Raw genomic sequence first — 72,089 nt, forward strand, 5'->3', positions numbered from 1 at the left:
GTTAAGATGAACATTAGATTTCTTTTGGATAGGTTGGCATGGTGTTAGTTAGCATGTGATTAGGTAAGGTATAAAAACGGCATTAGCATAAAAAACCTGAGTTTAGAATCTCTGATTGTATAGATAGTAAAATATTCTCCTATTACTAGGATTCTAGTCGATTTCAAAAGAGCTAGTGGCGACTCCTTAGTCAAAATTTGTATAGGCTTAAATCAATCAAAATCTTGAACGCTTGATGTCGCGTGAGGCACAAGCTTGGAAGAACCTAAGTTAACGAAAAGCCGTCGGTCTGGAGTTGAGAATACCCTTAAATCTAACTCTCTCCTCGAGGGGTTAAGTTGTGATAATAGTGGCATCTTAAGTTGAGATTTTGCAAGATTTGGTAAACAACTTTACTAAATGTGTTATCTTACTTTCACCAAAAAAAAAAAAAAAAAAACACATGAGCTGTAAAATGCTTTACCAAATCGAAAGGAAAATACCACACAAATAAACCCAAGTGATATTTTTCCAAGAACTTGATCACCTATTGTGGCATGTGAGATTTTGCAACATTTGCTAAACAACTTTATTTGAGTATCCCTACCATTCTACCGGCATTGCTAATAGTAGGGGCATGCAAAATATTCATGTAAATATGTCATAAAACATTTTCATTGAAATCATAATCACGAAATAAAAGATTTGCCTATTGAATCTTAGCACAAACCCCAAAAAAAAGAGCAAAAAAGAAATAATTTAGAGTTAGTTGGCAACACGAAAACTGCTATTGCAAATGCCCACAAACTTCTTTTTGACATGAGTCAAGTGGTCGGAATTATTGACCTGAAAGAGAAAATCAGGATAATCATTTTTGTGGATGTAGTTTGGTGGATTAGAATGGCTAGGATTGCCGTCGGTGCTTTCACCATCGACTTGTCCCTGCCATTGGTAGCCAAAGATGCCACCATAGTCTCTGTTTGTGTGTGACTAGAGTGAAGAATTAGTTTAGAGGGAAACAAGTGCTTTGTTTGTAGACTGTGAGAGTGGCTTAAAACCTCTAAATAGGCCTATGTACTATTTATCAATATATCGAATAATGCACAAATTCCTCATTTTCTCTCTTTTGCATTTTTACATTTAACTTGATACTAGAGCCTTCTAGCGTGGGGCAACCCTAGTTCACTAGGCGGACTTCACATCTAGACACCTAAAACAAATCCATCCTTATTGACAGTGTTTGGCCAAAGGCCTTATTAATGTTTGACCAAGTGCTACGGCCAAAGGTCTCATTCGCGTCTGACGAAGTGCTGTGGTCGTGTTATGACGTAAGTGATGCATTGCAAAATTGGGTTTTTCCTTTTCATGTAGGTAGCTTTTCCTTTTCATGTGGTGTAGAACTGTCATCTTGTTTGAGGATGTATCATTAATCATCAAGTTCTCTAGGAGTCAAGTTCTTATCAGAACAACTATGACTCGTGAAAAATGCTCATTAAGCATGCCGAATTAGACCTTCTTAATCAGAAAGGGTTTCTCACACACTCTTGATAATATAGCTGCTTGATCCTATCCATTCGCGTGGGAAGTAATTGATTGTTGAGGGTATTTCACATAACCCATGTCAAAGGCTTTTGGAAACATTCGCGATGAGCACAATTTGATCGATCAAAAATGGTCATTTGAAAGGATCACAATATAGGTTTGGTCATGGGCTTACATGAAGGGATTATTGTTTTGAGGCCAATTAATGAACATCTGTCACTATCTTCATTGGGTTTACAAGTTGAGAACTCGAAAGATAAGATAAGATAGAATTGCTTCCACTCCTTCAAGTAGTAGCTTCTTTGTGGTATTCTCATTTTCATTTGAACCATCCCAATTAGAAGAGACTTCGGAAGAGGGTTGTAATGTTGGTCTGGGAGAGGCTCAAAAGGCTTAAAATTTTCAAGAGGATTTTTAAGAGTTGATGATCATCATGGCATCATGACCAGGTCACTCAATCTTTCGACATCATTTGGCTTTTGGAGCTCTTATAACTTTCGAGATGCTTTTATAGAATCATATGATCATAGCAACATCGCCTATTTCAATTGATGTGTTGGTTTTACTATGGAGGTAGAATACCACTGCAGGAATTGTGTACATGGCCACTGCTAGGATGATGGTGAACCACGTCATTAGGATCACTAGTTTAGTTAATAACTACCCTTTTTATTTAAAGCCATTAATAAGAGTTAAGGTTACACTTACAGATGCCACAAAATTAATATTATTACACTAAAAAAAAAAATATTTGCGAATGGAAACTCAACCATTTCTTGAGGTCGATTCAACCCCATCTAGAATGCCATTGTCACGTGTACTATCGTGACAACCACCGTGATGGCCTTTTTGGCAAAGGTCTGGGTGAAGCAACCTCGCCCAAAAACCAAGCAAGGCCACCTTCACCCAAATCTTCTTCTTCCATTTTGGATTTTCCCAATGCTGTCGGATGTAGTTCATTGTTAGCTGTCTTTAAAACAATCCTTGTTGTCTCCACCCTTCCTCACCCCCTCTCTATGCTTCTACTCTAATAGAACAAAAGAACTACTCCTTTGATGAAATGTTGGGTGGCGGAGGGTAGCTAAAGTCATTTGTTACTATTAATATTAATGAGTGAACTCTTGCACTTATTGTCCAAATCTGAAGCAAAATCAAAAGGTGTGAGACTGTGTTGGTAAGTTTTAAAACTGGGCTAAAATTGCAATTTTGGGCAAATTATGGATTCTATGGTTTAAAACTGTGCTGAATTGGCAAAAGTACAATAGGTTTAAAACTTTTTAAACAATTTTCTCTTAAATAATTTAACCGTCAAATTGGCTTTGTACTCATCCACAAACCTTATGAGCACTTCTTCGTTTAGACTCTAGTAATGAAATAATGCTTTTATTAAAAGAAGAAGAAGAAGAAGAGTAAGACTAGATTTTCAATGAATTCACAACTAAAATTTGTTTATTTATTACTTTTTAATTATTGATAAACTTGCCAAATAAATCATATGTTTTTTTCACATATCTCAGGATTATCAATTTGGATTATATACAACAAGGGATTGACTTCTTGTTCCTTATTCTTAACATAATGTTGTTCATTGTACATCACTAGGAAAAGTAAATGATTAGACGACCACCTACAATTTTTATGCATGTGCAAAAAGTTAAAAATTGACCTATTAGGTGATAGACTATATATATATATAATATCATATTTGTCATTGAAAATCTAAACTCATATAAGTTAAATTGAAAACTCATTTACATCTTATCCACTCCACCAAAGACTGTTGGTCCTTAGGCTGATCAACATCCGATTTTCTTTCCATGAGTAGCTCCGCCAAGGTCACGTTGAATGAGTAGACATCGGCTTTTCCCATAAACTTGCTACTCGAGTAATACCAATGATCCATGTACCTGCATTTGACAAACCATCAATGGTAATAGACAAAAATCATTAGTGGTACGACAAATAAAAAATGAACTTACCATAAAGTCTTTATTATGCACGTGGATACATGCGTATCTATACCCAATGTGAACCTGGTGAGTCCAAAGTCTATGACCTAAAATCAAAATGTTAGCTTTCATAACAATAACTTGAATTCAATAAACAACCAATTGATATTATCATGTTATTGTACCTTAGCGTCAAAATCAGAGTCCAAAAGAATATTGGAGGACTTGATGTCGAGATGAATAACTCTAGGATTGTCCGAAAGGTCAGATCAACAAAAATGAAACCCAAAAATTATTATAGTAATGATAAGTTTTTTTTTTTAAAAAAAATACTCACACTCTTCATGTAAGTAAGCCAAGCCTCATGCGGAACCTAAAGCCACTTTCATCCTCTTAGGCCAAGGCATGATTGGGCAATTAGTACTTGTAATGACATCTGGGGCAATTATACATGATAGATTTGACCGTGCAAATAAGAGTCCAGTGTTGTTTGAGACGAACTCATATACTATAATTCTGAGAGTGTCAGAAATGTAGTATCCAACCAATGAGATGAGGTGACGATGGTGGAATACGGCTGATGATATTGACCTCCACTCAAAACTCCCTCTCCTTTTGCTGACTTTAAGCTTTTAGTTGCTTGATAGCAACTAATTCCCTGCTCGAGAGTACTCCATTATGAATGAGGCTGGAATCGCCTTCTCCGAGTAGATTAGAATTAGAGAATTTATCTGTTGCCATTTTCAGCTCTTTGTACGTAAAGGTCTTATGCGGAACACCAAATGCTATGCCAAGAGAAAGAAAAGGTCAGACATTGGGACCCAATTCTACTAGCTTAATAATAATGACAAATAGTTGGAAGAATTGATATTACAAATCTTGATATTATGAACATGTTACTATTGTAAATGTAGAGCAAATTCTGATTGAGGAATCAACATCGATTGTCCTCACGCTTGTCCTTTTCATTGTATGTGATTTTAATTTTTTAATCAGAATTTGCTCTACGGTTGGATCACAATAGTTACATGTTCATAATACCAAGATCTCTAACATCAATTCTTCTAACTATGCTTTTTTCATTATCATTAAGTTGGTAGAATCGGTTCCCAACGTTAGACCTCTTCCATCGCCTTAGGTTTTCTACATAAAACCTTTATGTATGAGGAGCTGAAAATGACAAGGGATGATTTTTCTAATTTTGGTCTACTCGATGAAGGCGATTTTGGGCTCATTCATAAGAGAGTACTCTCGAGCGAGGAATTAGTTGCCATCAAGCAACTAAAAGCTAGAAGTCGATAAGGGAAGAGGGTGTTTTGAGCAGAAGTCAATATCATCAACCATATCCACCACCCTTGCCTCATATGTTTGGTTGGATATTGCGATTCTAACACTCTCGGAATCATAGTTTATGAATTTGTCCCAAACAACACGCTAGACTCTCATTTGCATGGTCGGTATCTATCATGTATGCTTAGTTATTTCAAAGTGCAAAATCCGATTGATTATAACTACCCCAAATGTTATTGCAAGTATCGATCACCCTATCATGCCTTGGCCTAAGAGGACGAAGGTGGCATTAGGTTCTACACAAGGTTTGGCTTACTTACATGAAGAGTGTGAGTATTTTTTTCAACAAAAAAAAAAAAAACCTTATCATTACTATAATAATTTTTGGGTTTCATTTTCATTGATTTGACCTTTTAGGTAATCCCAAAGTTATTCATTGCGACACATCAAGTCCTCCAATATTCTTTTGGACTCCGATTTTGACGCTAAGGTGTGATGACATGATAATATCAATAAGTTGTTTATTGAATTCAAGTTATTGTTATGAAAGCTAAAATTTTAATTCTAGGTCGCAGACTTTGGACTTGCCAAGTTCACCTTTGGCACGGATACGCATGTATCCGTGTGCATAATGGGGAATTTCGGGTAAGTTTGTTTTTCATTTATTGTACCACTAATGGTTTTTATCTAATACCACTGATTGTTTGTCTAATATAGGTACATTGATCCTTAGTATTACTCGAGTGGCAAGCTAACGGAAAATGTCAATGTCTACTCATAGTATGCTGGTCGCATGAATTATTTACTAGTATGGATATTGTAGAGAAGATGGGGTTATATTTAGCCTATCATGGCCAAGTGGGAGATGATGAGTTTTGTTGTTATTGGATGCCCATGTTGGGCTAACTCAGCTCATGATTCAAAAGAGCCCATAGCCCACAATTTAAAGAAAATAACCGCACAAGCAGTTATTTTGAGGGTTACTTCTTAAAAAGAGAAAAGAACATGTTTTTTTTTTGAGTGCGTAGAAGTATAGGATTGTGTATCCTAAAAGAAATGAAGAAAAATGAAAAGGCTCTCTTCTTGTGAAGAAAATTATTTCCACTTGATCTCTCTCATGATGATGCAATAAGTGCATTTAATTCGTGAAAAATAATATACGTTCCGTTGCATGATGTACTTTTCAATCAGTGATACAAAGTACTTTTGGCCCTTTTGTGCATGCGGTTTGATGTTACTTGATAGTTCGAGTTTAGAATTTTGAAATTAGTTTCCTTAAAAAACAAACAACCCACCGTTCAACTTCTTGAAGAACAAGGTGTGGCTTTTAACTTGGCAGTAGTGCCACTCATCTCCTCATTTGAGGGTCTGAGATGAGGCTAGAATATGAGATCTCAAAATAAAACATGCAAAACAAGGAATAGAAAGTAAGGGAAAGACCTCGATAGCAATTTTACTTGTGGGGAGCTTTAGGCGAAAAAAGCCAACTTCTCCGAAAAATTAATGGCAATTATATCTGCCTATGTAGATACTAGGAACAAACTATTACGAAACTTTATATTGAAACATAGGATTCATACGAATCAATAGCTCCCTCAGAAGCTCGTTACTACTTTTTCGAACCAAAAGACCTTTTTCAACCAAAAAAGCAAAAGAACCAAACGAACATTTTTGAGCAAAAAAAAAAAAAGTTTGGAGCACCATTAAACAAACCACCTCATCCACTACCATTGCCACTAGATCGTTTTATCCCAGCCATTCCTACTTGACAGGGGACCAATATCCTAGCATTCCTACTCAATAGGGGACCAATACAGGGTAGCTGCCATTTGGGGTCCGATTAGGACTCACATTTCCCCGAATGAGGGATTGATGTGGGGATAGCGTTCATCGGCCTAGTTTTGCAGCCATCTCCATATATGCAATCTTCTACCGCTAAAAGACGAGAAGCCGAAGTTTTAGAGGTAACAAGGTGGAATTCCATGAGTGTTATGTTTAATCAGTAACTCATTTTAGTACTTATCTGGAATCTAAGTAATCACACTAAAAATTCTAAGTAACAAAAAAAATTGAGAGTCATACCAAAGACATTTTTATTCCGGGACTAAAAGTTTTATATAGTCAGCAAACGTTTTCCAGATACTTAAAAACTCGTTCAGGAAACATAACTACAAAAATCATTTTTAAATAGAAATTATTCCGAAGAATAGGTTCTTATCCCTACTAAATTAGACACCCGAAGTCGGAAAAACTAGAGAAACTAATGTCTCGTTTGATTCGTTAACCCAGCAATTCAGGTTTGCTCTTCAATGTTTCCGTTTGTGGAAGTCCATTGGCACATTAGACATATCGGTCACAACTCTGTATGAGCCAATTCATTAGCAAAGCATTTCCAGCTGAAACGTAGGGGCCAAATGCGGTCTACTTCTTGTTGTGTAATGGAGGCTTTTCTGCAATCCTCTTGTTGCATTCTTCAAAATCCTTAAATAGATGGATTATAAGAAGTTCTCGGTAGCTGGATTCTTAGTGCAGTTCACGCGTGTTGCCGTCATAAGTTTCATGTCATGTTAGAGAAAATTGACTTGGGATGCATTTGCAAAGAGTAGTGTAGACATCATTCATCCACCATTTCTATTGAAATAAGATGACATTACAAAGTTGGTCTTGAGCAGTGCTCATTAGCATAGAACACATGATATATACTAATGCCACTATCACAACATTATAATAGGATAGAGACGATCCGCAGAGGCGACAGCTAAGGGCCCTTGGTCCGATTGCCGTGGGTGGTCATATCGGTGTAGCACTTGCCGCACAAAACCTTCTCATTTTTAGTTAAATACACAAAACCTGCTCGACGAAATGTTTTTGAGTTGCAATCTTGAAATATTTCCTCTTATTGTTCTATCTGAAAACGTAACGGTGTGTTTGCGTGATGTTAACTAAGCTGTAAGGTAATTAAACATGATTTTTGGTATATTTCATAGCTATTACAAATGTGTTGTTGAAAATGTACTAGTGTGTTTGCATTATGTTAGCCGAGCCGTGAGTCATTAAACATGATTCTTAGGAATATTTCATATTTGTTGCTCATATAATTTTACTGTAAAAAATGAAACCGGAAAAAAAAAAGATTTTCAAGTAGATCTTGGAATTGGACCGGTAAAACATGGTAGGTTTTACATCTGGTTTTAGGGAAAACATGGTAGGTTTTAAATTCCTAAAAATGGGAGTCGGTTATAGAAGGTTAGGTTCTAAATTTCAGGTTTGGAACCTACCTATCTAGGAACCGATCACCCTTAATCACTATAACCCATTTTGAAAGGTACCTAGTCATGCAATTGAAAAGTAATTACTATGATTGTAACTAATAATAGTGGCCAAGGAAACTAATCTCGAGAAGCTTGATGCTTATCTTCTCTAAATATTAATTTCCTTTTACGTAATTGAAATGCACAGTAAAAACAACGCACTCTTGGACTTAAAAGCACAAGAAAGTTGTTTTTTGGATGATCTGAAACAAGCATGTGGGCTTACAAATGCGGACGAACTTCTCCTTCACATTGGTCAAATGTTGGGTGTTGGTGACGCGAAACAAGAAGTTAGGATAGTTGTCATGATTAGCACAGTTTGAAGGGTTGGTTGTGCCAATAGCCAGAATTGCTGCGGGAACTTTGCACTCACGGGACTCCTCCATCACTGAAATTCCAAGTAGAAAGATGCATGAGCACGAATAGGGATCACTGCTATAATATGGATGCATGAATAGAGGGTAGGTAACAATTAATCAAATTCCCATTTAGATTAGATGGGTCCTTAATTCCCACTAGGGTGGGGTTGCTAGGGCGGATATATATTCGTGGGGCCGATGCATTAAGAATGCATTTGGCGGCATGGCGTCGGAGCATTAAACTCGGTCCAATTCCATCGTTTGGTCCAATTTGATGGTTGAACCTTATGAATAAGGGATTGGGAAATTAAACGAGTTTCTATAATGATGTTATAAGAAAGAAATGCTCCTAAGAGAGGTTTCGGAGAGTATGGGCGGCTGTTGAAACAAGGATTGCGACGAAGCAATCTTTGTCCCTTTTCCAATCAATTTGGCTTAGGCTAAGGAGCGCGACAATTGCTAGTGGTTTATACGGTCACGTTCCACACATCAAGTAGGATATAGAAAGTCTAGAATTTTTTTATTAAGTTAGATTCGTAGGTAATTAGTCTAGACATTCCATGATCAAATGCAGCCAAAGTCATGTTCAGTGCTAGACTTGAGAGTGGTAGCGACAAACCATAGCCATCGTGATGAGATGCAATTGCTTGTCTCTTGAGGTTAGCGTTTGGAACAATGTGGCGAATGTTTAGCTTTATTCGTTTCACCAAAAATGAATTTGTGTGAAAAATATTTTCTCAAAAATTGATCGCTCGTTTTGCTTACATGAATGAATAAACAAAAATTACTTTTATCGTCCAAATATTTATAAATATAGATTGTAGTCAACAATAAAAATATTCTAAATTGCATAATTTTTGTAAGTGATATAAGGGATTGATTTGAGAAAAATGTTTTCAAAATTAATTATTTTACGTGAAACAAATGGAGAATTAGTTGCCATTTACATGGTAACAAGGGATGGATCTATGAGGTTAGTGGGCAAAAGAACGCTTCAAGTGCCATAACTTTGACCAAAGGGACACTTAAGTGCCATAACTTACGAAATGTACACTTAAGTGCCACATTCGAAGAAAAACGGATCACTTGAGTGCCACTCCGGCCAAAATCCGGCCAAAACGCCAACGTGGCGTTTTTCCGGCGAAGCGCGCCCAAAACGACGTTGTTTTGCACGCTAACGTGGCCAAAACGGCGTCGTTTTGGGCTGACGTGGTAAAAAAAAATAAAAAAATAATTAAATTAATTAAAAATAAAATTTAGTTAAAATATTTAAAAATAAAATTTAGTTGAAATATTAAAAAATTAATAATTAAAAAAAAAAAGTGGGGAGGCGGTTGAGGGATTAGCCCTTAGCCGCCGCCGGAAGGGCCGGCGACGGCGGGGGAGGGTCGGCCGGGGTCGCCGGGCCCTAGCCGAGGTCGGCGACCACGGCCGGCCGAGGGCGAGGGCTCGCGAGCCGTCACGGATCTATGGCGGGCTCGCGGCCCTCGCCCGGATCTGCGAGGGTCGGCGGCCCTCGCTCGGCCGGGCCAAGGGCCGCCGTCGGCTAGGGCGACCCCAGGCGGGCGCGGCGGCCCTTGGCCCGGCTAGGCTCGCCGATCTGGGCAGGGCTTGCGAGCCCTCGCCGCCGGTCGGCCGGGGTCGCCAGCCCCTGGCCAGGGCTCGGCGACCCCAGCCGACCCTCGCCCCGCCGTCGCCGGCCCTTCCCGGCGGCGGCGGCGGGGGGGTGGGCGGCGGAGGGATCGGCCGCCCTCGGCCTTCCCAACTTTTTTTTTTTAATTTTTAATTATTAATTTTTTAATATTTCAACTAAATTTAATTTCAAAATTATTAATTTAAAATATTTTAACTAAATTTAATTTTAAAATTATTAATTTTAAATATTTTAAATAAATTTAATTTAATTAATTATTTTTATTTTTTTTTTTTTTTGCGACGTCGGCGTGAAAAACGGTGTTATTTTGAGCTCCGTTCGCCGGAAAAGTGCCACGTCGACATTTTGGCTGGATTTTCGCCGGATTGGCACTCAAGTGATCCATTTTACTCCGATTTTGGCACTTAAGTGTACCTTTCGTAGTTATGGCACTTAAGTGTTCATTTGGCCAAAGTTAAGGCACTCCGTGGTCCGCGTCGAGGTTAGTGTAAGATTCTACGAGACTATTATCTGATCACTCAAAAAGTTTGAACTATTAAATCGTGAAATTGTTGGGGGTGTTTGCATAGACTTTTAATTTTGTTTTTCACTCAATGTAATTTTTTTTGACAAAAGCATATTAGATTTTTTTTTTTAATAAAAAGCACCTGAAACTTTCACAATAAGAAAATGTTGATACGTGAGTTGGACATTTTTATTTTAAAATTTGAGTACAATTTTTAATTTTGGAGGAAAAGCAAAAAAAAAAAAAAAAAAAAACTTTCACTTTCACTTTTGCTTCTACTTAATCCTAAACAAAGAAAATCTTAATTATTTGAGCACTCTCTCCCATGCATAGACTATAATTTGATCTAAGCCCAATGGTCCCTTGTAATTGACCAGGTGGAGATATGCTAATTCCACACACTGTACCAATATGCTATCCCTTTTGCCGGATTTTGCCATGAGCCCAGCCTAACTTCCTTTCTAAATCCATTGGCATCAACCACCGTTGTTGTCACACCTTTGACCACAGCGGCCGCTGGCACAACTAGTGTCGCAGCAACGATGAACACCATTGGCACCACCGAACCACCACGTCGATGTCCATTGTTCTCATGCATGACTCGAGAACTCCCTCTTTCTTGTCTGTCCATCTTCTCTATGGTTGTTCTATTAAACGGGGTTGGTGTCAGGTTCATTGCCAGTTGGAGAGACTATAAATGCCTGCCTTGAGCCCGCTAGGTTGCTGTTTACGAGCAATCACTCATCGACAACGATAAGCCTCTAAGATGTGGAGGCTTTCTTGACGTTGTTGACATTTAAATTTTGATGACCTATTTAGTCAATTATTGTATTAAAAATTACGAGTCGATCCCAAACCCTAAACAAAAATATCACTTGTATTATTCACATTTTGCGTTTTAAGTCATCAGATGAGTTCCCCATGATGCTATCATGGACTGATGCATGCAAAATCACTTTTTGTAGTGTAACGCCGCCATTGAAAAGCATACGGAGGATCGTCTCCCAAAGATAGCTAGCCATTCACATGAGGAAGTACTCGTGGGAAGAAATACAAAACAAGAAATAAAAAGAACCGGCTGAGATGTGGATTGATGGAGCATATTCTTGCTTCTTGCCTTTTAAAATCAAGGTTAACACCTATAAGTAGGGGTCTGTACAAACTCTCAATATACATTACACACAGAACACATTCAGAAGAGTTCTCTTTTGAAGTCGAGGACCATTAAGGTCCTCCCCCTCTACTTTTGTGTGATTGACTATTACCTAATTCAAAGGAGATCCCCCTCATTTTTGAGGTCTATTGTACAGGCGTACTCTACTTTGGACTCATCGCCTATTAGCTAACTTAAATAGGGAAAGGAGAAAGATAATTTAACAATCGAGTCAGAACTTTTGACATTGGTAGATGCAGTTTTAAATCCAACGCATGACTTAGAACTTGCGGCTATTATCTTTGCTCTGAAGATTTGGAGACACTATCTGTGCGGAGAAAGATTCTAGATCTTCACGGACCATCAAAGCCTCAAGTAGACGTTCTCTCAGGAGGAGTTGAACATGAGACAATGCCGATGGATAATATTGTTGAAGGACTACGACTGTGATATCCTATATCACCCGGGAAAGGCAAATAAGATCGCCGATGCTTTGAGTCAGAAGTCTTTAATTGCTTATATACTGGTTAAGGAGTGGAACCTAATCAAGAGGGCTCGAGATTTGGTATTCAAGTTTGAGGTAGGCCACCTTTCAAGTCTTATGGCCACCCTTAGAATTGAACCAGATGTCCAGATCAAAATCAAGTTACTTTAACCGACAAACCAAGATGTCTAGAAAATTTTGCAAGAAGACATAGATAAGAGAAAGCCTAACTTTCAAATTTTGTTGACGAAACACTGAGATTCCGAGGACGTTTGATTATACCTGACGATGTGGAGCTTAGAGATGATATTTTATATGAAGTGCATTATAGCAGTTACAACATTCATCCTGGTAGGAACAAGATGTATCAGAATCTGTGTCAACACTATTGATGGTCAAGTATGAAGGCGGACATCGCCAAGTGTCTGACGTATTAGTAGGTTAAAGCTTAGCATTGCAAACCGGGAGGACTCCTACAACCTCTCGAGATCCCAGAATGGAAATGGGAGCATATCATGATGGATTTCATGACCGGACTACCGAGTAGTCAGAGAGGAAATTATTCGATTTGGGTGGTAGTCGACAGATTGACAAAGTCGGCTCACTTCATTATAATTCGAAAGGACCTTAGTTTGGATAGACACGCAGATTTGTATGTGCGTCAAGTAGTTCATCTGCATGGACTGTCGGTAACGATAACTTTAGATAGAAACCCGAGATTTACAACCGCCTTTTGGAAGAGCTTACAAAGTGCATTAGGCACCAAGCTGCCGTACAATATGGCATATTATCCTCAGACCAATGGCCAGTTTGAGAGAACAATTCAGACCCTTGAGGACATGATGATTTTAAAGGAAGTTGAGAAAAACAGTTTCATATAGTGGAATTTGCCTACAACAATAGTTATCAGCACAATATTCAGATGGCTCATTTTGAAGCGTTGTATAGCAGAATGTGTAGGACACCGGTGTGTTAGGATGAAGTTGGGGAGAGAAAGATTATAGGCTTAGAGTTGGTCTAGCCGTCAGTGGATGTCGTTGCACTGATCAGAGGCAGATTAAAGACTGCCCATAACCGGTAGAAAAGTTACACAGATAAGTGCTGGAGATTATTGAAATTCTGGAATTCCAAGTTGGTGATCACGTTTTTATGAAAGTGTCACCAATGAGGGGAACTTCGCGATTTGGAAAGAAAGGCAAACTGAGTCCGAGGTACGTAGGTCCGTTTGAAATTCTAGAGAGAATCAGGACTCTAGTGTATCATCTTGTGTTGGCGCCGAGATTGGCGCAAGTGCACAACGTCTTTCATGTGTTAATGTTGAGCAAGTATGAGCCTGACCCGACTCACGTGCTTAATTTTGAAGAATTTGACGTGGATGACCGAGTGTAAGCCTAGTTCAGATAGTGGATAGGAAAGAGCAAGTTTTTGCGTACAAAGATCATTCTGTTGGTCTAAGTGGTCTGGCAACACCATGGTATTGAAGGAGCATGGGAGACCGAAGAGTCGATGAGGAACTGTACCCCCACCTTTTTGCTTAAGTATTGTAATGATTTAACTTTCGAGGACAGAATTTTTATAAGAAAGAAAGAGTTGTGACATCCTAAAATTTCATTTATGCTTTCAATTGAATTAATCGGGCATTTCATTAATGCCCTTATAGAGTTATTCTCAGAGTTAATCACTCTCGAGATAATTAGACTATCTGGGGAAGCTATTAAGGAATTTTAAGACAATAGACTTGAGAATTTGACCAAGAAACTACTATTCGACCATGTTAATCTTTACAGGCCATTACGGCACAATTAAAAATCAATTAGAGATTAGAGATAAGTTGGTTCGACTGAGATGTGTGGCTAAGTTGGTTCGACTGAGATGTGTGGCTAATCGTAGGTGACTCTACTAAATTGGAAAATTCTCGTCGGCCGGCACTAGACTGATTTTTCTATTATTTTGGTACCCTGTGTTCGTATTTGAATCATCGAGATTTTCATGACAACCGAGAGTCGCCAATGTGTCGAGTGAGTTCATTATGGCTCGAAGAATATCGACCATGGATCAATTGCATTAAATTTTTTTGAAAACTACCCGGTAGCCTAGGTCACACTAAAATCGCGCCAAATTGAAATTAACCGCGAATTTGAGTCCAATTTCAGAAATTGAAAGTTCTGTCATGTCACAAACATTTTAGGAACATCAACTCAGTCTCATAAGATTTTTCTGCAAACCGATACTTTTTGGGAAAAAGTTGAGGTAGGGCCATTTTTGTTTAGAAAACATCAAAGATTGTTTTTTTTATCATAAAATTAGGATGCATGTGAGATTAATTGATATGGAAAAATACCAATTGGATTAATGAGGTGTCGGTTGAATTTATGGAAGCCAAATTGAGTGATATCAAGAACCAATTGGTGTCAAATTTGAAAGAAAACACATGAAATTCGTATGCCCCCCTCCCCCACCAATTCAATTGAGCTTCTAGAAGGACTTTGATGGCTGATTTTCAACCAAGAGATGTAACTGGTGGAGGGGAATGGTCAAGGGGACCAATTTGCTAAGGTTGAAGGCTTGGTAGGCCCCTTGTTCCCTCATCTCTCCCTCTCTCCCTCATCTACCGTTGGTAGCCTCTTCCTCCCATTTCATTGTGCCATTTCGAACCCCTCATCTAGTAGAGAAGTCTCCGGAACAAGCCAACACGCTACTGGGACCCCACGCTGTCGCTATTTGCCGTTTTCGCCCCGCACGAGTGCCACGCGCGCCACCATGTCTTGTCGCTCGACCCCGATGTTCTAGCCGCCCGTTCCGCTGTCCAACCTTGCTATTCTGCTTGTCCCACAGCCCAGCAAGCCTCCTGCCACCGTCGTGAGTCGCTACCACTGCTCGCTCGAGCTGCTAAGGCTCCATCGATCTTATTTGCCTTAATCAGCCATTATCTCTCTTTTGTAGCCCAAAACAAAAGCAAAGTTAGTGGGTTTCCAGCCAAGGGTTTGGCTCGTTTTGGCCCATTTCCCAGCCCCGAAAGCTAGGCCCGCTTTGAAGAGAAGTGAGCCCCGTTGTGTCTCCATCGATTTGCACCGATCGGATCGCCGATCAAGTGAGTTTAACTCACTAATCCTCACTTAGTAGGGTAATGACGCTTAAATGTTGATTAGTTTATGTTGAACATGGTTTAGGTGGATAGTTAGATTAGATTAATGAATTTAATTATTTACTGATGTATGTTAGGTGGATAGTTAGTGCGATTATGGCCTAGACGAACTCTAGTCTAGAGTGACTTGGAAATTTTCCGGGTCCATTTCGACGTTCAATTAGGCATTACAGCCTAAGTTGGATTTATTGGAATTTATTTAATATTTTCCATAATTAATTAATTAATTAATTAATTTCCGAAAATTAGACTGGGATAATTGGTGACTGGAATTTTATGTTGATTATTGTGGTGCAATATGTTTATTTAATTGAGCTTCAATTTGTGTCGATTTTGCATGATTGTGATTTTAGGATTTTATTCCTAAATTAATTAATTTTGGTAATTAATTGGAGAATTATTGGGTGTTGGTCTACAGCACCAAAAATCTATTTTGGGATTGCTGAAAATAGTGAGAGGTTCAAAAGTGAAAACCTTGTATTTTGGCTAAGGCTGGCCGTGTACCTACACGTATATTTTTATTGGACATGATAAAAATGGTAAATTGATGGTATGATCGGAATAGTATACTACAACGGCTTGATGACTTTATATGTCATCTTGGAGAAAGAACAGTATATTATAACAGCTCGATGGCTTTATATGTCATATGGAGAAGGAACAATATACTATATTAACTCAATGACTAGTATGTCTTCTTAGATGATGTAATTGTTAGTAATTATGAATTATACAGACTTGCAGGAAGAGATTGAGGCGAAGGTAAGTCCTCTGACTCGTGTTGTGCTTAGGTAGCCCTTAGGGCACATTTACTTCCTAGTCGGGTCTTAAGGGGTGGAACTCACTGAGACGTCGCCTCACCCCATTATGGGATAACATTTCAGGTCCATAGATGGCAGCACCTCCAACTCCTCCCGAGCTTTTTGGTGAACCTAAGAAATTTACAGAGATAGGTATGGGCACCCTGAAGGGTTATAATATGTATTGATAGTCCACCGCTTGGGTTGATGTGGGTGAACCCAAAAAGGTGCCCCATGAATACCGGGCGTGGTATCGCCACTATAGTGATGGACGAAAGGTGGGCCCAGTGCCAAAATATGATGTACCTCTATATGCATTGGAGGTTGCGTTTGGGAATGGTACAACAGATCCTAAGGGTGGATCGGTGATAGATGCGAATTATTCCAAGTTCGAGGGTGATTTCGACTCTCTGGTGTATTCAGTCGTCGGCTCCAGCTGGAGCGAGGAAGAGGAGAGATCATCAAGGAGGAGGAGGACCTAGAGGAGGATCTAGAGGAGTAGATGAAAACCCCCACCCCTATTTGTTGAATTGGCTTTGAGTAGAACCAAATTTGTTAGTTTTGTTGTGTGTATATATATATATATATAACTCAATTGTTGTATATGTATATAAGTGTGATTGTTTTTCAGGTTCAAGGTTTTGGATTCTTACTTTTCTATCCCATTGTTTTATTGTTTGGGGATTATTTATATGTTTTCGGTTGCGTATTAAAATGAATGGGTTGGCGATGCGTCCTCGGACGTCGCTATTTAATTGACCAGTGAGGAATGGGCGCGCGCTTGAGGATCAGGGCGTGACACTCGTCGTGGATTTCGTCTTGGTCACCATTTCGGCTTAGATCTAAACTTGAAAATAGAACATTTCTTGAATTGAATTTCCCGATGCTAATGCTCAAGCAAAATTCCAACTAGTACGCATCACATAGAGAGAGATAGTGCCACCCCCCTTCCTCCTCATGCCAGCCGACGTCACCCTTCTCCCTTCCTTTGAACAAACGTCCTCCTTCCTCACCTCAACCTAAGGATCTTCTAGAAGTCCTCGAATCCGCTTTGCTTACGGACGTTCCACACGCTCCTTCACAGATGTAGGCGTCTCCTGCTTTTGTCCCTTCCCTAATTCCCAAACACCTGAGCATACAACAAGGGAGGACAGAGTGTGACATCGTCAGCGGGTAAGCAGTAGCATTCGACAGTGGTGGATCTCCAAAAACTTTTAGTCGAGAGAGCTTTTCTTCCCTTTCTTCTTCCTACTGAACTGATACTTCCTCTATGAAAGAGATTCTCGTTCAGAGGATTTTATACAACCGCTTCCAACGAGGCGCGTCATGTAGAAACCTCCTTGGGGGTTCACTTTGGTCACCCACCTATGAGACGAGGGACGGTGGCTCAGGAAGAGGCTTAGGTTTTTTTTTTTCTTTCTGTGTTTTGAATGGGCTCGGGCTGTAATTGATATTTCTTGAGGCCGTGGATTGAATGGAGTCTGGGCTGTCGTCAAATGAACTGGACCGGAGCGAAATGGGCTAGCCTGGGCCATATGGGTTGGACCAAAAATGGCTAACTGGCCCCTTTTCTCTATTTTCTTGTTTTCTTTTCCCATTTTTATCATAAAATATATGTAGTTGATGCATTTATTAAAATTTAGGTGTCAACATAAGGTGGTGATTCTTGGAGCTTTTATCATGGGTATGTGGGGATTTTGCTTGTATAGGTCAAGTTTGCACATGTAATATGTACCAATTGAGGCACCACATTATTTAATCATGTAAAGCAGCGGCACTCTATCCATATTTTTGTTGTGGAATCACTTCGTTCGTGCAAATGGGTATAATACTTTGAAAGGGCATGTATTTCAACGATATGTGGGGACCAATAAATCTTTGCACTAATGCTCGCTCGATCGGAATGAGATGTAACCTAAGCACTTTAAGAGAAATTATTCTACCGTATGGTTGTGTTATGGAGATAGTTACAGATGAGCAATAATGGTATCATTAGCACATTAGGAGTCGGTCTTCTCGACATGATAATCCCTAGTGATTTCGAGCGTGCAAATGGTTACGGACATTGGGAATCTACTGACAACTATTTCTTGGGGGGAACCAAGAAAAAACCTGCAATCTCTTCTTCAAATTTGTATTTTCTCGAATTGAATTTTAATTTTGTCGAGAGTCCTTACTGTAGATTGCCCTGAAGGAAGCTATCATACCTTCTTGGTCGTCGCTTCTCTCGCCATGCTTCATTGCAATGATGTTCTTCCCTTGAACCCCATAAAAATCCGAGAATGATTTGTTTCTAAGTCTTCCCTTGAACGATCATCTACACTTCTTTTTTACGATTCGAGGGAAACGGTCTTCATAAATTGAAAGAAAGAAAAAGAAACATAAAAAATTATAAATTCTTTGAAAAATCTTGTTTATGATTCACTTAAATTTATTAGGTAATCCATCCATGGCTCATTTAAAATCCTTTTTTTTTTGGGTCGATAAATCCATTAGTTGTTAGGTAATTCATTTATGACCCACTTGAGTTTATTTTAAAACTAAAGACAATCCATTTATGATTCACAATATTAAATGAGTTAAAATATCGGTTCTAGATTCATTTTGTCATCTCCAATTTCGATGAATGGCAAACAGGGAATAAGTCGAGAGAATCAGTTAGACAATCTCACATATTTTGGAGAAAAAATGAAATGCATATAGAAACCATCATCCTAAAATAGGTAGTTTAAAGAGTCTCACCATTTAGGAAACTGAGGTTATATGCAGTCTCTCAGTTTTGTACACCAAGCAATGAGGCCTCTCCGTTAATTTGGAGAAATTATCGAAAAAGTCCTAAATTTATTGCAATTTTTTTCAATTTGATCATGAACATTCTTCTTTATAATCAATTCACTCCTAAACAATTTATAATTATGTCAATTCAGTCCATTCGATCAAATTTGGCCGACCAGTACTGACATGGATGTCACCGACACCGGTAGATAATTTTTTTAATAATATTTTATCTTTTGAATTTTTTTATCAATATTTTATTTTATCTTTTATTTTCCTCTCTCTCTCTCTCCTTCTTCCTTTTGCTTTGACGACCGGCCAATGGCAAGCTCGCCTCGCCATTGCTAGGTGAGGGCAAGCGTCGCTAGGGGATTAGCAAGGCTCGTCTAGGGCCTTGCCAAATTCGGTAAAGGCTTGCCTTGCTAGTGGTCGGGCAAGCTTGCTCTCGCCTAATGACGACAAGGTCAAGCTCACCGATCCATTAGTGAGGGCTTGCCTTGCCGGATTTGGGCGAGCTCACCCTCTCCCAATGACGGCGAGGTCAAGCTCCCAGTCCATTAGCGAGGGCTTGCCTCGCGGACTGGGTGAGCCAGCCATTGGCCAATCGCCTTAGTCCGGTGACCGACCCTCCACTTTAGCTAGTTGGTAGAGAAGAAAAATAGGAGGGAGAAGGAGAAAAAAAGAGAAAAAAAAGAAAAATTAAAAAAAAAATTAAAAAAATAAGAAAATAAAATATTATTAAAAAATTGTTTGTTGTCACTGGCCAGCGTCCATGTTAGCATTGATTGGCTAAATTTGGCTAGATTGATTAAATTGACATAATTACAAACGTTTTAGAACTAAATTGACCAAAAAAAATGTTTATGATTGAATTTGAAAATTTACAATAGGTTTATAACTATTTTGGTAACTTTCCTTCCATTAGTTTGGATTATTCTATTCTTATTTTGCAAATACCGATAACCTCATGAGGCGGGTTGATATACACAAACTGTGCATGGTTATGAGCTATGCACCACAACCTTCTCATTTTTAGTCGAATACACAAAACCTGCTCCACGAAATGTTTCTGCATTGCAATCTTAAAAAATTTCCTCTGATTGTTCTATCTGAAAATGTAATGGCGTGTTTACGTGATGTTAACTAAGCTGTAAGTTAATCAAACATGATTTTTGGTATATTTCATAGCTACTAAAGATGTGTTGTTGAGAACGTACCAGTGTGTTTGCCAAGAAGGTAATAACCTCAGCCATCTGCGATCAACCAGTCCTTTCGAGTGAAATTACCATTAAGATAGCGCACCAAATGCCAACTGTCCAGCCAAAATAAGGCTGGCATTATCCTTACAGTGACTAAAATAACTGAAAGACTCCAGTAATAAGTAAATCTTCTCTGTCTTAATCAAATTCCATTGCTATTAAAGACAACTTAGAAACCTTATCCATATAAAAGCAAGTTGTTTCCACATTGTTTTGACTTATTGATGGTGCGTCAAGATCAGAACTGAATAGAAAAACCTCGGACTTAACAACCAATTGACCAAATTGAAATCACCATCATTTTGGAAACCATAACATTGTGAAGATCTGTTGATCAATGGCAAGGGAACTTCAAAATTTCCTTCTTATTCACTGACACCAGAATCTTTTGCTCATAAGAAACACGAACTCTGGAAAACAAGAACCAGAAGCATCAAGTCCAAAGATATGCAGCTGAAAGTCCACAGCAGGAGTCTTATTGCAGATGTCCTCCATCCTATTGTAAAAAGAAACGATCTCCAGAACAAAAAACATTGTAATCAGAGCACTGTAGATTTTGCATAGGAATAGATACTGGTGCACGATCTAGTACTAATGCCCATGATGAACAGCATGCTAAACCCCAAGACAACTGCAAGCAGAGAAGCCTCAACCCACTCCCCTCAACAGAGCAACCTACCCATTGCAGTCATTAGTGGGAAGCCCACGTTTTCAAAACACAGTAGAAGATCACCCCATTATGGTTTCAAACCCATCAAAGTCCCCAGTAAAAAGTTTTTTATCAGGATCAAGCATGTACCTAGTAAGCTCGTGCCACAGACAACCTTGAATATGGGAACAAGCAATATGGCTCTCTTCCATTTGTCTGCTGTATTAAAGCCTCAATAATGCATGACAAGGATACCAACCATAAACCAACCCAACCAAAGATAGATGTCAATAGATCATCGAACTTGGGAAAAGCTCAGTCATTCTAAGTAATAATTGACCAACCTCATCATATGTACTCATTCCTGAAACAACCTCCTCAATCAAAGAGATTGCTCTGTGAAAAAAGAAGCACAGCCAGTGCATTGGATTATAAATGCAGAAACAGCTCTAAAACAACAAAAGGATTGATCAATTGATGATCAAAGGAGTGTAAACACTGAGGATGTCCATGACCACTCCTCAACAACCACTTAAAGTATAGAAATCACCTGGTAAATGAAAAGTTCCAACAAAAATTCTGTATCGAAAGAAACATATAAATCGTATAGAATGAAACCCTAAGCTAAGTAAATTGTATGAAGCTAGCATTCGCATATAAATTACACTTGCAATATCTCCATGATTTACCACCAATCACTTTAGTTAATGCAGCATGCATTACAAGTATAGAAACAAGCCATAACTTTGAGGATCCCAAGCTTTCCAGATTCATAAACAATCCCTACAATGGAAGATAGTGAATGACTATTCATTTTCCAAAAACAACAAAAGGCAAGAGAAGCTCAAATAAATAAGAGCTTGTTAATTGAAATGTAAAAAGAACCATTACAGATTAAAGACAGCCCATACCTAAACAAAAGAGGCTTGCAATACAAGGAAAATGAGGAAGGCCTAATCATCTCACCATAAACGGAAAAAAGCAGAAGTGGAAAACAAACTTCATTCAAACCAATAACTGCCTAGAATCCACAAAGCAGCTGCTTGTCCAATTTCAAACAATCATCAACTCAGCCCTACAGAAGAACACAATAGATCACCACTTCTCAAACCCGGCAAAACTTAAGCCTCTAGAGAGAACTCAACAATTTCTATCTCACTGCTCCCTGAAGACAGTCAACTGAAGACAAACTTAAATCAAAACTACAAAATGCCTAGAGATCTTCAAAATTCCAGTCCAGCGCCTGTCCTGAATATGTGGTCAGAGACTATTTCAGAACTCGAGCAAACAAAAACTGCATAATAGATCACCACTTCTCCAAGACATACAAATCAAAAGTTTCCAATCCAATTCTGAAGAGAAAGTACACTCTAAAATAACAAAGAACAACTAGTATCAACTATCATCATCTGTTAAAAAATAGATTTAAAATAAGAAAGATCAAGAATAACAATCCAGATAGTTATTTGAAATACATCATCAAAAAATAAAATTCTACCAGTATGCCCTGAAGTAAAACCGATTCTGTCAGCAAACAGCCTTCACAGTCCCAATAACCAAATAAAACCTACAATTCTTTAGATATTTATATGGCCATTGACTGAATCCAACTTGAACAATCTCTTGCACAGAAAGAACACGAAATGACCTCTTGATCTGTACCAAAAGAAAAACACAGAAGTCGTGTACAAAGGAAGGCGAAGCAAAGTAGGTAATGCCAAGAGCGATTTCCACGATGGGGAAGAAGTGCATAACGCATACATCTTAATGATATCTTCATGAATAACCAGAGATCCAATTAGTGATTGTGGCACACAGATAAGAATGAAGAGAAACGAGCTACTACTTGTCTGGACCTTTCCAGACAAGAAAGAACTCTGACAGAAGAGCTTGTCCTATAAATTAATTCTTATGCAGCAAGAAAGAGCCATCACTGATCACAGACACTCCATCGTGAAATGGACGAGTTAAAGGATTGCCTCGACCAAACTATGACCTACAAAGGAAAGAAAACATCTTATCGTTCCACCTCAACTAGATGATAACCACCTTGACTCGAAGATCACAGAAGTGGAAGACAAATTAGAAATTGATGCTGCATTGTAGACACTCCATGTCGAACTTGGCCACATGAAATATTGCCTTGACCAAACTCTGATCTGCGAAGGGAAGAGAACTAGATCTGATCTCTCGGATTAACTAAGAAATGACAGAAGTAAAGGAAGAGTTTTATTGAAACCAATTAACTGCCCAAAATCCGAAAACAGAGCTCATCCAATTTCAAGCGATTATCAACTCAGCCCACAGAAAAAGCAACAGATCACCAGCTGTCAAATCCAGTAAAACTTTCAATCTGTAAAAGAAGCCTAGAAGGTTGTCAAAATTTCAGTCCACCGTTTTTCTTGAAGAAAAAAGGCTTCTAAAGATCATCAGCTCAACCAAAGAGTGCAAGATCATCAGTCCTCTAAAAAGCCCAAATGTCATATTCTAGGTAACCGACTGACCAGTTGCATTGTATTAATTGTCCTCAGACAACATCCTCAGAGAAAAAAAAAACGATCGCTCCAGGAAGAAAGAAGCCACTGCCAATTCACGGAATTAGTCTTTACCAGAATCAGCTCATAATACAATGGAAAGATCAATCAATGATGAATCTATCAACGACCAGAAGAGTGCAAACTCTAACAACGCCCACAACATGTGAAAGTCCCAGAGAGGCCAGGTGTAACCTTCGGAAAATAAGATAGCATAAACAGAATCAGACCAATTTAACAATCAATCCAAGAAACAAGAAGAAAAGCAGAGGATCAAGAGCGCATTTTGGGAACAATGTCTCATCTGAACTTCGCAGAGGCTGTCGACTGAGAGGGGAACACGATGCAAGATGAAACTGAAGGATGAGGACACACGAGAGGGACTATTTCTGGGAAGGAGACACTGGCCTTCGAACTTATAAGATGCGGATCTGGATTGGATACTGGATAGTGATCTGTTGTGGTGTGTAAAGACAGGTTTTATGAAGAATCTCCATGAGGTGAAAAACTTATATACGTTATAAGCGATCAAGGCGATACCAACTGAATAACAAAGAAAAGAGTTAGACCAAAAACTCATATCTGACTGAAGCAATTCCCCGAGAAGGCAAGAACCTCATCCATTTGTGACCAACCACTTGTTTCAAGTGAAATTACCAGCAAGGGAGTGCACCAAATGCTATCCAACCACAAGGCGAGTAATATACTTAGAATAACTATGAAATAATCGAAAGACTCCTGCAATTAGCACATCTTCTCCATCTAAATCAAATTCCATGGCTATTAAAAACCAAAAAGATACTATGTCCATATAAAAAGCAATTTGTCTCCACATTGACCAACTTACTGACAGTGGATTGTGATCAGAGTTGGATAAAATCTCAGTCTCAACAACCATCTTCACCAAATTGAATTCACCATCATCTTAAAGCTGGTGAAAGATAGCAGAGAGCTGTTGATCAATGGCAAGGGAACTTCAAAATTTCATTTTTATTCACCCACACTAAAATTTTTGTTAATAAGAGAAAATAACTCTGGAAAATGAGAGCCAGAAGTATCAAGTCATACGGTATGCAGCTGAAAGAGCAATCAGGAGTCCTACAGAAGAATGGGGAGAGAAATGAGCTAGAACATGTGCGGACCTTTCCAGACATGAAAGAACTCTGAAAGAAGAACTTGTCCCATGAATTAATGCTTATGCAACAAGAATGAACCATTACCAATCGCAGATACTCCATATCAAAATTGACGAGGTAAACTATTGGCTCGACCAAACTCTGACCTGCGAAAGAAAGAGAACATCTGATCGTTCCACCTTAACTAGAAGATAACAGAAGTGGAAGACAGATTAGGGGTTGATGTGTATGAGCAAGAAAGAACATCACTTATCCCAGACACTCCATATCAATCTTGGCCAGGTATAGTATTGCCTCGACCAAACTCTGATCTGTGGAGTCTGATCTTTCGGGTTAACTCGAAAATAACAGTAGTAAAGGACAAGTTCCATTCAAAACAACAACTGCTAAAAATCCAAGCAGCAACAACTCATTAAATTTCAAACAATTCTCATCTCAGCCCTCCAGAAAACGCAATAGATCACCAGCTGTCAAAATCCAGTAATACTTTGGAATGGTAAAAGAAGCCTAGAAGGTTGTCAAAATTTCAATTTCAATCATTTGTCGTACTTCTAGATCACCAGCTCAACCACAAACAGTGTAAGATCGATCATTAGTCCTCCAAAAGCCCAAATGTGGCATTCTATGTAACCAACTGACCAGTTGCATCGTATTCATTGTCCACTTGGACATCATCCTCAGAGAAAATGATCACTCCAAGAAGAAAGAAGAAACTGCCAATTCAGGGAATAGTGAATACCAGAATGAGCTCATAATGCAATTGAACTTGTGAAGATCAATCGATGATGAATCGATCAGCGATCAGAGGAGCACAGACCCTAACGATGCCCACAACATGCCAGTCCCAGAAAGCCAGGCGTAACCTTCGGAAAATAACAGTGTTAAAAAAATCAGACTGATTTCAAAATCAATCAAGAAATATAAAGAAAAAAAGAAAGGTCAGGAACGCGTTTTCAGGAACAATGTCTCCTCTGAAGAGTAGTTCAGAAAGGGTGTCGGCTCAGTGAGGAATGCATGCACAATCATAGATGCACGATGAGCCTGAAGGATGAGGACATGAGGGAGGGACAATTTCTAGGAAGGAGACACCAGCAAGCGGATCCAGATTGGATGATGATCTGTTGTGGCGCGTACACCTTGCAAAGAAAGAACCATCACAGATTATATGTTAACCAAATGCTGATCTCCGGAGGAACGAGAATTGGGTTTTGCATTAATTGGAAAATTAGGGGATTGGAGAACAAATTTCCATTCAAACCGATAACAGCCTCAAGAGACGATAGAGCTTATCCAATTTCAGACAATGATCAGCTCGCACCAGATCACCACTTGTCAAGTCTAGCAAAACTCCGACTTGTGAGAGGATCCGGGCTAGACGATAATCAACCCCCAAAGTTATAAAATAAAATAAAAAATTCCCAATACTGACCAGCAAATTTCGGCCTATCGCCTGAAAGACTACTGGTTCATCATCTCAACTGAAAAGAGGCAGCAAAAGGATCATCAGTCCTCCAAGAAGCCCAACATCTAGTTTTATGAAACAAACTGACCGGTGTCATGGTATTCATTCGTTCTTGCCATCGTCAGAAAAATAGTTCACTCCAAGGGGGAAACAAACCACTGCAAATTCACCTAATACCAGAATCTAGAAGCAGATCATAAAACAATTTTACAGAAAAGTGGGTTCTTTAAAGAATCAGAGGAGGAGCTAAACCAAACACTTCCCTTAACAATGTCTCCCGATGAGACTGAAGATGAGGACATGAGGGAGCGACAATTTCTAGGAAGGAGACACCGGCAAGCGGATCCGTATTGGATAATGATTTGTTGTGGTGCGTACACCTTGCAAAGAAAGAACCATCACAGATCATACATCAACCAAACACCGACCTCCGGAGGAACGAGAATCAGGTTTTGCATTAATTGGAAAATTAGGGATTGAAGAACAAATTTCCATTCAAACCGATAATTGCCTTGAGAGACGATAGAGCTTATCCAATTTCAGACAATGATCAGCTCGCACCAGATCACCACTTGTCAAGTCTAGCAAAACTCCAACTTGTGAGAGGATCCAGGCTAGATGATAATCAACCCCCAAAGTTAAAAAAAACCGAAGAACAAGTTCCAATCAAGAACAGCAAATTTCAGCCTATTGCCTGAAAGACTACTTACTGGTTCATCATCTCAACCGAAAAGAGACGGCAAAAGGATCATCATTCTCCAAATAGCCCAACATCTAGTTTTATGAAACAAACTGACCGATGTCATGGTATTTATTCGTTCTTGCCATCCTTCGAAAAATAGTTCACTCCGAGGGGGAAAGAAACCACTGCGAATTCACCATAATTACAAAAATCTAGAAGCAGATCATTAACAAATTGTACAGAAATTGGTTTCTTTAAATGATCAGAGGGGGCGCTAAACCAAACGCTTCCCATAACGATGTTTCCTGATGAGACTGAAGGATGAGGACATGAGGGAGGGACAATTTCTAGGAAGGAGACACCAGCAAGTGGATCCAAATTGGATAATGATCTGTTGTGGCGCGTACACCTTGCAAAGAAAGAACCATCACAGATCATATGTCAACCAAATGCTATGCTGACCTCCGGAGGAATGAGAATTGGGTTTTGCATTAATTGGAAAATTATGGGATTGGAGAACAAATTTCCATTCAAACCGACGAGAGATGATAGAGCTTCCCCAATTTCAGACAATCATCAGACCGCGGCAAATCACCACTTGTCAAGTCCAGCAAAACTCCAACCTGTCGGGACTAGACCGGCAAATTTCAGCCTATTGCCTGAAAGACTACTTTCATCATCACAACCAAGAAAAAAGAAGCAGCAAAAGGATCATCGGTCTTCCAAAAAGCTGTGTTTTATGAAACAAGCTGTTCATCGTCCTTGACATCCTCAAACAAACAATTTCGCTCCAAGGGGAAAGGATCTACTGCGGATTCACCAAATAACAAAATCCAGAAGCAGCTCGTGAAACAATTGTACAGAAAGATCGATCGGTCATTGTATTAATAAAGGGTCAAAGGAGGAGCTAAACGAAACGCTCCCATTACGGCATCCTCAAGAGATATGATCCAAGAGGAAGGAAAGAAGCCGCGCACTGCCCATTGACCGAACAACACGATTCCAGAATGAGCTGGTCAAAACAACGACGCATAATGCAAAGATCAATCGATCGGTCAATGAATCGCTAAGCGATCAAAGGGACGAGGCGTAAACCAATAGGCAAGGTAGACCGAGCCGAACCCTGAAAAATCTCCGCATCAACAGTCAAATCGGGATCGCTACTTCTCCTCCTCTCTGGAAGATGATGATATCGCCAGACGCTGACAGAGATCGTAGGCCAAGCGAAACCCTCAAGAATCTCCACACAACAGGGATGTGGGTGGGTCTCTGCAACCAGATGATGCTTCCACAAAATCAAGACCGAGATAGCGATCAGAACCCCATCAACAATCAATCAATCGAGAAACGGAATTAGAAAAGGGAGACGGGCCGACGGAGAAATCTCTCAATCGAGAAGACGAACGATATTGCCAGATGCCACTGCAGGCATTAAAGGACTTGGCAAATAAATTTGAAACAAATTTAAACAGTTGGATCTTTTTATGATAAGATTAAACATCAGGATGAAATTAAGCACTCATTAGAAGGTTGGGATTTATTCTACTACTTAGCCTTTAGTGGGAACTACATTTTTTGGATAATTCAACGACACGAATGACTTGATGGCAAAGAAAGAAAAGGCCAAGTAAATCGACTCGTTCTTGATAGAGTAAGAATTATGGGGAGAATGAGGGTGAATCCATGTAGAGGGATTGTGTGAGCTCGTGGCCAAGTAACTTTTGATTCCAAAACACAAGCAATATAAAACTAATTTGTCAGACGAGTAATATCAACTGGAACTTCAATATAAAGAGAATCCACAAGAGAGCTTCTACGGACGGCAACAAACCAATTGAAAGTAGAAACGAATAATCTGCCATGATGTTGGTGAATATCTGCAATCAGTTTCTCATCTCACAGGGGTAAGCTAGAAGCATCTGACAAGCCAAACTGCCATCCATGTGTGCCACCAGCAAAGCAACAACTAGAGTTAGCCTTGAAACAGGACTCAATAGGAGTTTCATCCAGTGAAGTTCACAGAAAAAGATGAGAGGACGACATTATCAAAGAAAAAAGAGAGACTTGAACTGGCACCCAAAATTAACCAATTATACCAAAAATAACCCCAGAAGCAGCAAAAAGTAGCCACATATGACCAACCTAACCAACAACAAGACTTAGCCTTGGACACAAGACTCAATTGTAGTAATTGTAGTTTTATCCAGTGAGGTTTGTAGACCAAGATAGAGAGCATGACATCATCAAACAGAGATACTTGAACTGGCACCCAACATAAACCACTTGATCATGAGAGAAGTACCAAAAGAGTGACTTAACAAAATAGTGTGATCATACGAAAAATACCCCAGGAGAAGCAAAAAGCAAAAGCTTGCTAAGTCAAATACACTACAACACAAACCAGGTCGAATTCAGAATGATCTGCAACAAAAGAACTCCAACTCACAACATGAGAGAACTATATGTTCATCGCATCTCCTCTAATCCTTGAAAATAAAACAATCAGACAATCCCTGTAGAAAGATCCAGAACTTGCTCATCACTCTGATCCAAAAAGGAAAATGACAATTCAGTAGCTCAACTAAACATAATTGCATTAAATAACAACCTCCTGCCTTCCCAACTCAAGAACTTGGATTCTCTAACAGTTTTGATTACACGGTCCTTAGTTGGATTGCTCTAAACCGGAACAAGCACCCTTGGAAAACTGAGTAAGTCCATACAGCATGGAAGCCACAAAATTAGTATGCTCAGAGGGAGACTTTGAACCTTAATAACTTTGATAAGCTTTCTATCCAAAATCAGAGCCTTCGCCAACATTGTTCTGGACATAGACCCAACCAGATGCTTCAAAATTCATCCCTTCAAAGAAAATACCAAAGCAAATGAAACTGATCATAAGGCAACCGTCTAGTATCTCCAATTACAAGGAAGATGACTTCGAACAACCCTTGTAGAGCCGATGAGAAAGAGATACGGTAAATATCTGGTTGACAGATCATCATTTGCAAAGGATCACGATGCAATTGGACATGTATAAGTTCATAGCCCTAAACAGGTTTGCTTTATTAAATTTAGATCATATAAACGAAGCAGAAGTTCACCCGTCGTACATTAGGGTATCATAAGAGATCAGAAGGGGTCCATGCTCGCTAGACATGTTAAAACCTCAAACCAAAGCTTATTCACTGCAGGATTGTTGTCTGCCCCTTCAGCTTCACCGATTTAAAAATAACTACAAAAATTTGACAAACATGGCAACCAAGCACCAAGTGTCTGCTCCTCCCAGCTTGACCAGCCATGTCTGCTGACAGCATACATGAAATGACACAGCTTTGTGAAGAATAAGAAATGAGAGAATCAGCAGAAAGGAGAGAACCGGTCCGAGGGCAAGCAATGCCAAGGAATGATGATATGTCCATATGGCTGTCCGGTCAACATCCCCATGTGAGGCCTGATCACATATGCCAATCATGCAAACAGGCAAAAGCACAGCATCGTTCATCTTTTCAGAATGAGATGCTAACAGTTTGCAATGGAGTATCACTTGGGCCCTTGCAGAAAAGCCTTTATTGTCCCATGGATCCACGAGAACCTAAAATATTCACAATTTAGGCCCCAAGGTGGCACCCTACACACTAAAAACAACCCATCTCACATACAAAAACCCTCACTTGTAAACTGTCCCCAATAATGACGGTGCCAGAAGAAAGTATTATAGAGGGGGAGAATATTGGCTAAGCAAAAATCCATACAGATATCTTATTGCACCTAAGCAGACTTAGTACTCTCCTTTTGCAAGTATGTCCAACAGAGAGGCCATCCAATGACAATCCACGATCTTTTGTCAAATTTCAAACCCTCAAAGCATAAGTCGAGCTTGTTCTCGCAAACCCTATCATAGCATGGCCAAAATATTAATTGATTAAGGATTCATCCATGTACACATATAGAGTGAAGACATCAAAGGAACCAAATCCAAGAAGGGGGAGCTTATCCAATTTCAAACAAAGCGCGGACTCCGCAATTCATCAACTTAGCCATACAGAAAAAGCTGAATTGTCATCTTTCCACTCCAAGGGAATCAACTGAGGAATGACATTCAACAAAGTGCCTACGCAGCAGGAGTTTATCAAAATTTCAGCTCTTCAAGTGGTCCTCGAGATGATCAAGGACACTGCCCATACACCAACCCAACCGAAGATAGATGTGAATAGATCGTCAAACTCAAGAAAAGCTCAGTCATTCTAAGTAATAATTGACCAACCTCATCATATATACCAGTCCTTAGAATCCACAAAATGGCTGTTTATCCAATTTCAAACAATCATCAACTCACCCTACAGAAGAAGGCAATAGATCACACCACTTCTCAACATGGAAAAGCTTCCAGTAGAGGAATTAGAACTCGATAATAATTATCTCACTGCTCCTGAAGATAATCAACTGAAGACAAACTTAAATCAAAACTACAAGATGCCTATAAATCCTCAAAATTCGCTCATCCTGAAGATGCAATCAGAGAAGACTACTTCAGAACTCAAGAAAACAAAGACTGCATAATAGATCACCTCTCCTCCAAGAAGCCCAATCACCTTCTTCTATGTTAACTCACCAGCTTCTATGTATTTGTCATTCTTAGACGACATGCTCGGATAAAGAGATCGGTACAAGAGGAAAGATGCAACTGCCAATCCACCAAAATCCATAATCATTTTGATAAACAATTTAAATGGATCAATCTATTGATGAACCATCCGAGAACATTGCTTTATAAGTGAAAACATTCCATGCTATACTTTTGGTAAAATTTTGGCAAAAGGTAAATGCTACCACATAAAACAATGTAAAAAATAAATACTTTTGGAAAAGAACCTAGCCTGCAAGTTCCCAATAACATAGGGAAAAAGAGGCAATATGTCACATAAAAGTAACATCTCAGCATAGGAAATTACCATGCAGACAACATCAATCTGGTGCGAGCTGACGATTGTATGATTATCAGTCCTCCAAAAAGCCCAAACATCCGTGTTTTATGAAACAAGCTGACTGGAGTCATCGCATTCACGTCCTGGACATCCTCAGACAAACACTTTCGCTCCATGTTGAAAAGAAGCCACTGCGGATTCACCAAATAACAAAAATCCAGAGGCAGCTCGTGAAACAATTGTACAGAAAGTGAGTTTGATAGAGGATCAGAGGAGGAGCTAGACCAAACACTTCCTATAATGACATCTCCCGATGAGATTGAAGGATGAGAACATGAGGGAGGGACTACTTCTAGCAAGGAGACACCGGCAAGTGGATCTGTATTGGATACTGATCTGTTGTGGCATGTACACCTTGCAAAGAAAGAACCATCACAGATCATACATCGACCATACACAGACCTCCGAAGGAATGAGAATTGGGTTTCGCATTAATCGCAAAATTATGGGACTGGAGAACAAATTTCAATCAAACCGATAACTGCCTCCAGAGGCGATAGAGCTTATCCAACTTCAGACAATCATCAGCTCGCACCAGATCACCACTTAGTCGAGTCTAGCAAAACTCCGACCTGTGAGAGGATCAGGACTACACAATAATCAACCCCCAAAGATAAAAAAAACCAAAGAACAAAATTCCAATGAAGACCAGCAAATTTCAGCCTATTGCCTGAAAGACTACTAGTTCATCATCTCAACCAAGAGAAAAAGACAGCAGCCAAAGGATCATCAGTCCTCCAAAAAGCCCAAACATCCGTGTTATATGAAACATGCTAACCGGTGTCGTCGTATTCATCGTCCTCGACATCCCAAGACAAACAGTTTCGCTCCATGGGGAAAAGAAGCCACTGCAGATTCACCAAATAACAAAAATCCAGTAGCGGCTCGTGAAACAATTGTACAGAAAGTGGGTTTGATAAAGGATCAGAGGAGGAGCTAAACCAAACACTTTCCATAACGACGTCTCCCAATGAGATTGAAGGATGAGAACACGAGGGGGGGACTATTTCTAGGAAGGAGACACTGGCAAGCGGATCTGGATTGGATAGTGATCTGTTGTGGTGCTTACACCTTGCAAAGAAAGAACCATGACAGATCATACATCGACAAAACAGACCTCCGAAGGAATGAGAATCGGGTTTCGCATTAATTGGAAAATTATGGGAGTGGAGAACAAATTTCATTCAAACCAATAACTGCCAAGAGAGACAGAGCTTATCCAATTTCAGACAATCGTCAGCTCGCACCAGATCACCACTTGTCGAGTCTTGCAAAACTCCGACCTGTGAGAGGATCAGGACTAGATGATAATCAACCCCCAAAAATAGAAAACCGAAGAACAAATTCCAATCAAGACCACCAAATTTCAGCCTATCGCATGAAAGACTACTTTCATCATCTCAGCCAAAAAGATGAAAGCAAAAATGATCATCAATGCTCCAAAAAACGAAACACCCGTGTTTTAGTATTCATCGTCCTTGACATCCTCAGACAAGCAATTTCGCCCTGAGGGGGAAAGAAGCCAACTGCAAATTCACCAAATAACAGAAAGATCGATAGGTTATTGTATCAACAAAGGGTCAAAGGAGGAGTTAAACCAAGCACTTCCCATGAGGACATCCTCTGACATCAAGAAATATGATCCAAGAGGAAAGAAGCCACACTCCCAATTCACCGAACAACAAGAATCCAGAATGATCTGGTCAAAACAACAGCGCAAAGTTCAATCGATCGGTCGATGAATCACTAAGCAACCAAAGGACAAGAGGTAAATTGAATAATTCCGATAACCAATAAGCATCGTAGGCCAAGCGAGAAACCCTCAAGAATCTCCGCAACAGGGGTGGGTCTCTGCAACCAGATAACGCCTCACAAAATCAAGACCGAGATAACAATGAATCAAGAAACGGAAACCAAAAAGGAGAAAGAGCAGTTTCGCTCTAAGGGGAAAGAAGCCCCTGCGGATTCACCAAATAAGAAAATCCAGAAACAGCTCGTGACAGAAAGATCAACCGGTCAGAAAAGGAGCGCTAAACCAAACACTTGCTGCGACAGCATCCTCATATGAAAGAAAGAAGCCACACTGCCAATTCACCGAACAACGAGAATCCAGAATGAGCTGGTCAAAACAACAACCCAAAGTTTAATCGATCGGTCAATGAATCACTAAGCAATCGAAGGGACGAGGCATAAACCAAAGAATCCAATAACCAAATAGGAACCGTAGGCCGAGCCAAGCCCTCAAAAATCTCCGCAACATTGAGTCTTCTGCAACCAAATGCTTCACAAAATCAGCCCGAGAAAGCAATCAATCCCCGATCAAGAAACAGAAACCAAAAAGGAGAAAGGCCGATGGAGAACGCTCGATCGGGATAATCGCTACTTCTTCTCTCTGGAAGAAGATGATATCGCCAGACGCCAATAAAGATTGTAGGGCAAGCGAAACCCTCAAGAATCTCTGCAATATAGGGGTGGACCTCTGCAACCAGATGATGCTTCCCAAAATCAAGACAAAGAAAGCAATTTGCCCCATCAACAATCAATCAATCAAGAAACAGAAAACAAAAACGAAGAAGGGCCGACGGAGAACGCTCAGAAAACAAAGATAATAAAGTAAGAGTTTTGGAGAGAATGGGGGGTGAATCTATGTAGAGGGATTGTGCGAGCTCATGTTTGATTCCAACACACAAGCAATATAAAACTAATTCGTCAGGCAAGTAGTATCAACTGGAACTTCAATATAAAGAGAATCACCAAGAGAGAGCTTCTACGGACTGCAACAAACCAATTGAAAGTAGAAATGAATAATCTGCCATGATGTTGGTGAATATCTGCAATCAGTTTCTCATCTCTCAAGTATAATATAGAAGCATCTGACAAGCCAAACTGCCATCCATGTGTGCCACCAGCAAAGCAGCAACTAGAATTAGCCTAGAAACAGGACTCAATAGGAGTTTTATCCAATGAAGTTCACAGAAAAAGATGAGCGGACGATATTATCAAAAAGAGAGACTTGAACTGGCACCCAAAATTAACCAATTATACCAAAAATACCCCCAGAAGCAGCAAAAAGTAGCCACATATGACCAACCTAAGCAACAACGAGACTTAGCCTTGGACACAAGACTCAACTGTAGTAATTCTAAATTTATCCAGTGAGGTTTGTAGATGAAGATAGAGAGCACGACATCATCAAAGAGAGATACTTGAACTGGAACCCAAAAAAACTACTTATATGAAAAATACCCCAGGAGAAGCAAAAAGCAAAAGCTTGCTAAGTCAAATACACTACAACACAAACCAGGTCGAATTCAGAATGATCTGCAACAAAAGGACTCCAACTCACAACATGAGAGAACTCTATGTTCATCGCATCTCCTCTAATCCTTGAAAATAAAACAATCAGACAATCCCTGTAGAAAGATCCAGAACCAGCTCTCATCACTCCGATCTAAAAAGGAAAACAACAATTCAGTAGCTCAACTAAACATAATTGCATTAAATAACAACCTCCTGCCTTCCCAAATCAAGAACTTGGATTCTCTAACAGTTTTGATTACACGGTCCTTAGTTGGATCGCTCTAAACTGGAACAAGCACCCGTGGAAAACTGAATAAGTCCATACAGCATGGAAGCCACAAAATTAGTATGATCAGAGGGAGACTTTGAACCTTAATAACTTTGATAAGCTTTCTATCCAAAATCAGAGCCTTCGCCAACATTGTTCTGGACATAGACCCAACCAGATGCTTTAAAATTCATCCCTTCAAAGAAAATACCAAAGCAAATAAACCTGATCATGAGGCAACCGTCAAGTATCTCCAATTACAAGGAAGATGACTTCGAACAACCCTTGTAGAGCCGATGAGAAAGAGATACGGTAAATATCTGGTCGACAGATCATCATTCGCAAAGGATCACGATGCAATTGGACATGTATAAGTTCATAGCCCTAAACAGGTTTGCTTTATTAAATTTAGATCATATATACGAGGTAGAAGTTCACCCGTCGTACATTAGGGTATCATAAGAGATCAGAAGGGGTCTATCCTCGCTAGATATGCTAAAAACTCAAACCAAAGCTTATTCACTACAGGATTGTTGTCTGCCCCTTCAGCTTCACCGATTTAAAAATAACTACAAAATTTGACAAACATGGCAACCAAGCATCAAGTGTCTGCTCCTCCCAGCTTGACCAGCCATGTCTGCAGACAGCATACATGAAACAACACAGCTTTGTGATGAATAAGAAATGAGAGAATCAGCAGAAAGGAGAGAACCGGTCCAAGCGCAAGCAATGCCAAGGAAGTTATGTCCATATGGCTGTCCGGTCAACATCCCCATGTGAGACCTGATCACATATGCCAATCATGCAAACAGGCAAAAGCACAGCACAGTTCATCTTTTCAGAATGAGATGCTAACAGTTTGCAAAGGAGTATGACTTGGGTCCGTGCAGAAAAGCCTTCATTGTCCCATGGATCCACGAGAACCTAAAATATTCACAATTTAGGCCCCAAGGTGGCACCCTACACACTAAAAACAACCCATCTCACATACAAAAACCCTCACTTGTAAACTGTCCCCAACAATGATGGTGCCAGAAGAAAGTATTATAGAAGGGGAGAATATCAGCTAAGCAAAAATCCATACAGATATCTTATTGCACCTAAGCAGACTTAGTACTCTCCTTTTGCAAGTATGTCCAACAGAGGCCATCCAATGACAATCCACGATCTTTTGTCAAATTTCAAACCCTCAAAGCATAAGTCGAGCTTGTTCTCGCACACCCTATCATAGCATGGCCAAAATATTAATTGATTAAGGATTCATCCATGTACACATATAGAGTGAAGACATCAAAGGAACCAAATCCAAGAAGGGGGAGCTTATCCAATTTCAAACAAAGCGCGGACTCCGCAATTCATCAACTTAGCCATACAGAAAAAGCTGAATTGTCATCTTTCCACTCCAAGGGAATCAACTGAGGAATGACATTCAACAAAGTGCCTACGCAGCAGGAGTTTATCAAAATTTCAGCTCTTCAAGTGGTCCTCGAGATGATCAAGGACACTGCCCATACACCAACCCAACCGAAGATAGATGTGAATAGATCGTCAAACTCAAGAAAAGCTCAGTCATTCTAAGTAATAATTGACCAACCTCATCATATATACCAGTCCTTAGAATCCACAAAATGGCTGTTTATCCAATTTCAAACAATCATCAACTCACCCTACAGAAGAAGGCAATAGATCACACCACTTCTCAACATGGAAAAGCTTCCAGTAGAGGAATTAGAACTCGATAATAATTATCTCACTGCTCCTGAAGATAATCAACTGAAGACAAACTTAAATCAAAACTACAAGATGCCTATAAATCCTCAAAATTCGCTCATCCTGAAGATGCAATCAGAGAAGACTACTTCAGAACTCAAGAAAACAAAGACTGCATAATAGATCACCTCTCCTCCAAGAAGCCCAATCACCTTCTTCTATGTTAACTCACCAGCTTCTATGTATTTGTCATTCTTAGACGACATGCTCGGATAAAGAGATCGGTACAAGAGGAAAGATGCAACTGCCAATCCACCAAAATCCATAATCATTTTAATAAACAATTTAAACAGATCAATCTATTGATGAACCATCCGAGAACATTGCTTTATAAGTGAACATTCCATGCTATACTTTTGGTAAAATTTTGGCAAAAGGTAAATGCTACCACATAAAACAATGTAAAAAATAAATATTTTTTTGGAAAAGAACCTAGCCTGCAAGCTCCGAATAACATAGGGAAAAAAGAGGCAATATGTCACATAAAAATAACATCTCAGCATAGGAAATTACCATGCAGACAACATCAATCTCATAAAAATATAAACACAAAAGGAACCTGACAAAAAATTCTTCAAATAAACCAAATTTAACATTTCATTGACACAAAATTCAAGCAGACATACACACCAAGTCAAAACAAATTCATATGCAAGAAAAGTATTTCGAAATGAATGTGTAACAAAGTATGTTGAAAGGAAAAAGTCCATGATAAATAAAATGCAGGATAGTTTCCATCAAAGAAAAAGGTAAGACATACTAATCAAAAGTTTCCAATCCAATCCCAAAGATAAAATAGTCTCTAATCTCCCAAAGAATGCAATATAAGAAAGATTAAGAATGCAAATTGCGATAGATATCTGAAGTACGTCATTTCGAAATAAGATGCTACCACTTTGCCCCGAAGTGAAACCAATTGTGTAGAACTTTTCAGACAAGAAAGCACTCTGAAAGGAGAGCTTGTCCTATGAATTAATTCTTATGCAGCAAGAAAGAACCATCATGGACCACAGGCACTCCATCTCGAAATTGACGAGGTAAGGTATTGCCTTGACCAAACTATGACCTGCGAAGAAAAGAGAATAACTGATTGTTCCGCCTCAACTAGATGATAACCACCTTAACTAGACGATAACATAAGTGGAAGACAAATCAGAAATTGATGTTTATGCAGCAAGAAAGAACATCACAGATCATAGACACTCCATATCGAACTTGGCCACGTAAAGTATTGCCCCGACCAAAATCTGTGCAAAGGGAAGAGAACTAGATCTGATCTTTCGGATTAACAAAGAAATAACAGAAGTAAAGGACAAGTTCCATTCAAACCAATAACTGCCTAAAATCCGGGAAGCAGGAGCTCATACAATTTTGAACAATTATCAACTCAGCCCCACAGAAAACGCAACAGATCACCAGCTGTCAAAACCAGTAAAACTTTGGATTTGGAAAAGAAGCCTAGAAGGTTGTCAAAATTTCAGTCCATCGTTTGTCCTGAAGAGAAAAGGCTTCTTTAGATGATCAACTCAACCACAAACAGTGCAAGATAGATCATTAGTCCACCAAAAAGCCCAAATGTCATATTCTATGTAACCAACTGACCAGCTGGATCATATTCATTGTCCTCTCAGACATCATCCTCAGAGAAAATGATCACTCCGAGAAGAAAGAAACCACTGCCAATTCAAGGAATAGTTAATGCCAGAATCAGCTCATGATACAATGGAAAGATCAATCAATGATAAATCAACCAACGGTCAGACGAGCAATAACCTTAACACTGCCCACAACATGGCAGAGTCCAAGAGAGGCCAGGCGTTCCTTCAGAAAATAACATAGCGTAAACAGAATCAGACTGATTTTAAAATCAATCAAGAAATAAAAAGAAAAGAAGACAGGCCAGGAGTACGTTTTCAGGAACGATGTCTCCTTTGAAGAGTAAGGGTGTCAGCCGATTGAGGAATGCATGCACAATCATAGATGCACGAAGAGAACATGAGGAAGGGACTATTTCTGGGAAGGAAACACCAGCAAGCGGATCCGTATTAGATAGTAATCTGTTGTGATGCATACACCTTGCAAAGAACCATCACAGGTCATACATCAATAAAACACCAAACTCCGAAGGAATGAGAATCGGGTTTTGCATTAATTGGAAAATTATGGGACTGGAGAACAAATTTCAATCAAACCGATAACCGCCTCCAGAGGTGATAGAGCTTATCCAACTTCAGACAATCATCAGCTCGCACCAGATCACCACTTAGTCGAGTCTAGCAAAACTCCGACCTGTGAGAGGATCAGGACTAGATGATAATCAACTTGCAAAGAGAAAAAAAACCAAAGAACAAATTCCAATAAAGACCAGCAAATTGTCAGCCCATCCCCTAAAAGACTACTAGTTCATCATCTCAACCAAGAAAAAAGAAGCAGCAAAAGGATTATCAGTCCTCCAAAAAGCCCAAACATCCGTGTTTTATGAAACAAGCTGACCGGTGTCGTCATCCTTGACATCCTCAGACAAACGCTTCCACTCCATGAAGAAAAGAAGCCACTGCAGATTCACCAAATAACAAAAATCCAGAAGCAGCTCGTGAAACAATTGTACAGAAAGTGAGTTTGATAAAGGATCAGAGGAGGAGCTAGACCAAACACTTCCTATAACGACATCTCCCAATGAGATTGAAGGATGAGAACACGAGGGAGGGACTACTTCTAGCAGGAGACACACCAGCAAGTGGATCCTTATTGGATACTGATCTGTTGTGGTGCGTACACCTTGCAAATAAAGAACCATCACAGATCATACATCGACCAAACATAGACCTCCGAAGGAATGAGAATCGGGTTTCGCATTAATCGCAAAATTATGGGACTGAAGAACAAATTTCATTCAAACCGATAACCGCCTTGAGAGACGATAGAGCTTATCCAATTTCAGACAATCATCAGCTCGCACCAGATCACCACTTAGTTGAGTCTAGAAAAACTCCAACCTGTGAGAGGATCAGGACTACAGAATAATCAACCCCAAAAGATAAAAAAACTGAAGAACAAAATTCCAATCAAGACCAGCAAATTTCAGCCTATCGCCTGAAAGACTACTAGTTCATCATCTCAACCAAGAGAAAAAGACAGCAGCAAAAGGATCATCAGTCCTCCAAAAAGCCCAAACATCCGTGTTTTATGAAACAAGCTGACCGGTGTCGTCGTATTCATCATCCTTGACATCCCAAGACAAACAGTTTCGCTCCATGGGGAAAAGAAGCCACTGCAGATTCACCAAATAACAAAAATCCAGAAGCAGCTTGTGAAACAATTGTACCGAAAGTGGGTTTGATAAAGGATCAGAGGAGGAGCTAAACCAAACACTTCCCATAATGACGTCTCCCGATGAGATTGAAGGATGAGAACAGAAGGTAGGGATCATTTCTAGGAAGGAGACATTAGCAAGCGGATCTGGATTGGATAGTGATCTGTTGTGGTGCTTACACCTTGCAAAGAAAGAACCATGACAGATCATACATCGACAAAACAGACCTCCGAAGGAATGAGAATCGGGTTTCGCATTAATCGGAAAATTATGGGAGTGGAGAACAAATTTCGTTCAAACCAATACTGCCTAGAGAGACAGAGCTTATCCAATTTCAGACAATCGTCAGCTCGCACCAGATCACCACTTGTCAAGTCTCCAGATCACCACTTGTCAAGTCTTGCAAAACTCCGACCTGCAAGAGGATCAGGACTAGACGATAATCAACCCCCAAAAATAGAAAACCGAAGAACAAATTCCAATCAAGACCACCAAATTTCAGCCTATCGCATGAAAGACTACTTTCATCATCTCAGCCAAAAAGACGAAAGCAAAATGATCATCAATGCTCCAAAAAAACAAAACACCCGTGTTTTAGTATTCATCGTCCTTGACATCCTCAGACAAGCAATTTCTCCCTGAGGGGAAAGAAGCCAACTGCAAATTCACCAAATAACAGAAAGATCGATAGGTTATTGTATCAATAAAGGGTCAAAGGAGGAGTTCAACCAAGCACTTCCCATGAGGACATCCTCTGACATAAAGAAATATGATCCAAGAGGAAAGAAGCCACACTCCCAATTCACCGAACAACAAGAATCCAGAATGATCTGGTCAAAACAACAGCGCAAAGTTCAATCGATCGGTCGATGAATCACTAAGCAACCAAAGGACAAGAGGTAAATTGAATAATTCCGATAACCAATAAGCATCGTAGGCCAAGCGAGAAACCCTCAAGAATCTCCGCAACAGGGGTGGGTCTCTGCAACCAGATAACGCCTCACAAAATCAAGACCGAGATAACAATGAATCAAGAAACGGAAACCAAAAAGGAGAAAGAGCAGTTTCGCTCTAAGGGGAAAGAAGCCACTGCGGATTCACCAAATAAGAAAATCCAGAAACAGCTCGTGACAGAAAGATCAACCGGTCAGAAAAGGAGCGCTGAACCAAACACTTGCTGCGACAGCATCCTCATATGAAAGAAAGAAGCCACACTCCCAATTCACCGAACAACAAGAATCCAGAATGAGCTGGTCAAAACAACAGCGCATAGTTCAATCGATAGGTCGATGAATCAATCACTAAGCGATCGAAGGGATCGTAGGCCGAGCCAAACCCTCAAAAATCTCCGCAACAGGGGGGGATCTCTGCAACCAGAAGACGCCTCGCAAAATCAGACCGAGAAAGCAATAGATACCCCATCAACAATCAATCAAGAAACGGAAACCAAAAAGGAGAGAGAGGCCGACGGAGAAACGCTCAATCGGGATCATCGCTACAACCACGTCTTCTCTCGGAAGAAGATGATATCGCCAGACGCCAATAAAAATCGTAGGGTAAGCGAAACCCTCAAGAATCTCCCGCAACATAGAAGTGGATCTCTGCAACCAGAAGATGCTTCACAAAATCAAGACAAACAAAGCAATCGGCCCCCATCAACAATCAATCGATCAAGAAACGGAAAACAAAAGCGAAGAAGGGCCGACGGAGAACGCTCAATCGGGAAGACGACATCTCCAGACGCCATGGCCAGAGAGGCGAGAGGAAAAACGCGTAATGAAGAGAGAATGGAGACAACGGAGACAACGGTTACTTTTAGGGAAGGATACACCGACTTCGGATTGACCGTCCGATAATTAAAAAAATTCCGAAGCCAGCTGTGATTGGACGGCTGTGATCTTCTGCTGACGGTTTCGTTTAGGAAAGTCGGTGGGCTGCCAATTCCGACCGCGTGTGCTTGGGACGCACGCCTTCAGTCCTTTTATTGCGTAAAGAATTTTTCTGAACACTTGTCCTGACTTGACTTCTTCCTGCCGCTTTCCCCCTTAAATTTTTAAGTATCTTCCCTTGAAGAATAAGATTAGATAAACTTTTTTCATTCTTTTAAGGATGAAATTGAAATTTGAGAAGAAATCTAACGAAATATTGCTCCCATCAGAGGTGTTAGAAGACTTGGGAAATAAATTTGAACGATTGGATCTTTTTATGATAGGATTAAATGTTATGATGAAATTGGGCACTCTTTAGAAGATTGGGATTGATTCTACTACTTAGTGATTAGTCGGAAAAGAATTTTCGAAATAATTCAACCACACGAACAACTTGCTAGCAAAGAAAGAAAAGGTGATCGAACTTGGATAGCTTTTTGCTAGCACAATCTTGTCTAGGACAAGTGGCTCTCCACCAACAAGAACCTCTTTTCTCCCCATTGGAGTCCTCGTCCTCAAATTTGGCCAAAGATGTTGAAAAGTTCTTGTGCCCCTTTTTTGTGAGAGTATTTTCCAACATTAATAATAGACAAAGATACCATGTTTATTGATTACAACTTATAGAATCTTTAATTTAAGATGGGAGAGCTAAGTAACGAAGGTCTTATCTCTATCTTTTCGTTGAATGTTTCACTCTGGATGTGAATGTTTTTCGACATTTCTCGTTATACTTAGTCTGGATCTAGGTATTTCGAGCTTCTAAAATCGTGACATCTCTGTCTGGACCTGGATGTCTTGATTATTTTCATTCAAACATTTCACTTTGGATGTGAAGGTTTGTCAATCTTTCTCATTATACCTTAGTCTGGATTTAGGTATTTTGAGATTTTCAAAAATCTTGACATCTCAGTTTGGATCTAGATGTCTCAATTTTTTCCGTTGAACATTTCACTTTGGATGTGAATGTTCTTACCTATTACGCTTTTCAAGGAACCTGAGTGAGAGTTTGGTACTTGTGGAATAAATAGGGATTTATCATGTACCTCAAAATGCTTTACCGCACTAATTGGTAAGTAATTGTAGGTATGTTCTTTCATTTCATATCATGCATTTGCATTAGCATTTTCATGCATCATGTTAATTGCATTTTAAAATGGAATTCATTTTCCGGAAAAAAAAAATCAAAAATCAAAAATCAAAAATCAAGTCATTCAATGCATGTGCATGGTCAAAATTTAGGTTTCAATTTGTCTTTGAATGCAACCTCTACGAGCTCACCTTCAAAGAGGGGCAGCTGTTGACACTTAAATTTTGATGATTTAATTAATTTATTTATTGCATAGGAAATTAGGGGTTAATTTTATTAATTGCATAGCATATATATTTAAGTTGCATTTATTTTGTTATTTGCATTTTTTGCATTTTATTGGGCCGGTGGCGGATATATTCAAATTAGATGGATCAGACCCATGAAGCGAACAGGTTGGCCCAAGCCCGTGCTTTTTAATAATTAGAAATTATCTTGTGGGAATATAATATTTTAAATTTTTTTCGAGATATGAATCTTTTTTAGATATGGCAGATGGGTAAAAATATATTGCGATTTGTCTTTAAAAGATTTGGATTTAGAAAAAATTTCATCTTGATCTCGAATCCTTATCAATATGAAATGAATTTTGTTAAAAAGATTTGCGAAGGTTGATTCGATGAAGAATTTGAAAATCCAATTCCCTCTGCTATAAAAGGCCGTGCGTGCGAGGGGTTTAGGGGGGTCTTTTCTTTGGGTAAAAAAAAAAAAAAAAAGACAAAAGAGGAGAAAGTACGAGTGGGCGAGAGAAAAGTTTGTGGCTGCAGAGGAGAGAAGAAAAGGGAAAAAAAGTAAAAAAAGAAAAATTCCTGTTCATCTTCTTCAGACTTCACCGGCGCGCCTACTTGCCCGTGTCCGGTCGATCGCCGCACATACCGCGCCCGAGCACCGCTTGCCGCTCCACCCGACGACCCGCGAAGCTCCGCCGCGCATCTGTCTCTCCCTCGCTCCCCCAGGTCGGACGCCGAACCTCTTCACTGCCGCGCCTCGCTCTGCATCACTGCCGTCGCTTGAAGCCACCGCCGTGCCGCCTGGTCCGACGCCCGGCGGTCCCCTCCATCCGAGCTAGACCCGAGCAGACCAGAATCGCGCGGGCCGGCAACCAAGCTCGAGCTGAAAACCAAATTGATCCGCCTCGTCCGTTGTCGTTCGGCCCTCTGTTCCATCCGGCGAAGCCGCCGCCGATCCGAGCTTGATCGACCCGAACAGCCCTGCTTCCGACGCCCATCCGACCGCCGTGACCTCGATCGGCCCCGGTCGCAAGCCGTGGTGGACCCGCGCCGCTCGATCCGACCCGCCGCCGCTCCGCTCGTCCGCCAACAACGACCCACAACGCCTAAGCTCGCCGCGCCCACGCCGCCGAGCACCGACGCCGATCCGCCCAACTCCGCCCCCCGTCCGGACACGAGCCTCCCAGCTTTGCTTCGTATTCTTGCCACCGTTGGTTCACCTTGGCCGAGCCTCCTTCGCTGAACCGATTAGCCGGTTCCCCTTGGAAATCCATGAGCGGTGTCTGGAAAAGAAGAAAAACAAAAAAAGAAAAAGAAAATCTGATTAGGTGGTTTTTCTTTTCTTTTATTTTACCTTTTTTAATATTCTGTTTTAGTGGAATTGTTCCTTGATATATTATTGATATCCCAATATGAAATAGTCCCTCAAGCTAGGGATTGACAGTCTGATTTTCGCGCCCGAAATTCGACTCGCAATCCCTTATAAAAATCGACAATCTAATCTCAAGCCTGAGATTCGATTCGCGATTTAATTTAAAATTGGCCAACCCGATCTCATGTGCGAGATATGGTTCGCTAATTTTTGGATATCAATCTTATCTTGTTTGATTTGCCATCGTCAAGTTAGTTAAGTCGAATCTTATTTTCGTAAAAAAAAAAAAAAAAAAAAAAATCTTAATTAGGATTATGTTTGTTGTCATCTTGCATATTTATGATTGCAATCTTATTATGAATTTTTAAATAAAAAAATCCAAAAAAAAAAAAGTGCATTCATTTAGGTTGTTAGTTTTTATTTGAATTGCATGTTAATTATGTGTTAGTTTTAATTTCGAGATTAAAGAAAAACACAAAAAAGAAAATCATTGTGCATATTAGATTAGAATTGCATGTTTCATTTTAAATTTAGATAATCTTTTTAGATAAATGACATTTTAAATTTAGATAATGTCTTAGTTTAAATTAGGATTTAATATGACTTAATCCCTAGTTTAAATTAGATAGAATCTTAATCTAGCTAGATCATTTGAAATTTCATAAAATTTGTCTTAGGATAAATTAGTTGCAATTTCTAGGATAGATTGCATTTTTTTAAAATAAGAAATGTCATTTGCATGTCATATAGATTTAGGTTCATGAAATGCACGTCATTTAGTGATTATTGTTAGGTTCATTTCTAATTAGAAATTGCCCGTCATTAGAATTAGGTCATTAGATTAATTTAGATTGCATATTTAAATGTTGCATTTCTTTAATTTCGAATCTCATAAAAAAATTATTTAGAATAAATCATCTCATGCTTAGGATAGACTACATGCTTAGTTATGTCATATTGCTTAGGTCATATAGCTAAGTCATGTTGCCATGTCATATCATTTCATGTTAAATTAGTGGCATGCATTGCATATCGCATGATTTTCATTAATTAAGTGAAAAAAAGAAATTGCGTGTTAATTAGAAATCATATCTAGGGTTGTTGATGTGAATTATGATCTAACAACGCAGATGTTTTCGTTGCTATGAGGTAAGTCCGGCAATTTATTCATTTGCTTTCTTGAGTGTTAAATTGATGATTTGCGCACCTGCATGAACACCTCACATGTTAGGGAGATAGTTTAAAATCAATTCAAGCTGCCTGCCAAACATTTTTTTCAAAATAAAAATAAAGGTACCGAAAGGGCGTTAGAGAATTCTAGCGTAATCAAGTCCCCGTACCCATAGTCTCTGGTTCGTAGGAGTAAAGTAAAATCTCCCGTTACTTTACTAGGGTTTCTAATCGACCCACCAAAAATAGATTAGTGGCGACTCCTAGTTAAAATTCAAACCTAAGTCGCGAATTGGTATGGGATTGGAAGAGCCCGAGTTAAGTCTAGGCTTAACAATCCATTAGCCAAACCTTAGGTGGTCTAAACCCCGAAAAAACTGGTCGCGACATTAACAATGCCAGAAAATTGGAAGAGATGATGAAGGGCTCATTTGGTTCAACTTTGGGGAAATGCAAGTATCTTTAGAAGAATGGGCATTTTGGTGAATGCTAAAGTGTTTGGGTACTCTTATTTTGGTATTTGCATTTTGCAAAGTAGCTTTGAGGTGAAAAAGAAAAAGGCAAAAAAGAAAAGGAAAAATGAGGAGGAGATGTTGAATCAGAAGGGAACGGTTGGGAGGCAGTCGGAGCTAGTGGGGGAGGCGGCTGGTGGCTGTGGTGTTGGGGAGGCAGTAGGTCGTGTGACTCGGCGACACCACTTGAGGCTGCGACCCACGCGACGGCCATGCGTGGCAACAAAGGTGCGTGGGCGGCCAGATCTGGCCGGCTAAGCACCGCTCAGCTCGTCGTGTGGGTTGTGCGACCCAAGCGATGCCACTTGAGGTCGCAACCCACACAACGGCGATGCATGACAACGGCGGTATGGGCGACCGGATCTGGCCGGTGAGCTTCACTCTTGAAGCTTCAAGACCAACAAGGAAGATGATGAACAGGGTAAAACAAGAAAACACAATTATTAGTGAGGGCAATATTGGAAGAAAAAAATTCATTAAATCCCCTCTTCAGCATTTCACAGCATTCCAAATGCTAGCATTTCGCCAAAGACACTCCCAAATGCTGAACCAAATGCTTGAAATTTTTCCCAATGGGTTTTCGGCCTTTTGGGAATGCTGAACCAAACGGGGCCGAAGTAATGAAGGAGCTAAGGAACACAGATCAATGGACCTGGCTCCAAACAGATTCGAAATCAGCACAACCTGGATTAATGGAAATAGAAGATCCCAGCTTCTTCACATAAACAGATTCATAATCTGCAAGATGACCTGCTTCTCCCACTTGTCATCCAACGAAAGAAAGAACAGTCAAGAGAGAGAGAGCATCATAACTTCGTTCAAACGTCAAATTAAAGAGGGATTCTGAAAGGAGTTAAATACAAATATCAAACTTCTACCAATAGCTCCATCATCATAATCATGGGTCCTAGAAATGTTTTCAAATATAAGCGTTCAAGTAAATCTCAAGACAGTAGAGTAATACATGTTCCTAGTCAGATGAGATTGCATCATGCTTAACCAACTGTGAAGGAAAACCATAGGCGAACCCCACAATGAATTCAGGTCCTAGGAGGCGACAGAGATACACCAAGACCTCTACATCACTACAAAGATCTACAGGTGTGACTGGCATCTCGGTAAGTTCTCAATTTCACTTCACTGCTGGTAATGTGAATGATATGGCCTTGCAAGGTAAGCATCAATGAGAAGGATAACGAGTAATAGGAACAGATATTTAGAAATTGTCTCTTGATCATAATTAGGGAGCTTTCAGATAGCTACATGGTCAAGACAGAAATTGTCTCTTCATCAGAATTAGAGCTTTCATATGGCTACATGGTCAAGGTAGGTACCAAACTTAATACAGAACACTAATTGTGTAACAAAAACCGGGTTACTATAATGAACAAATGGAAGTGCTCTGCAGTGATAGAGGTTGTCAATAGTACCAGGAGCTGGACACAAGTAAATAATTCCACATCTAATAGCATTCACAATAACCATGCTTGGGGAGCATTTCCCAGAGAGACGACAACATACAGGCTGGCAAGAATCTGTATAACCAAAGAAGGAACATTACTCACTATAAATGGATGAAGTATCAACACTCTTGAAGATCACCTGGTATATACTATTCAAAGGACCATCCATTTCCACGACATCAGAAGAAGAGAAATGAGTAAGACCGGTTTTGTGAAACATCTCCATCAGGTGAAAATCTTATTTACATCACAAGGGAATCGAGGCGATGACAATTAAATAACAAAGAAAAGAGAATAGACTAATCCCATATCTGACCGAAGCAATTTCCCAAAAAGATAATAACCTCATCCGTCTGCAACCAACCAGTCATTTCAAGAGAAATTACCACTAAGGAAGCGCACCAAATGCAACCAATCCAGCCTAAGGCTAGTATTATCCTTACAGTGACTGAAATAATCGAGACTCCGACAATCAGTAAATCTTCTCTGTCCTAATCAAATTCCATAGCTATCAAAGACCAGAAAGAAACCATATCCATATAAAAGCAATTTGTTTCCACATCGTCTGACTTATTGACGATGCATTGTGATCAGAACTTAATAAAAAACCCCAGTCCCAATGACCATCTTGACAAAATTGAAATCACCATTATTTTGGAAACCAGTGGAAGTTTCAAGAGATCTGTTGATCAATGGCAGTCACTTCAAAATTTCATTCTTATTCACCGAAACCAGAATCTTTTGTTCATGAAAGAAAAAAACTCCGGAAGAAGAGAACCAGAAGCATCAAGTCCTTATGTATTCAGCCGAAAGTCTACCACTGGAGTCTTACTGGAGATATCCCCTCCGATGGTTAAAAGTAACTATCTTTGGAACAGAAAACCATTGTTGTCAGAGCGTTGTACAGAAAAGCAATGACGGACAGCTTGCTAAATCCCAACACAACTGCAAGCAGAGAAGCCTCAACCCACTCCCCTAAATTGAGCAACCTAGTCCTTCCAGTTATTGGTAGGATACCCATATTTTCAGCACGTGGTAGAAGAGGAACTATTTTGGTTTCAAACCCATCCAAGTCTCCCAGTGAAAAGTTCCTTATTGGGATCAGGCATGCCCATATTATGCTTGTACCACAGACGACCTTGAATATGGAGAACAAGCAATTCGTCTCTCTGCCCTTGGCCTGATGTGTTAAAAGCCTCATGAACACATGCCAAAGGCACATTGACAAAGGTAAGACAAAGACAACATTGGCTCTGTAAACGCGCAATTCATCTTGTGCTCCTTGTGTCCCATGGGCTATAAAAAAAGCCTCCACATTGGACTTTATTTTTTGTTTGTAGTGCCACCTTGAGGGCCTAAAATTCAGAATTTAGGCCCTCAAGGTGGCACTACAAACAAAAAAATAACCCATCTCACATAAAAACACCTCACTTGTAGACTGTGCCCAACAATAACAGTGCCAGAAGAAAGTATTACAGCAATGGAAAATGACGGCTAAGCAAACCCATACAGATATCTCATTGCAACTAAGGAGACTTAGTACTCTCCTTTTGCAACTATGTCCAATAGAGAGGCCATCCAATGACAATCAGAGATCTCATGTCAAACTTCAAACCCTCAAAGTATAAGTCAAGCTCGTTCTTGCACACCCTATCATAGCGTGGCCAAAATATTAATTGATTACAGATTGATCCATATACACATATAGAGTGAGGATAGAGAGTGAGGACATCAAAAGAACCAAAATCCAAGATGTGGAAGCTTATCCAATTTCAAACAAAGCACGCACTCCGCAATTTTTCACCGGTCCTCAAGATGATCAAAAACACTGCCCATACACCAACCCAACCGAAGATAGATGTGAATATATCATCAAACTTGAGAAAAGCTCCATCATTCTAAGTAATAATTGACCAATCTCATCATATGTACCATTCCTTAGGATCCACAAAATGGCTGTTTGTCCAATTTCAAACAATCATCAACTCACCCTACGAAAGAAGGCAATAGATCGCCACTTCTCAAACCTGGCGAAACATCAACTTGTTGAGGAATTAGAACTCAAGAATAATTATCTCACTGCTCCCCGAAGATAATCAACTGAAGAAAAACTCAAATCAAAACTACAAAATGCCTAGAAATCCTCAAAATTCGCTCATCCTGAAGATTTGATAAGAGGAGACTACTTCAGAACTCAAGAAAACAAAGAATGCATAATAGATCACCACTCCTCCAAGAAGCCCAAGCACCTTATTATATGTTAAGTGACCAGCTTTGTCATTCTTGGACAACATGCTCAGATGAAGAGATTGCTACAAGAGGAAAGATGCAACTGCAATCCCCCGAAATCCATAATCATCTTGATAAACAATTTAATGGAAATATCAATCTATTGATGAACAATCCAACAACACTGCTTTATGTCAAAACATTACATGATATACTTTTGGTAAAGTTTTGGCAAAAGGTAAATGCTACCACAAAAAACAGTGTCGAAAACAAATGTTTTTTGGAAAAGAATGTAGCCTGCAAGTTCCAAATAACATAGAGAAAAAAGGACAACAGATCACACAAAAATAACATATCAGCATAGGAAATCACCACCAGACAACATCAATCTCATCAAAATATAAACAAGAAACCTGAGAAAAAGTTCTTCAAATAAACCATACATAACATTTTAATATATAACATTTTATTTACACAAAATTCAAGCAGACATACACACCAAGTCAAAACAAATGCATATGCAATAAATGTACTTCCAAATGTGTAACAAAGTATGTTGAAAGGAAAAGGTCCATGATAAATAACATGCAGGATAATTCCATCAAAGAAAAAGGTAAAACATACGAATCAAAAGTTTCCAATCCAATCCCAAAGATAAAGTAGGCTCTAATCTGCCAATGAACAACCGATATCAGCTATCATCATCCGTTAAGAAATAGAAACAAAATAAGAAAGATTAAAAATTCAAATCGTGATAAATATCTGAAGCACGTCATTTCAAAATAAGATCCTATCAGTATGCTTTGAAGTAAAACCAATTATGTTAGCAATCTTCAGAGACCCAATACCAAAGAAAACCTACAATTTAGACAATTTATATGGCCACCGACCGAGTCCAACCAACTCAAACAACCTCTCGCTCGGAAAAAACACGAAATGACCTCTTATTCTCGCACCAAGAGAAAACACGAAGTTGTGTAAAAAGAAAGGTGAAGCAAACTGGATAATGTCGAGCCATTTCCGAAATAGGGAAGAAGAGCATGATACATGCACCTTACATATGATATCTCCATGATTTACCAGATCCAATTAGTGATCGTAAAACACAGGTAAGAATGAAGAGAAACTAGCTAGAGCATGTGTAGACTTTTTCACACACAAAAGAACTCTAAAAGGAGAGCTTGTCCTATGAATTAATTCTTATGCAGCAAGAAAGAACCATCACTGATCACAGACAATCCATCTCAAAATTGACAAGGTAAAGTATTGCCTTGACCAAACTATAACCTACAAAGAAAAGAGAACATCTGATCATTCCACCTCAACTAGATGATAACCACCTTAATTAGATGATAACATAAGTGGAAGACAAATTAGAAATTGATGCTTATGCAGCAAGAAAGAACATCACTGATTGTAGACACTCCATATTGAACTTGGGGACATAAAGTATTGCCTCGGCCAAACTCTGATTTGCAAAGGGAAGAGAACTAGATCTAATGTTTCAGATTAACTAAGAAATAACAGATGTAAAGGACAAGTTCCATTCAAACCAATAACTGCCCAAAATCCGAGAAGCGAGAGCTCATCCAATTTCGAACAATTATCAACTCAGCCCGATGGAAAAGGCAACGGATCACCAGCTGTCAAATCCAAGAAAACTTTCAATCCGTAAAAGAAGCCTAGAAGGTGGTCAAAATTTCAGTCCATCGTTTGTCCTCAAAGACAAAAGCTTCTATAAATCATCAGCTCAACCACAAACAAAGATGCAAGATAGATCATTAGTCCTCCAAAAACCAAATGTTGTATTCAAGGTAACCGACGACCCGCTTGCATTGTATTCATTGTCCTTAGACAACATCCTCGAAAAAATGATTGCTCCAAGAAGAAAGAAGCCACCACCGATAATGCCGTAATCGCTCATAATACAATGGAAAGACCAATAAATGATGAATCAACCAAATGCGGTCGAGAAGCGATAACCCTAACGATGCCCACAAGATGGCGTAATCCCAAAGAGGCCGGTGTCACCTTCGGAAAATAACATAGCGTAAATAGAATCGGAGCAGATTTTAAAATCAATCAAGAAATAAAAAGAAAAGAAGAAAGGTCGAGTTCATTTTCGGGAATGATGTCTCCTCTCGAAGAGTACTTCTCAAAGTGTGTCAGCTGATGAGGAACGCATGCACAATCATAGACGCATGATGAGACTGAAGGATGCGGACATAAGGGAGGGACTACTTCTAGGAAGGACACACCAGCAAGTGGATCCGTATTGGATACTGATCTGTTGTGGCGGGTACACCTTGCAAAGAAAGAACCATCACGTATCATACGTTGACCAAACACAGACCTCCGAAGGAATGAGAATCGTGTTTCGCATTAATCGGAAAATTATGGGACTGGAAAACAAATTTCATTCAAACCGATAACTGCCTCGAGAGACGATAGTGCTTATCCAAGTTCGACAATCATCGGCTCGCGGCGAGATCACCACTTGTCGAGTCTAGCAAAACTCCGACCTGTGAGGGGATTGGGACTAGACAATAATCAACCCCTAGAGATAAAAAACCGAAGAACAAATTCCAATCAAGACCAGCAAATTTTAGGCGATCGCCTGAAAGACTACTTTCATCATCTCAACCAAAAAAGATGAAAGCAAAATGATCAACAGTCCTTGAAAAAGCCCAAACACCCGTGCTTTAGGAAACAAGTTGACCGGTGTCATCATAGTATTCATCGTCCTTGACATCCTTAAACAAGCAGTTTCGCCCCAAGGGGAAAGAAGCCAACTGCGAATTCACCAAATTACGGAAAGATCGATCAGTCACTGTATCAATAAAGGGTCAAAGGAGAAGCGCTAAACCAAACACTTCCCGTAACGACATCCTCCGACGTCAAGCGATATGATCCAAGAGGAGAGAAAGAAACCACGCTACCAATTCAACGAACGACAAGAATCCAGAAGAAGCTGGTCAAAACAATAACGCAAAGATCAATCGATCGGTCGATGAATCCCTAAGCGATCAAAGGACGAGGCGTAGACCGAATAATTCCGACAACCAAATAGGCATCGTAGGCCAAGCCAAACCCTAAAAAATCTCCGCAACATTGCGTTTTCTGCAACCAGATGACGCTTCACAAAATCAGACCGAGAAAACCATAGATCCCCGATCAACAATCAATCAAGAAACGGAAACCCCAAAAAGGAGAAAGGCCGACGGAGAAACGCTCAATCGGGATCATCGCTACTTCTTCTTCTTCTCTCGAAGAAGATGACATCGCCAGACGCCATGGCGAGAGAGATGAGAGGAACGCGAGCAGAACCAGAGAGACTTCGGATTGACCGTCGATAACAAATAATACCCCCAATGCTGGGATCGTGATCGGACGGCTGTGATCTGCTGACGGTTTGATTCAGGAAACTCGGCGGATGCCAATTCCGACCGTTGCTTCATTGCGTAAAGGATTAGCGAGGGACGCTCGCCACGAATCATATTACGTGTCCTGAGTTGTTGTGATCGTGTCGAGAAAATATTGGTACCCTAACAGTGCCACGTCATTCGTGCTCTGAACCATTCATCGCGCGACACGTGTCAGGATGTCAGTCCACGTCGTCCACCTCTCCGTTTCGAACCAGCGCGCGGGAGCTTCTCTCTCTCCTCTCTCCCTGGCCCACCTCTCTGCACCTTCTGACGCTCTGCTCTCCTCTGCTCCTATGCTCTCCTCTCTCTCCTCTCTTTCTCTCTCCCCGTTCTCCGTTCCGTTGCGGGGAGGGAGAACAAAATTGCGATGGTTCAGAGCAAAACATAAAGTTCGCTCTGCTCTCTCTCTCTTCCCCCTTCGACGGCCCTCCACCTCCGACGCCGACGCCGACGCAGCCTACGCCTCCCTCTCGTGACCTCTGGTCGGCTTTATCTCTCTTTCGTCCTCGAAGGCGCGCCTCTCTGCCAGCAAATGGCGACGCCGACGCCCCTCCGCCGGTTGCCTCCGTCGTCCCCAACTCCGAGGCCGACTCCTCCGCCTTTGCCTCTGCCTACGCGGCCGACGCCGACGCCGACGCCGACGCCCCTTCGCCTCCCTCTCGCGACCTGCGCTCCGCTTTCTCCCTCTTTTCTCTGCGGAGCGCCCTTACTGGCCAACCCCGACGCCGACGTGCTCTCGCGTTTTGGCCTCCCTCTCCGCGAGCGAAGGTCGTGCTGCTCGCTCTTTCTCTCTTTCCTCCACGAAGTGCCTCCTGCTCCTGAACGCGGACGCCGCCGACGCCGTCGCCTTCCCAAGCCCCACCGATAGGCGGCTCATTGGCGACTCCCGTACGTCCGAAGGTTCGTTTTCAATTCGTTCTCAATGCAGGCCATCAGCCATTCCGTTCTCCCTCCCCCTCTCTCTCTCTCTCTCTTCCTCCTTCTGCGCTTTGTTTTTTCTCCTCATTTTCTATTTCGGGAGATTTTACGCCTTTTTTTTTTTTTTTTTTTTTTTTTGGGTGTTTGATAGGAATTGGATGTGGCCATAGTAAAAGCGACGAACCACGTCGAGTGCCCGCCCAAGGAGAGGCACCTCGGCAGTGAGTATTCCTCCTCCGATCAGATCGATATTAGAGTTTTTCTCCTCCTGCTGCTGCTGCCGCTGCTGTTTTTGATGCGCTTGTGGCGTGGATGGGATGTGAAATGATCGTGGATTGGCGGTTCTTGTCTTATTGCAGAGATTGCCTTCGCGACCTTGGCGGTTCGCCCGCGGGCTGACGTCGCCTACTGTATCCAGGCCCTCTCCAGGAGGCTCACCAAGACGCACAATTGGACGGTACGGATCGGTTCCTTAATTTGTATTTGCTCGGATCGGATGCTGTCTAGTTCGATGTGGTTCGGCGTGGATCTATGCGTTGTTTGGATTGGAAAAACGACTGTTCTTTACGGTTACTTAGCCTGATTGGTTATGTATATAACTACTCATTGTGCACCGCAGCACGTAGTATATTCTACTGTAATGAACTTACGCTGACACTGATGCTAATGATGCCACTGCTGCACTTACTTACATGTAAACCTCGAATGTATTGGATCGTGGCTTCAGATTGATTTTAATTGAGAGAACAGAGTTTGAGAGCGTAGCTTTTGAGGTGGATCGTATTGCACTTTGAAGGTTTTGTTCTAGCTTGAAATGGTAGCCGTTTCTTCTTCGTAGGCTTTGTGATCTTAATGCAGCGATCAATATAAGGCTTGGATTTTTTTTTAATTAAATAGCAGCAACTTATGTTGTTCGACACTCACATTCACCTTGAGCGAATAATCCATCATGAGATCTTTGTGTTGCCTTCACAACTGAAGGATTGTACATAGTCGTTGCTGCATTCTGAGCTTTCATGATGGAGGAGTGGGGAGAAAGATGTCGAACTGGTCTAGCTCGGGCTTGGTTTTGTATGAGATCTATTTGCAACATCTGTGTGCATCTAGACGTAACCTGAGCTTGGCTGGTTAACTTTTTTAACTCTTGTAATTGAGACCTCAGAAAAGTTAAGAATATATACCGTACTTCATTCGGCAAGAATAAAGCATTCTACAGAAATTTCGGTTGATATGACCCTGTGTTCTCTCAGTGACTCTTATCTTCCACAAGAGCTGCCTCAAATCTTCTATGTTATTTTTGTGTTATTATGCGTAATCTCTCTGTGCACCGTGCGAGGGCCTGATATGTTGAGAAGAGGCACTGATGCTGATAGAAAGAGATGCAAATGGTGTGGGTTAGTTGTTGAACATAAAGGAAATAACCCTTTGTGAGCATGCGTGAAGAAAGTGGATTACAGGTGTGAAGTTTTGAAGGAGAGGTGTGTAACCGGAGATTAGTTGTGGTGTGAAGGTGGGTGGTATAGTATTTTTTTTGCATTGTTTCACCTTAACGTAGGTTTTTATGTAGGGGCAGAAGCAGAAATTGAACTAACTAAAAGTGAGATCAAAGCAGTTTTTCTGGTTATATTAGTTTGTATTACAATGAGGAACTTATGTTTTTTGTGATGAGCTAATCTCTAATTTACTGGTAGTCTCAGTAAAGGAAAACCTTCCTACTTATCTCTACTGATTTGCGTCTTTCACAAGTGCTGATTTTTTAACAGTCAGCATGTACTTTTGGAAGTTTGAATTCTATTACAGTGAGTGTTCACTTGTATATTATGAATGACACAATGTCTTTATGAAGTCTTGAAGTTAGTTTGATGTGAATTTTCGTTTTGTATACAGTTTTTTGATGTTACATTTCATTAACCTGCTAATGTTCTTGAGTTCTTCATGCTCTAACAGGTGGCACTGAAAACACTGATAGTTATTCACAGACTCTTGAGAGAGGGAGATCCTACATTTCGGGAAGAGCTTTTGGCTTTTTCACAGAGGGGACGAATTCTTCAGCTTTCTAATTTGAAGGATGACTCAAGTCCCATAGGTTTACCCCTCTCTCTCTCTCTCTCTCTCTCTCTCTCTCTCTCTCTGATGGCATTACCTTGTCTTTAGCTGAATTTGACACACAGAGACTGACCAATTTGTTAAGATGACTAATATCACGTTTCTCCCTGTCTTTTGATGCGTCTCTGTTCATAATCAAGTTTGGCAAAGTTGGATTGCTACATGAGGGTATTCTTTATGGTGTATTGCTGGACACGCAACCTCTACCCATTGTGCATCCTTTTGGGAGGAAAATTTGGTACTCCCATCAAGAAAATGCAAATTGTGCAATTCTAGATCCATCAACAGGAAAAAAAACTTTACATCAGGATCAGCAACTTGCTGTCCGTATTTGTGCAGGTCATGTTTCAACTCTTCAAATGTCAGATCTCCATTGTTATTGGTGTCCATCACGTCGAACATCTCTTTGATGTGATCCACTTGCTCATCAGGCAAATTGTCTGCTACTACGTACATTAACAATGTGGCAAACGTGATTCAAGTTTAACTTTGCACTAAGAACAGTATTAGTGACAAACTGGCATCAATCGCCAAAATTCGATTAATGCTACTGGTTCAAATAGTTTGAACAATTAGCATTGGCCCTACACGACATGTGGACTATCAAAAGGCCTGTGCTTGCCCCTTTTCTTTGACCAGTAAATATGCTAGCCCTTTGTCCATGTAGTAGTTGTTGCCTATGTAAAAAGCCAGATTTTTTATGACAGATCTATGCTTCTGTCGCCTGTGTAGCTGTTTCTTTATCTGAACTTAAATGAAAAAAGTGGGCTTAACATTTGCTTATGGAGACTCACTAAGGCATAGCTGTACAAATAAAGGAAGCCTACTATAAGCACCTGTTGAGCAATAGATGGCAATTTGTATACTATTTACTACTTTTAGATCTATGGTTATCTTCTGTCATTCAGAAATTTGTGCTAAGAGTTGCAAGATTACTTTTCCAAGATAACCTTTGTAATGTGGTTGACCATTCTCCAAGTTTTGCATGAGAGTTATATCTACATGTAATTCAGAGGCATGCTTCTTATGAGCCCAATATGCTTTTTCTGTAGGAATTACTTGCAGTAAATGGCTTCTTTTCAAGCTTTCCTCAACAGTCCTGTTGGCCCCAAAACTACTCATTTTTGGGGACCTGTTGCAAACTGGGGATTTGTGGTCGCTGTACGCTTCTCTTCCTACTGTCTATTTCTACGTGCCCTAATGAAACATCTTGAAGTTTTAGTTTTGCCACTGGTGTTTTATTTACTTGGTGCTTTCAATAGGGATTGGTTGACATGCAAAAACCGCCGGAGATGATATCTGGCAACATGACTGCAGGTGAGCGATTTCTGATCCAAGAAACTGCATCAATTTATCTTCTTTTCATGCCCAGCTAGACACCGTTTTCACCTCCTTGTCTTGGTTGCAGCTATGTGCGTATACTCAGCACTGTTTATGAGGTTCGCATGGATGGTGCAACCACGCAACTATCTACTTCTTGCATGCCATGCTTCAAATGAAACCGTCCAGCTCTATCAACTCTCCCGTTGGGCAAAGGGTCAGGGGTAAGTACCAACCACAATATTGGTTTAATACACTATTTGCATATTACCTCTAGTATACACTTAAGATTTCTTAGGCTCATTCATCATTTTACTTTGCCGTTTCTCTATCTAGGTACTTGTCGGAGAAGAAGAAAGATGAAGCCTCGTCACAGTGATATGTTGTGAATGTATCTTTCCCTGTTCCAATTGTCTTTTGATATTTTCACTGGAGTTCCATAAAACAATTTCCTTTCTTATGCTATTAAAATTGCGATTTAGCGAGACTTGAGTGATCCTAGCTGGATTTGTATATCTTGGTGTTGCAATTTACAATTTATGTTAAACAAATGGTGCTTACGATTGCACATATGTGAATGGATAGGATCACGCTGTCTATTTGTGCTTGCAATGAAAATCGCATCGTACAATCTATGAATGTACTGTGCAATCCATTAGGCAAAGATTATTTACCTGCGGGGAAAGGAGTCAGGAAGCGCAATCTCTTTGATTTAATGGTGAAATCTCCCTATCCAGTTTTGTTTGGCATGTGGGCTCCTGTGTCCATTGCTTGAGAAGATATGGATCCATGTTTTTCTTCAAATTTATAGACTTATAATGCATTTAATCAGCTTCTCGAGATGCTTCGGAACTGATTAACTCAATCTCGCTGAGAATGTCAGATCGATCCTTAAACTAACAAACCAACTAAACTGGCAAATCTGTTCAGTTCCCTTTAGCTTTGAACCGAGTAACCTTAGGAGAAAGAACAATCTTCTGTTTCCGATCTGAAATTCTTTCAATGAACTTTCCCTGGGTTCTAAATCTTCACCTCCTTAAAATCTTTTGTAGCGTAGGTAGATCGAAAGCATTTATTCCAGAATATAAATTACAGTCCAAGGCTAGTGATCTCAAATTGTTTTGCCGGAATTTCTTCTGTGACTAAATTCGTTTCACCCGAAAGTAATTTTTCTGGTTATTATTAGAGGGAATGAGTTCTGCACCAGTTTTGGACGAGAAATATCCAAGCACATAAAAAAAAAAAACAAGAGCTTTTCTTTGAACCAAACTATAAAAAGACAAATTGTGTCAAAATTTAATTGACAACAAAGCTTAGAAAGTACAGCTATTGCAATTTGTTTTTGTTTTTGGCGCTCCTGCAACTATTACAAGTGACCCACATGTAAAAAAAAAACCTCTGCAAAGTACAACTATTATAAGCAAACTAACTGTAAGTCCGAATTTGATTTATGAAGCCTAAGTACACCAAGATAAAGATATACATCATAATTTAATTGATGACACAAATCTAAAAACTAAAACCAAGAAGCACGTCGAGACTTAATTGATGATGTGAGTCTAAAAAGCAAAAGTACAGCGCATAAAAGTAAACATATTGAGAGATAGTAAATTTTGTTTAATCTATTTGGGGCTCTCATTTTGTTTGATTTATGCGGATCTCTCAATAGATAGGCAATTGCGCCCACGTTTTGACGATGCCATTATCTTATTTTCAAGCGGTTGTTCCTACAAAAATGTATGTTCCCTGTCTCACGATTGCAATCACTATTCTTCGGTGGCTTCAAACTTTGCGATCATATCTCGATGCATCTTCTCTTTCAATACTTTGATAACTCATCGATTTTTTTGACAGGTACTCTTGTCGATTATCATTACCCATTTATTGTTGATGATTATCAATATGCACTAACATTAAAATCGATTGGTCACTTTTCACTCTAATCACGTGTCGATAACTAGGTCACTTTTTGGCACAAACACAAATTAAAATCAAATAAGCACCTTCTGGCGTGGGTTAAAAAATTTTGCCTGAAGATTTGTAGGCAAATTAGCATATATCGGCCATATAATGAGTTCGGCAATTTTGGAGCCAAAACCCCTTACCTATGCTTCAAAAACTCTTCCGCCGCTTCAATTTCCTCTTGAGCGGTTCATTGCTGTTTAGTGATGCAAGAACAGACATCTTAAGTAAAAAACACTAATCCTTTCCAGTACATCAAAAGCTTTCTTCCTTAGCACATCATCCGATGTGCACATGATGACGTTCTCAATCCCCTAGATTTTGCACTTTAATGATAAGAAGAATATAGAAAATTAAATGGCATAAAATCAACATCTTTCATTATAATAGCTGCAAGGCAGCAAAATGGCTAGGAACAAATGATGACAAATCTAGAGTTTCACTGTCACTCTCCTGTGATGAAAAATGATGGCAAAGGCGGCAGCCTGGTTCATTGGATGAAAAGATAGAAACCTTCCCAGAAAAGGGATGCTAAAAAATAGTTCAGAGGTAGAGGCGACTTTACGGTGGGGTCGTCTCATCCAAGAATTGTAAGTTACTTCGGCCAATCGGTATGTGTTTCTTCAGAATTGTTGAATTCATTCATCACAGGACGCTCAATAGAGTTTGATGACCCCTATACAATAGAATAAACAATGTATTTACATTTTACTAAACAACATGTCAAGATAAATATGTTTCAAAAGAGACAGGGGCCTCTAGTGTATGATTCTCAGGAAACCGTACCCTTATAACAGTCTGCATCACAAAGCAGAGGAATTTTAGGGGTATGTTGCACAAGAAACCAATATAACACAAGCTATATATCGAGATTACAAGCTACACGTAAAATTGAGCATCAAAAACAAAATCATAAGGGGCACTTTGGTAGAGTAGATATTAAATCACCTTTGTTATTCTTGAGCGCCATGCTGCCTCTTCTGCTTCTCGGATTTTTTTAGTCTTTAAATATTTTTCTGCCCAAGTCATCCAACCAAAAAATCAACAATTACAAAATCAATTATTCTTATTAATATGAACATACTAGATAATGGAATTACAAAGGAACTCTTTCATCAAACTAAAATTTCAAACCACCAATAGCAATAATGTGAGAAAACAGCACTCTAAGAACGCACACGTAATCGAAGAGAACATATTTTACACTCCATTCTAATTTGTATGCCAGGCTAGGGATTGAAGGTCCAAGAAGGAAATATATCTGTTAACTCTATACCCCAGTTGATTAGAAATCAGATGTCTTTTTCCCTAGACATCCAACCAGTAAAAATTAAATCCTCTTCCTCCATTTGCACAATTTGCATTTTCTTGATGGGGAGTACCAAAATAATAACACAAAAATAAGTTGCTGAGAGAACACAGGGTCATATCAACCGAAATTTCTGTAGAATGCTTTATTCTTGCCGAATGAAGTACGGTATATATTCTTAACTTTTCTGAGGTCTCAATTACAAGAGTTAAAAAAGTTAACCAGCCAAGCTCAGGTTACGTCTAGATGCACACAGATGTTGCAAATAGATCTCATACAAAACCAAGCCCGAGCTAGACCAGTTCGACATCTTTCTCCCCACTCCTCCATCATGAAAGCTCAGAATGCAGCAACGACTATGTACAATCCTTCAGTTGTGAAGGCAACACAAAGATCTCATGATGGATTATTCGCTCAAGGTGAATGTGAGTGTCGAACAACATAAGTTGCTGCTATTTAATTAAAAAAATCCAAGCCTTATATTGATCGCTGCATTAAGATCACAAAGCCTACGAAGAAGAAACGGCTACCATTTCAAGCTAGAACAAAACCTTCAAAGTGCAATACGATCCACCTCAAAAGCTACGCTCTCAAACTCTGTTCTCTCAATTAAAATCAATCTGAAGCCACGATCCAATACATTCGAGGTTTACATGTAAGTAAGTGCAGCAGTGGCATCATTAGCATCAGTGTCAGCGTAAGTTCATTACAGTAGAATATACTACGTGCTGCGCTGCACAATGAGTAGTTATATACATAACCAATCAGGCTAAGTAACCGTAAAGAACAGTCGTTTTTCCAATCCAAACAACGCATAGATCCACGCCGAACCACATCGAACTAGACAGCATCCGATCCGAGCAAATACAAATTAAGGAACCGATCCGTACCGTCCAATTGTGCGTCTTGGTGAGCCTCCTGGAGAGGGCCTGGATACAGTAGGCGACGTCAGCCCGCGGGCGAACCGCCAAGGTCGCGAAGGCAATCTCTGCAATAAGACAAGAACCGCCAATCCACGATCATTTCACATCCCATCCACGCCACAAGCGCATCAAAAACAGCAGCGGCAGCAGCAGCAGGAGGAGAAAAACTCTAATATCGATCTGATCGGAGGAGGAATACTCACTGCCGAGGTGCCTCTCCTTGGGCGGGCACTCGACGTGGTTCGTCGCTTTGACTATGGCCACATCCAATTCCTATCAAACACCAAAAAAAAAAAAAAAAAAAAAAAAAAAAAAAAGGCGTAAAATCTCCCGAAATAGAAAATGAGGAGAAAAAACAAAGCGCAGAAGGAGGAAGAGAGAGAGAGAGAGAGAGGGGGAGGGAGAACGGAATGGCTGATGGCCTGCATTGAGAACGAATTGAAAACGAACCTTCGGACGTACGGGAGTCGCCAATGGGCCGCCTATCGGTGGGGCTTGGGAAGGCGACGGCGTCGGCGGCGTCCGCGTTCAGGAGCAGGAGGCGCTTCGTGGAGGAAAGAGAGAAAGAGCGAGCAGCGCGACCTTCGCTCGCGGAGAGGGAGGCCAAAACGCGAGAGCACGTCGGCGTCGGGGTTGGCCAGTAAGGGCGCTCCGCAGAGAAAAGAGGGAGAAAGCGGAGCGCAGGTCGCGAGAGGGAGGCGAAGGGGCGTCGGCGTCGGCGTCGGCCGCGTAGGCGGAGGCAGAGGCGGAGGAGTCGGCCTCGGAGTTGGGGACGACGGAGGCAACCGGCGGAGGGGCGTCGGCGTCGCGATTTGCTGGCAGAGAGGCGCGCCTTCGAGGACGAAAGAGAGATAAAGCCGACCAGAGGTCACGAGAGGGAGGCGTAGGCTGCGTCGGCGTCGGCGTCAGAGGTGGAGGGCCGTCGAAGGGGAAGAGAGAGAGCAGAGCGAACTTTATGTTTTGCTCTGAACCATCGCAATTTTGTTCTCCCTCCCCGCAACGGAACGGAGAATGGGGAGAGAGAAAGAGAGGAGAGAGAGGAGAGCAGAGGAGCAGAGGAGAGCAGAGCGTCAGAAGGTGCAGAGAGGTGGGCCAGGGAGAGAGGAGAGAGAAGCTCCCGCGCGCTGGTTCGAAACGGAGAGGTGGACGACGTGGACTGACATCCGGACACGTGTCGCGCAATGAATGGTTCAGAGCACGAATGACGTGGCACTGTTAGGGTACCCAATATTTTCTCGATCGTGTCCCGCCGGAATTTCGAAATAACTAAAAATATTGTTATCTGGATTTAATAAGTTTAGGGATGATGAAATTAAGTCCTCGTATTCTAATTTAAAAATCATATCCGCCCAGCTACTTTCTTTCAGCTGAATGTATCGAGCCGCTCATGACATAACACATACTTTTATTGTTCATGCCAGCAATCCGATGATTCATGTATGTAAAGGTAAAGCTATAAGCGAAAAAGTTTAATAAAAAATAACATAGACATTTTGCAAAATACAAAATCATTTTAAACAAACAAAATAAAAGAGTAGCAGGATAGTTTAGATTCGTGCACAATCATACCGGAATTATTAATTGCTTTTATTGAAGAAATTATAAAAATATCATGTAAGATTCTACATGAAACTTTCGAGTATTTTGGGCTAAATAAAAGTCAAGATGTTTATTTTGTGAGATTTATTCATATTAAAAAAATAAAATAATAAAGCCATTAGCCCTATGTGAAAAGAAGAACAATAGGAAAGCTCAAAGCTCCACAAGGGGATGATGGCTCTCCTTTCTTTATTGATTTGCTAGTTTCTTATCCATCTCAAAGCTGTGTTCTTTGAAAGATAGTTTGTAATTGTCCTAATTGTAAAACGCGGTAACTTTTGTCGATGGTTGAAAAAGTTACATTGAAATTTTCCTAAGTATATAAGGTTGTAACTTTTTTTGGAAGTTGTCCTTTTTCTTAATATCCCAAGGACAACTTTCTTCGTCTAATAACTATTTAAAATCTAAAACCAATTGTAATGTGAGTTCAATAAATCTTTCTTTATCCATAATATGCCCTCATTTTCATTATTAAAACAAGGGATAAGTGTTAGGAAGTCTACAACTTGTCACGAAAGTGCATTTCAGTCACAAAACTTACAAAAGTGCATTTAAGTCCTAAAACTTGTCAAATTGTTTCAAACGAGTCCTAAGATCGACGCCGTTAGCATTTTCCGTTAAATATGCTGACGTGGCATTTTAAATAAATTTTTTTTTTTTTATCTTCCACGTGTATTTTTTAATTATTTTTTAAAAATTAGATTTAAAAACTAAAAAAATCAAATTTATTCATTTTATCTTATTTTTACCAAAAAATTTAAAAATAATTAAAATATTTATTTAAAAAAAAAAAAAAACAAGGCTCCTCCCCGCCACCGCCGCCCATCGCCGGAGGGGCCAGGTGACGGTCGCCGGCTACGAGCGGGGTGGCCGGCCTCGCCGCCCAGCTAGGCCGACGACCGTCGCCCGCCCTAGGCAAGGCCTCGTCGGCCCTCGCTCGGGCGGCGACAACTCACCCGGGGGCGGCGACGCCGCCCCCGCGAGGCCGGCGGGCCCAGATCCGGGCACCCACACCGAGTTGAGCGAGGGTGCCCCGATTTGGGCCCGTCGGCCCTCGGGGGCCGGCGGCCGTCGCCCCGGGTGAGTCGTGCCGGCCCTCACGGGGCCGGCGACCCGTCGCCTACCTTGGGCGAGGCCTCGTTGGCCTCGCTGGGACTGCGAGGCTCGCCCAGATCCGGCGATCCTCGCCGGCCCCGAGCGGGGCCGACGAGGCCTCGCCTGGGCGGACGATGGTCGCCGGCCCTCGCCGGGGCCGAGGCCCGCCACCCCGCCTAGGGTCGGCGGCGATCGTTGCCCGGCTCCGGCGACGGGCGGCGGCAAATGGTGGTGGGGAGAAGAGCTAGTAATTTTTTTTTTAATAATTTTAAAAATAAATTTTTTAACTTTTCTTTTTAGTTTTTGTTGAAAATAGGATAAGAATAAATTTAATTTTTTTAGTTTTTAAATCTATATATTTTTTAAAATGGATAAAAAATAATTAAAAAATACACATGAAAAATAAAAATTTATTTAAAATGCCACGTCAAAGATATTTAATGTAAAAGGCTAACAATGTCGATTTTAGGACTCGTTTGAAACAATTTGACAAGTTTTAGGACTTAAATGCACTTTTTGCAAGTTTTAGGACTGAAATGCACTTTCGTGACAAGTTTGTTGTGACTTCCTAACACTTATCCCTTAAAACAAACAGTGAATACGATTTGTGCTCACCTTTTCTCCTCTCCCAATTTTATCCTTACCATTTCTAGGTTATTAAAGTAAATTCTCACCTTTCAAATTTTAATCAAATCTATCCCAAAACTAGCAAAAAATCAATTTAATTACCTCCGGCCCTTTTCACCCTTAAGTATTTATAGCATTGCAATTTAGACCATCCTTATAGATGACCCAAATTTTTTTAACTTCCTCTTCATACCAAAAATTTTGATTGTATTTTGAAAATAACCTAATAAATATTCTCCCTTCAATTAAAAATAAAACTAGATAAGCTTTCTTTCGGCAAATTAGAATTTGAGAATGAAGGTAACGGAATATTTGAAATATTTTTGAAGGAAGATTAGAATAAAATTGAGAGCTCTTTGAAAGATTGGGATTTATGCTCTCATTTGGCTTGCATAGGGATGAAGAGGGATAATTCAACTACGTGCATGGATGGCAAAGAAAGAGACGGTGATGAACTCATATAGCTTTCTAGTAGCCTTTATTATTATTATTATTATCCGCGACGAGGTTCTCACCCTCGAAGATGAAGGCGACGAAAACTATCCCCATTTCTATCGTCTCTAGATTATATTATCCCACCATTCAGTTTATACAAAGTCTATTAATCCATATCTATTAAGTTAATGATCTATAAACAACTACTAAATAAGCATTAGACGTGGCCTTTTAATAAATAGAGAGTTTACTATGTTTTTGTAGATCTAAGCTAATTTCATTTTATATTTCATTATTGGGTTTTACACATGGTAAGAGTTTCAATTGAGAATAAAATAGCACATGATAGTTTGTCATCCTTTTATTGTAATAGAAATAATGACTTGAAATAAAATATCATCTCTTTGCAAAATAAATAAAGTAATTTGACTCTTCCCTATATATGAATTTGTTCATCTACCCTTCGGCACCAAAACCCATATGAGCATTTGGTCCTTACCTTATTGAAGAAATTTTTAACATCCAGCTAAACTTTTATTTTAAATGTGAGATTTTTTCACCACAGTTTTTGATTCACAAGATCTTTCGAGTGTAGAGCATATGATCAGGATAAGGTGCTATTTTACCATTTTAAAATCTCTAATGGTGGATACAAATTTGAAGAGAAAATGGTAGAATTAACTTTGCATGGTCTAAGCACACAAATAAACAATTTTTTTTTTTTGCTGAAGACTAGTCTTGCTTGCATATTTTAAAAAGAAGCCTTTATATCATTAGGGAAAAAAAAGATAAACAAGATTATATCACTAGTGACACAAGCATAATATTACCTCATAAAAACATATTCAAACTAAGATACCTATGTCTTTCAACCATTACTCATCCTAAAACATTAATTACAAAATCATGATTCATAAACATGACTCACATTAATTACAAAATCATGACTCATAACAATGACTCATTTTAAACATTAATTACAAGCCCATGAATTTTTGAGTATTCGACATTAAATAGAGAATTTTCCGCTTCGTGCTTTAGAGGAGGGCCAATTGTGCATTCTCGCTTTACTGTTCACCGGGATTCTCTCTAGGGCGAGACTCAGCTCCTGTTCATCTCGTCTGTTCTTCTGCTCATCCCGAAGTTTGTAGCCATTGGTTTCGGTTGAGATTTGGAGGGTAGCTTTAGCTGACCTTCCTCCTGTCCCTCACCGAGCGGTTTGCTTTGTTTTGCCCCCCAGTCGACATCTACCTTACCTTAAATTTCGATCGATTTGCTGCTCTATCGGCCCTGGTTCTGTTTGTGCTGGGTGTCGAAGCTCCTTTGGCGGCCCTTACTGTTGATTTGTGACTCCTCAGCACCCCTCTTCTTCCCGCATAAGCCTTGCTCTGCTTGGTGTTGTTAGTGGAAAGGGTTCTGCCCTAGCGCGATTTGCTTCTCTGTTTCACTTGATTCTGCTCGTGCTGGGTTTCGAGCGGCCCAAAGCGTCTCTACTGTGGAGATTACAATCCTCAGTATCCCTCCTCGACCTGTTGAAGATCTTGCCTTGCCTTGCCTTGGTATGGACCCCCTCTGCTTTGCCTGTACTATAGAAGGTTGTTCAGGGGGTTTTAGTGTTGGTTTTTGCTGTTTTATGGCTGCTTCACCTACTGTGGTGGGTGAACCGAGCAATGTGGCCTAAATGGGTGTAGGTACTGAGAAGGGACTCAGCATTTCTTCTCGAAACTTGACTGCCGAGTCGTCCCTGTCACGGGAAAAGGCCCTGCAGCAGAGGCGATGCTGAACCAGGATCGCCCCAAGGCCTCGGCCTGGGGAGGACACTCAAGAGGACGTAGTCATGTGAGGTTGGCGTCCAAGAAGCCTCAAGCCCCGCAAAAGCAGTCGGGAAACTCCAAGCCCTCATCTCCCCAATCGTGGGCGAACATTGCTCAGCTTGCAACTAAGGGGTACGATCTAACCTACGTTCCCCTTCATTTGAGGACAATATCCCGACTGTTAATCTATCGGAGGAGGTGCTTGATGCGGTGGATCCCAAGTGATATGAATGCCTCGTTGGATACTATGTGGGAAGGAGGCTGCCTTTCCAACTCACTGAGGATTCTCTTAAACACAATTGAGGGCGAAGCTTCTTGAGGTTTTCGCGGACAATCAGGGGTTTTTCTTCTTCTATATCCCTGACCCTGCTTTCCAGAGGAAGATATTGGAGGATGGACCTATAACCATTGCAAGAGTCCCTCTCATCTTGCAACAATGGAACCTCTTCTAGAGTTGAAGAGGGAAAAGCAAATCATGGTGCCGGTTTGGATCCACTTGAAGAATCTCTCCCTCGACCTGTGGTCGACATCGGCAATTAGTGCCATAGCAAGCACTGTTGGTAAGCCTCTTCATGTGGATCACCGCATGGAGTAAATGCGAATGATTTCTTTTGCAAGGGTTTGCGTTTAGTTCCAAGTTAACCAGTCGAGGGTCTCTTCGGCTAATGTGAAGTTGAATGGAGTCTCTCGATCAATTGCCATTGAATATGAATGGAAACCGACTGAATGCTTGAAGTGTGGCACTTTTGGACACAACTGTGAGGAATCTCCAGCCGTCCCTAGACCGGAGGTGGGCTCACGAGGCTCGCACCAGCCCCGCCCCTCCCGTAGAGAGCCATCGCCTCGAGCCTATTCTAGCAAGGGTGGAGGGCTCTCAGGAGCATGAATTGGAGTGGCAATAGGTTAGGTGAAAGAAAAAGAAGTCCCCTTCTCCTAGGGAATTTGCTCCAACCCTTTCTGTTAGCTCAAGTGATGAGGAACAAAGCTTGACCAAGCAAAATGTTGTTGCAAACTTGAAGTCTCTACCCTTGACGTCAACTTGTAGGGCCCTTACATGCCTGTAGATCCTTATTAAGACGGATGCCCCTATTCCTGATGGAGAGGACCCCATCAGCCCTGTTGAAGCCTCGACGGTTGCTGGAATATTAGGGGCCTTGTTTCCCCCATCAAGCATGCGAAGGTCCGAAACCTTGTCTCATCAAGCCACTTGTTCTGTGTTGATTTATTGGAAACGAATGTGCCACATAATCTCTTCAGTTCCAATTTTGGGGAACTGATCAGAGAGTGGTGTTGGCTTGCAAACTATGAGTTCTCTCCTAAGGGTAGGATCTAAGTTGGCCGGGATCCCTTACAAGTTAAGTTTGAAGCTTTTGCAATTACTAAGCAGGCGGTTCATGGGAACCTCATATGGTTGGATTCCAGGGTGGTCTGCTATGTCTTTTGTCTATGACGATCACTCATTTTCGCTCCGGAGACCTTTGTGGGAGGACTTGATCCTTAGGAGCATTGATTTGCAGAACTCAGCCTAATTAGTTTTGGGGGACTTCAATGCTATTAAAGACTCTTATGACCGTGTTGGTGGCTCTTGTCACGACTCAAATCTTGAGCGCATGCACATTCCTTGGTGGTCAATACAATTTGCGACGCCCTAGAAATTGTCGCCGACCCATTCAATTTATGGCACTCATGGAAACATAATAGTAATCTCCAAATAACACAAAAGTGGGATAGAAACGTAGGACGATATTTTCACGAAACACACTTATAATACAGCAACACCTATATATAGAGAAGTCCAACACTACATGGATCTTTCTAAAAAAACAAGAGCTTCCAGGGTATCTATGCTCTGAGCTTCTCGTCCATGGGATTGGAGTCCTCTACGATCCCGTCAGACTTCTCGATAACAAAAGGATGAACTGTCACCCATTGTCCAAACTAGACGGAAGACCCGTTGACATTTGACATAGACTAAAGAAAAACTTAAGCTTCACTTCTTGAGAACCCCTGCACCTCGCTTGACAATCCTCCATTTAGGGATCTGAAAATGGTTATACAATAACCAGTGAGACGCCATCTTAGCGAGTTCATTCCTTAATTCCAATTAGGAGAAAAGTACACCCGCATGTAGTCTAACCATATCTCCCCAAAACTCATGTAACACCTGTGTCTGTCCTGCATGTTAGTACCATTCAAATTTGTATATAATTATATTGAAATCAGGCATCAGTGGAACATCTCGACATGTATACACATATAAATATATATCGTCATCGATTCACGGGCCCCGATTACTGCACCAAATCGTTATGGTATGTCCCATACCGTAGCATACAATTCCGTCTCCTAATCAAGCCCCTCAATCTCAATCATTCATGCATTCCAATTGATTATCGGTCATGGCCTACTCAATAGTCAGCAATCTTTCGGCTTAACTGGGTTTCGTCTCGCACCATCAAGCACGTCAACGTCTACATTTAGACGACATTCCTCGAATGAGCATCGGTCGAGCCTCCATTGCGATTAACATTTGTTGACTTGGGGAATTCTCGAAGGAGCATCGTTCGGCCCAAAGGCTCGTGACGGCATCTCATATCATTCATGCATTCATCCAATTTCAGCCTAGGACATCGTGCATTGCACTCAAATACTTCAATTAAAATGGTTATCATGGCCTATTTTCTTCATATTATAAATATATTGTAAAATAATTGTGGGCATATACACAATCAGTATGATAATTTTTTTTTTGATAATTGCTCTTTTAAAGCCCCACTATTTATATAGTAGTCAAAACCCACTTTTGGTAACAAAAGTTTTGCCTCTAGTATTTTCCAACTTAAATACTGAATTTTCATTGATTGAGACAAATACTCAATTTCAACATCCGTCATTAACCACCGGGATTCACCCTAGTGGCCACCCTTCCAACATGGAAGGGGAGGTGATGAGTTCAAATCCCCACCTTCTCGGGAGGGTCAGGTGGGGACGCGTAAGTTTCGGGAGAGGGTTTCGACTCCCACGCCCGCAAGAGGCAGGGCAAAAGTCCGAGAGTGAGTGTAGAGTCCGAATAGAGTAGGACCGACAAAAAAAAAAATCCGTTATTCAATTTCACAATTTAGTAATGAATTGTATAAACCGAGCATACTATTGAAATCAGCACAAAATTCCGGTCACTAGTTATCTCGGTATAATTTCCGAAAATATTAAATAATTAACTAATTTATAGTTAAATCATTAAATTTAATTATTTAATTAATTACCATTTATAATTTTTCACTATCAATTCAATTTGATTGCAACTAGAACCAATTATCAAATTGTTCGACTAAACTAATGCCTTGCAATAACCTTTTAGTCTACGCATTTAACTAAATATTTAAGTTTCTAACTAAATGGTCTAACCAACCTAACTATATATTTAAGTCTCTAACTAAATAGTCTAACCAACCTAATTATATAGTCTAACTATCTAGTCTCATCTCAACTAACTATCTAACTAGTCATTATCCTAACTAAACTAGTTTCTAATCTTATTTAACTTAATCCTACTCATAAGGAAATGTAATCAACCTCTAATAAGAAATTAGAAATTGACTCACCTAAACTAAAAGCTAAAGACCCTCAGCAATGGCGACGAGGTCTTGATCCAAGGAGGCGCTAGAACACCTTCGGATGGCCTTGCTTAGTAGGGGTGTGCAACCGGACGGGGTCAACTCGGTTCCCGGATCGGCCCACCCGGAAAACAGGGTTGGGAATGGGTTCTGGTTGAAACCGGTCCGGGAACCGGTTCCCAAAGTGCAGACCCTGTTTGAACCGGTCCGGGAACCGGTTCCGAGGGATTACCCACCCAGGAACCGGATCGACCGGATCGGTTCGGGAACCGGTTTGAGAACCGGTTTTTAAGGTAGTCCAAAAACCCTAATTTGTTTCTATCTTTACTCTCAAGCTCTCACACCCGCAAACTTCCCCAAGTTCGCGACCTCCGCCGATCCATCCGAGCGCTGACGCTGCTTCCGCTCACCCACCGTCGCCTTCCTCCTGCGACACCCGCAGCCGGTGAGATCCCGACGTCGCCACTCCGCCTCTCCCTGCTCCGCGCCCCCCTAATTTTTGTTGGTTTTCGCCGCCGAATCGCTGATCGTGTCGGGTGTCGTTCGTTCCAGAAATCGAAGGCCTCGAAGAGTCCGTGTACGCCGGCGGCGTCTTCAAGCTCAAGATCCAAATTCTGAACGGTGCGTTTTCATCTTTTTCTTTT

The 72,089-nt window shown here is 40.5% G+C and overlaps 1 protein-coding gene and 5 long non-coding RNA genes across 7 annotated transcripts; 1 reads left to right on the top strand and 5 right to left on the bottom strand.

Annotated features, from left to right (window-relative positions):
- Positions 1-20,339: 20,339 nt before the first annotated feature.
- LOC104436988 lies at positions 20,340-21,323 on the bottom strand. The gene is made up of 2 exons (XR_001985688.2): positions 21,005-21,323; positions 20,340-20,721 (listed from the first exon to the last, which is right to left on the bottom strand). It is a non-coding gene; the product is annotated as an uncharacterized LOC104436988 (long non-coding RNA).
- Positions 21,324-21,463: 140 nt separating this feature from the next.
- LOC120291072 lies at positions 21,464-25,379 on the bottom strand. Its single transcript, XR_005548905.1, has 2 exons — positions 25,264-25,379; positions 21,464-24,670 (listed from the first exon to the last, which is right to left on the bottom strand). It is a non-coding gene; the product is annotated as an uncharacterized LOC120291072 (long non-coding RNA).
- An 11,073-nt stretch (positions 25,380-36,452) lies between these two features.
- Positions 36,453-37,327, bottom strand: LOC120291357. The gene is made up of 2 exons (XR_005549360.1): positions 37,123-37,327; positions 36,453-36,891 (listed from the first exon to the last, which is right to left on the bottom strand). It is a non-coding gene; the product is annotated as an uncharacterized LOC120291357 (long non-coding RNA).
- Positions 37,328-38,246: 919 nt separating this feature from the next.
- Positions 38,247-40,679, bottom strand: LOC120291356. The gene is made up of 2 exons (XR_005549359.1): positions 38,768-40,679; positions 38,247-38,670 (listed from the first exon to the last, which is right to left on the bottom strand). It is a non-coding gene; the product is annotated as an uncharacterized LOC120291356 (long non-coding RNA).
- Positions 40,680-54,556: 13,877 nt separating this feature from the next.
- Positions 54,557-58,685, top strand: LOC104422233 (mitochondrial pyruvate carrier 1). Of its 2 annotated transcripts, XM_039308113.1 has the most exons (8): positions 54,557-54,623; positions 54,793-54,862; positions 55,001-55,098; positions 56,589-56,727; positions 57,800-57,908; positions 58,010-58,064; positions 58,156-58,291; positions 58,404-58,685. In XM_039308113.1, exons 5-8 carry the CDS (start codon positions 57,816-57,818, stop codon positions 58,444-58,446), a joined length of 327 nt encoding a protein of 108 aa, XP_039164047.1. In that variant the 5' UTR covers positions 54,557-54,623; positions 54,793-54,862; positions 55,001-55,098; positions 56,589-56,727; positions 57,800-57,815; the 3' UTR covers positions 58,447-58,685. The 2 variants fall into 2 exon arrangements, with proteins under 2 accessions (XP_039164047.1, XP_039164048.1); XM_039308114.1 differs by lacking the exons at positions 54,557-54,623; positions 54,793-54,862; positions 55,001-55,098 and adding an exon at positions 56,003-56,151.
- A 2,058-nt stretch (positions 58,686-60,743) lies between these two features.
- LOC120291231 lies at positions 60,744-63,494 on the bottom strand. The gene is made up of 5 exons (XR_005549153.1): positions 62,712-63,494; positions 62,465-62,534; positions 62,229-62,326; positions 60,978-61,045; positions 60,744-60,827 (listed from the first exon to the last, which is right to left on the bottom strand). It is a non-coding gene; the product is annotated as an uncharacterized LOC120291231 (long non-coding RNA).
- Between the last annotated feature and the right edge of the window lie 8,595 nt (positions 63,495-72,089).

This window comes from Eucalyptus grandis, chromosome 3 (genome assembly GCF_016545825.1).
Source record: "Eucalyptus grandis isolate ANBG69807.140 chromosome 3, ASM1654582v1, whole genome shotgun sequence".
In the NCBI taxonomy this organism is placed as follows: domain Eukaryota; kingdom Viridiplantae; phylum Streptophyta; class Magnoliopsida; order Myrtales; family Myrtaceae; genus Eucalyptus; species Eucalyptus grandis.

Coding starts and splice junctions, on each gene's coding strand:
- LOC104422233 (XM_039308113.1), top strand. CDS start 57,816: ATGGCTTCTTTTCAAGCTTTCCTCAACAGTCCTGTTGGCCCCAAAACT. Junction 57,909..58,009: donor ACTGGGGATTTGTGGTCGCT/GTACGCTTCTCT, acceptor TGCTTTCAATAG/GGATTGGTTGACATGCAAAA. Junction 58,292..58,403: donor CGTTGGGCAAAGGGTCAGGG/GTAAGTACCAAC, acceptor TTCTCTATCTAG/GTACTTGTCGGAGAAGAAGA.